At 39.2% G+C, this 72,089-nt stretch overlaps 1 protein-coding gene across 1 annotated transcript; it reads right to left on the bottom strand.

Annotated features, from left to right (window-relative positions):
• Positions 1-27,604: 27,604 nt before the first annotated feature.
• On the bottom strand, positions 27,605-69,872 carry HECTD2 (HECT domain E3 ubiquitin protein ligase 2). Its single transcript, XM_060768742.2, has 21 exons — positions 67,241-69,872; positions 52,652-52,781; positions 50,822-50,960; positions 49,403-49,505; positions 48,609-48,698; positions 45,896-45,960; positions 45,453-45,498; positions 44,317-44,426; positions 43,104-43,252; positions 40,869-40,992; positions 39,627-39,723; positions 38,409-38,516; positions 37,822-37,954; positions 37,199-37,287; positions 36,214-36,372; positions 33,856-33,930; positions 33,248-33,335; positions 32,945-33,051; positions 29,834-29,949; positions 29,593-29,736; positions 27,605-28,795 (listed from the first exon to the last, which is right to left on the bottom strand). The coding sequence occupies exons 1-21, from the start codon at positions 67,532-67,534 to the stop codon at positions 28,675-28,677; spliced, it is 2,487 nt and encodes an 828-aa protein (XP_060624725.2). The 5' UTR covers positions 67,535-69,872; the 3' UTR covers positions 27,605-28,674.
• Between the last annotated feature and the right edge of the window lie 2,217 nt (positions 69,873-72,089).

The following is a 72,089-nucleotide window of genomic DNA, read 5'->3' as shown; positions in this document are numbered from 1 at the left end:
ATGCTGTCTTACAATGCTGCCCCTCACATACATGAAACAGCCAGCTTTTTAAAAAAGGGAAGAATGGAGCCAAAAAAAAAGTGGTGGGGGTGGGTGGGGGAAAGCAAATATTCCAGAGCTCATTAAACAACTCCTATCAGGTTGATGTCATTTTAAAGATGTTCACCCTGTTTGAAGACTCACAGAGGGAATTCAGATGATCCCAAGTAAAGGCAAAACCAACTTTGAGTGGGGTTCATTTAACAGTGCAAAATCTTGATGCTAGTAATGACTACTCATGGGAAATTATCGCTTCTAACTAATGCTACTCTGTGTGTGAGTATGGATTATTTAGGTTCATATATATCTATGCCAACACAAAAGAAATGAAGCACGAAAGCAATGCCTTCTTCTGTACTGTATACATCCATAGAATATTTATTTAATATAGCATTATTTTAACCAGCCAACCAACCAAGCTGGCAGTTGCTATTGCAGACAGTGGCAGTTTCAGGAGTGGAGCAAATGGGGTGGGAAGGTAGGGTATGCTAGATGTAATTTCAGCTTAGAGAAGACAATGATGATGCGGAAAATGGAAGGAAAAAGGAAGAGGGGCCGACCAAGGGCAAGATGAATGGATGGCCTCCTTGAAGTGACTGGCTTGACTCTGAAGGAGCTGGGGGAGGTGATGGCTGAGCGGGAGCTCTGGCATGGGCTGGTCCATGAGGTCACGAAGAGTCGGAAATGACTGAACAAATGAGCAACAACAGGACATTGCCTTGAAGAAATTACTTGTGCTCTCTCCTGTCTGAAATACTGAAACCAGGTTTCTCTCTGGGGCTCCTTCCACACTGCCCTATATCCCAGGATCTGATACCAATTATCTTCTTATCCCAGATTATCCGGCAGTGGATACTCATATAATCCAGTTTAAAACAGATAATCTGGGATCAGATCCTGGAATATAGGGCAGCGTAGAAGGGACCTGCCTATTCTACAAGAAGAATTGGAGTTACTGCATGCAAACTGCTGGATTCCTAGCAGTACAGTTTGGAATGGCCATTTTTGTTCATTTTTTTAATGGATAAACAGCATTATTGCCAAACCATTGCTGTACATTGATTTAAGACCTTAGGCCCTTCTACACTGCCATATAAAATCCAGATTATCTGCTTTGAAGTTGATTATATGGCAGTGTAGACTCATATAATTCTATTCAAAGCATATAATGTGGATTATCTGATTTGATCATCTAGATCAGGGGTCCTCAGACTTTTTAAACAGAGGGCCAGGTCACAGTCCCTCAAACTGTTGGAGGGCTGAATTATAATTTGAAAAACATGAATAAATTGCTATGTACACTGCACATATCTTATTTGTAGTGCAAAAAAAAATCCACTTAAAAACAATACAATAATTAAAATGAAGAACAATTTTAACAAATATAAAATTAGTATTTCAATGGGAAGTGTGGGGCTGCTTTTGGATGATGAGATTGGATTGTTGTTGTTGCTGTATGCTTTTAAGTAGTTTCAGACTTAGGTTGACCCTGAGCGAGGGCCGGGTAAATGACCTTGGAGGGCCGTATCCGACCCCCGGGCCATAGTTTGAGGACCCCTGATCTAGATAATATGACAGTGTAGACAGGGCCTTAGTAACATATTTAAAGCACAAATACCAGCATGCTCTGTGTAGACTATAGGAAACTATCCAAAACATTTCAGGGTTTCTGCCTCTTAAATTAAAAGATCCTTGCTTGTCTCTTCTGTCATTTATTTGTTTCCTTTCAGATGTAATGCCGGGTCAAATGTAATCAATCTTTAAATGCAAATTTGAGTTGGCATGATAAACTATATCCAAAATATTTCAGGTCTTTTGTTCCTTAAGTTAAAAGATCCTTGCTTGTCTCTTCTGTCATTTATTTGCTTCCTTTCAGACGTAATGCCAGGTTAATTGTAAACAATCTCTAAATGTAAATTTGAGTTGGCATGGTAAACCATATCCAAAACATTTCAGGGCTTCTATCCCTTAAGTTAAAAGATCCTTGCTTGTCTCATCTGTCCTTTATTTGTTTCATTTCAGACGTAATGCCAGGTCAATTGTAAACAATCTCTAAATGTACATTTGAGTTGGCGTGGGAAGAGCCAGCCCTCTAATTGTCTCTATTATTTTTCTTTTCATGTGTTATTATGTGTCTTGGGTGGGGTTGGGGTGTGGGAGAAGCAAACTATAAACAATAACTGAAATTAAGGAGTAATTATCATAAATTTTCAAATGGAACTCAAAAATTAATCATCAGTAATATCTGCGCCCCCGGTGGCGCAGTGGGTTAAACTGCTGAGCTGTTGAGCTTGTTGACCGAGAGGTCGGCAGTTCGAATCCAGGGAGCGGCATGAGCTTCTGCTGTTAGCCCTAGCTTCTGCCAACCTAGCAGTTCGAAAACATGCAAATGTGAGTAGATCAATAGGTACCGCTCCGGCGGGAAGGTAACAGCGCTCCATGCAGTCATGCTGGCCACATGACCTTGGAGGTGTCCACAGACAACGCCGGCTCTTCGGCTTCGAAATGGAGATGAGCACCAACCCCCAGAGTTGGACAAGATTGAACTTAATGCCAGGGGAAAACCTTTACCTTTACCTTAATATCTGTGGCATTATAAAAAAAAAATGAAACAATGAAATGGGCAGAAACTGAAGGAAGGTTTCAATCAGTGTTAAAGGAGAAGTTTGCTAAATAGAAGTGGACATTCTGTGAAAACATCAAAAAAAATGATATTTTGCCCATAGGGATGGACAGTGCTGGATAACACACTCCTATATTTTAAGTGCATTTTGGCTATGTTTTAGGCTTCTTGCAGAAAAGAAGCAAGTCTTCCACTCAAGGGTGTTCAAAAGGCCTCAGTACGGAAGCAACCATTCTGTTAATAGTATAGTCAACACTCTTATGAACACTATGGTTCCACTGTAGATTAGAAGTCTTTAAGCATAACCCACCTTTTCTTTTTAATGTAGTTTTTATCAACAGGAAAGAATGCTTAAGACAAGACCTCGAGTTTCATAGGCAAAAGCCAAAGTAAATACATTTGAATCTTTTAAAGCATCTATAAAACTGAGTTGCCTGGGGAAGGGGGAGGAAGAGAGAGAAAATCTTGAAAATGAGCCAGAAATGAGCTGGCACCCATACAAGCTACTCGCTTTCCAAAGGAAGGAAGGAAGCAGAGCAGTAGTTTATTTTTGCTTGAAGCAAGTTGTGTTAAAGGCCAGTGCATAGCTGTTTAATCCCCAACCCACAAGCTCAGAATTATCTTAATGAGCTGTTGCTTATTATTTTGTTACATCTACGCACATTAAAAACCACTCGCTTTTCCCAGCAAAGTTTAATATTACTCAAAATGGGAGCTCCTACGCTCCCAATGTTTTCACAAGAGTTGTATAGAAGATGCAGAGCGTCTGTCTTTTTTTTTCTGACTGCAGATCTCACTAACTCTTTCACATAGTCAGAGCTCAGAAAAATGTGGTTTTTGTTGTTGTTTTTTTGGATGACAGCTCACACCAGAAACCCTTAGTCACCATGACATGGGAGGAATTTTTCCAACTGTGCTCAAAACCAATAGGCAAAGATTTGTTTTTTTTATACAGATGGAAAGCACTATTCCAAATGGCTCAAACTTAGGACTTCATCACATGGGATAAGTAAAGTTTTGAGATTGCTGTTTTTCCTTTAAGCTTCGCAAAGCCCCATTTTGAAATTAAATGGATAATTTTCCTGCCACCATCACAAGGTTTCCTTTTTTCTGCTTTCTTTTCTAATTATCCATTTGCCTTCTTATCACACAGGAGACATATTTCTCCTCCCACTGTCTCCTTCCTCCTTTTCTTTGGGTATTACAATTTCTCTTTATAAGTCTGGATACCTCTCAGTTCAAAAGGCAAGTCTATTTATTTTACATTTTTAAAAAGATACAAATTACCATAAGAAGCTAATCTGGAATCTGATCCTAGGTATAGGGACAGTGCGGAAGGAGCCATGAATTCAAAAACTGGATTATATAGCAGTGTAGATGGAGCCGAAGCCCCATCATAGAGTCTCCATCAATTCCACATAGTTTGTGACAGCCACAAAAAATTTCAAAAGCTCCTTCTGCACAGCTGAATAAAACCCCACATTATCTGCTTTGAACTGGAATATATGGCACGTGGACTCTGATAACCCAGGACACATCCTTACATCACCTATTGTGTGCACCCTCTTGTGTTTTCCCCTGAGGCATCCAGACAATGCTTCAGAGAAAAATGAATGCTTTTGACACAAATCAGAAAAACTTCCGGGGTGGGGGGTTGGGGACTTGAACCCGGGAACAATCACATTTTGCTTCTGGGTTAAAGGGTTGTATGGAAGTTCCCCCAGTTCAAAGCAGATATTGAGGGATTTTCTGCCTTGATATTCTGGGTTATATGGCTGTGTGGAAGGGCCCAAAGTAAGTGCTGCGCAATTAAACAGGAAATCACACTTTCAAACCAGGAACTGACCCCCCCCCCCCAGATTTTGTTACATAGTGTTATCATAGAAAAATAAAAACCTGAGAGGACAAATTAGAGAGTGATAACATACCTGAATACTACCAACTGTATGAGCTCTTAACTCAGGTATCACTGTACAAATTAAAGCAGGGGTCCTCAAACTGTGCGGCCCTCCAGGGTCATTTACCTGGCCCTTGCGCGGGGTCAACATAAGTCTGAAACTACTTGAAAGCACACAACAACAACAACAATCCTATCTCATCAGCCAAAAGCAGGCCCACACATCCCACTGAAATACTAATAAGTTTATATTTGTTAAAATTGTTCTTCATTTTAATTAGTGTATTGTTTTTAAGTGTTTTTTGCACTACAAATAAGATGTATGCAGTGTGCATAGGAATTCATTCATTTTTTTTCAAATTATAATCCAGCCCTCCAACAATTTTGGGGACTATGACCTGGCCCTCTGTTTAAAAAGTTTGAGGACCCCTGAATTAAAGGATCAACTATATAGCCTTGTTTTACTCCATTGCACGTTTGAATTTGTTCTGCTCAGTGTCTCTGATCTGGAGTCATGTATTTTCATATAGCTTGTGGATGAGAATCAAAAAATGTTTATCCATTTTCATGCCACTTAATTTTCCACATAAGCTATGGGATGTGACTGAAAGCAGATTTGAAATTATGAAAGCAGAATAGAGGGATCGTCCTTTAATCAAAGCATATTTTTCCACGAGATGTTGGAGCAGTTACCTTTGATCAAGGGTTGACTGCTTGGTTCTAAATCGTGCTTGTTCTTCTGCTAGAATGTACTTGATTTAGCCAATCCATCAATTTATCGAAAAGGTGGATATTACCAAGCAATTTGTTAGTAATACTTAACAGACTGATAGGTCTATAATTTGCCGTAACCTATTTTCTCTCTTTCTTGTATAGTGGACAGATAATTGCTAAACTCCAAATCAGGAATAATTGTGGAACAATCAATGCTAGTGAACAAAGCTGCCAGCACTGGGGCTCATCAATCAGTGTTGACCTTAAGTCACTCTGGTGGGTTGTTATCTGAACCTGATGCTTTGCCCTGTTTAAGATTTAAAATAACACCTTATACTCTAACAACCAGTTCAAGAGATTTTAAGATACTGTAAGATAATCGTTGGTCATCCTAAGCTTGATATAAAAGCACATTTCCCAAGCTTATTTCCCATCAGCGCGCCCATTCAGGGCCCTTCCACATAGCCGTATAACCCAGAATATCAAGACAAAAAATCCCACAGTATTGGCTTTGAACTGGGATATCTGAGTCCATACTGCCATATATTCCAGTTCAAAGCAGATAATGTGGGATTTTATTCAGCTGTGTGGAAGGGGCCCACTGCTCATTGGAGGGAAGAATAGTAGAGGCAAAGATGAAGTACTTTGGCCACATCATGAGAAGAAAGGAAAGCTAAGAGAAGACAATTATGCTGGGGAAAATGGAAGGAAAAAGGAAGAGGGGCTGACCAAGGGCAAGATGGATGGATGGTATCCTTGAAGTGACTGGATTGACCTTGAAGGAGCTGGGGGTGGTGACGACCGACAGGGAGCTCTGGCGTGGGCTGGTCCATGAAGTCACGAAGAATCGGAAATGACTGAACGAATGAACAACAACATTAAAGAGAACATTCTTCAGAAAAGAAAGGGCTGAAGATCTTGTGGAGCTGAAGACAGTTTTGTGGCATTGGGTTACACATACTCTGGAGATCATCTGTACGCGGATGATGTCCAACTCTGTCACTCCTTTCCACCTGCTACTAAGGAAGCTGTTCAGGTCCTGAACCGGTGCTTGGCCGCTGTAATGGTTTGGATGAGGGCGAACAAATTGAAATTGAATCCAGACAAGACAGAGGTACTCCTGGTCAGTTGCAAGGCTGAACAGGGCATAGGGTTACAGCCTGTGTTGGATGGGGTTACACTGTCCCTGAAGACGCAGGTTTGCAGCTTGGGTGTGATCTTGGACTCATTGCTGAGCCTAGAACCTCAGGTTTCAGCAGTGATCAGGGGAGCGTTTGCACAGTTAAAACTTGTGTGCCAGCTGTGCCCATACCTTGGGAAATCTGACTTGGCCACGGTAGTCCACGCTCTGGTTACATCCCGTATAGACTACTGCAATGCTCTCTACGTGGGGTTGCCTTTGATGACTGCTCGGAAGCTTCAAATGGTCCAACATTCGGCAGCCAGGTTGCTAACAGGAGCGGCACTCAGGGAGCATACAACTCCTCCATTGCACCAGCTCCACTGGCTGCCAGTCTGCTACCGGGCACAATTCAAAGTGCTGCCGTTAGCCTATAAAGCCCTAAATGGTTCTGGCCATACTTACCTCTCCGAATGCATCTCCTCCTATGAACCAACTAGGACATTAAGATCATCTGGGGAGGCCCTGCTCTCGGTCCTGCCTGCATCACAGGTGCACCTGGTGGGGACGAGAGACAGGGCCTTCTCAGTGGTGGCCGCATGGCTGTGGAACGCCCTTCCTACAGATATCAGATCAGCTCCCTCTCTGTTGGCATTTTGGAGGAAAGTGAAGACCTGTCTGTTCGAACAAGCATTCGATTAAGCAGTGTAATTGAATATAGGAATACGGAATAATGGATGATGAGATTGGATTCTGATTTTACAGATGAGATGCTAATGATTGTTATATTGATGTTTAATCGTTGATGATGCTATTGTTTTTAACTGTCCCACATTCGTTTTGTGATATTTTTGCATTGAATTTTGCTGTTGTTAACCGCTTTGAGTCGCCTGAGGGCTGAGAAAAGCGGTATATAAATGAAGTAAATAAATAAATAAATAAATAAATAAATAAATAAATAAATACTGAAGTGGCACAAACAAGTCTCTCATACAAATCCTCCCCCCCCCCCCCCATATATAAAGAAACAAAGCCTCAGCAACATGCACCATCACTACCTTGGGATCCTCATTGTTTACATAATTGATGGTAGCGCTACGTATTAAGAGGAGTGTGTGCTTTACATAATAATTGGTGGCAGCGGTGGGATAGGAAAATAAAGGTCCCTCCTGCCACGTAAATATTGGCCATGGCCACTTCATTTGTTAGTGAGCTTTTCAGCATATATCTGCATAATTGCATTTGGAAGCCTATAAAATATAGGATGAGCATCCTCTCATTCAGGGGGAAAATTATGTAGTAAGTATAGAAGTATGTTTTGTTCAATTAGAGGATTTAAACCTCCCACCATTGCTCTGGCTTTCCATTAGGGACTTAACATTTCTAGAGTTCTTACCACTTTGCTATTAGACAGAATAATATATAGCTAAAGCTATTATGACTGAGTCTCACTGTAACCATACAGTGTACTGGGCAAACTCTCACCTTAATCATGCATGAACTTCTAATCTAGATGGAGTTATCTGAAACTGGGCACGGAGCCTAGTGGCTGACCAAATTGCTACCTGGGGAATTTTCTGTCTTGTGAGGATGCTTGTTTGCCTTCATGTGCTGTGCTTCTATATTTGTAAATGAATCACACATTGAAAGATGTTGCATCATGTGATCTCTAACCAAGATGATGCTAAATTTATTTGAACTTCCCTGGGGAACCCCTCACTCCTTGAGGAGGCAGGGAGTGAACAACAATATTTACTCCACTCAAGCACTTTATATCATTATCATAGGGATGGGAAGAGATTTCTGTGCCATCATATATACTGATTGCATGTTCTTCTTTCAGTGTGAGTCCTTATGTAGCCAAAGATGGCACCATGTATACATGAGGAGACATCTCCAGTCTTAGATTAATCCTATAGTTTATAGAAGTACAATTCATCTTTGGGGACAGGGGTGTAAGGGGGGAGCCCAGAAATAGGTCAATAAGTACTCATAATACTGGAATGCCACCTAGCAGGTGAAGGGCAAGAGATCAGACCAAAGTACCATGGAAAAGGACATGGCTGAGTATTTATTTATTTACAGTATTTATATTCTGCCCTTCTCACCCTGCAGGGGACTCAGGGCAGATTACAATGCGCATATACATGGCAAACATTCAATGCCATTTAGACATATAACATATATAGACAGCACCAAGGCAATTTAACATTCCAGGCTTTCCAGCTTCATGAGGGTATGCTCGATTCCAGCCACAGGGGGAGCTGCTGCTTCACCATCCACTTGTGACATTGAGTCCTTGATGGAGCACTTCCTCATTCTTACGCACATTGCTGGAAGGTTTTATGGTGTCGTAAATTATTAAATTAGCCTCTCCGCATAAAGCGTTTCGTATTCATTGGTGGTCTTCCATCCAAATACTAATAGGGCTGATCCTGCATAGCTTCCAAGTTCAAACAGGATCTGGAGCCTTTAGGGTATTTAAGAGAGGGAAAAGTGGTATCATTCCCTCTCCTGCCATACTCTTCCAATAATTTTTTGGACTCACATGATCTTTCATGCCCTGTTTACTATAATGTCACAGTGTTTGGGGGAATATCTTCTGATTCGGTCCAAATGCATCTCCCCCTATGAACCATTGCCGAGATTAAGATCCTCCGAGGAGGCCCTGCTCTCCACCCCGCCATTGCCACAGGTGTGATTGGTGGGGGTGAGAGAGAGGGCCTTCTCAGTGATTGCTCTCCCCCCCCCCCAGCTATGGAACTCCCTTCCTGGTGAGATCAGATCGACCCCCTCCCTCCTGTCCTTCAGAAAGATGATAAATCTTGGCTGTAGGACAGTGCAATAAAGCAGCAATACCTTACCAGGCCAATTCGATTAGATGCAGATGATCAAGATGATTTTAAACAGTTTATTTTAATATTGAGACAAATGTATTTTAATTTTTATGCATTCATATAATGAATTCTGATCCTAGCATTGAATGTTTGCCGTATATATGCTGCGCTCTGCTCTGAGTTCCCTTTGGGGTGAGAAGGGTGGAATATAAATGTTTTAAATAAAATAAATAAATAAATAATGAAATAACTAGACATGAAAATAATCCTAGGGATGTCAAACACATATTTATGATAGAAATGAAGCTCAAAAACGACACTGTGATTTCCATTCCCGCATAGATTTTGATAGATTTTGTGGAAGAGCCTGTGTCTTTTGGTAATGAGGTAGATTAATTCCACAAGATTTGTTTTTTGAAAGTTTCTACTAAGTGCCTGTACGTGATGTATCGATATTTTTAGAAAAAGATCTTTATTGAGATTTTCAGTGCTGGCATTGTAATGGCATCAGGGGGCTGATTTTAGAGACATAAACACATTTCTCATGGGAGAGTCTGATAATAATTCTAAAACCTTTCTATTACATTGATTACATCGCATAATTTTGTGTCAGGAGGAAATCAATTTGTGCTAATATGGAAGTTGTGTTAATGTTCAACTCTGTAGTTTCCTTTCAAAGGCTGCTCAAAGCTATCTGTTCATACTGGTTGTACCGTGTAACGTGCAATAATTTTACTACATCTAGCTGTTAGGGTTGTAGCTGAGAGATAGTGTATGCCTTTGAAAGCTGTGATTCCTTACAGGAGGTGAAAATTCAGTTCCTTCGTTATGACATAATTTGTTTTGATATAATTTGTTATGATCTAAATATTTGATAATCATGGGATCTTAACAGGACTAGCCCTACCATTAGACAAGGAGGGGAGAGCATGCAATCTTCTAGGAATTGTTCTTTAAGTACCATCTGCTCCAGCAATTTATATGAAACTAGCCGTCCCCTGGCATGCATTGCTGTGGCCCAGTCTGTGTATATGTTGCACTCCAGGACAGGAAAAGCCCTCTGACTTTAAACACCACACCACTGGATGGAAAACAATCATTTTATTGAAGATAATTAAAAAGCACTAAGATAAAAAAACACTTTAAAGAAATAGGTAAATCCAATTAGGTAGGAAGATAAGCAGGAACAAAGTAGTCCAGAGTAACAGTCCAGCAAAGTCCATAAAAACAAAGGCAAAACTTCCCAAATAAAATGCAAGGAATCAGGAGACATGAACTCAAGGCATGAATATAAAGCATAAAATCCAAGGATCAAAACCATGAAACAAAGGCACTTAAAACATGAATTTCCAGGCAAAAATTCCATGAACAAGAATGAGATCTTGACCTGATTCCAAATGATGCTTCATCTCACTACATATCCTGTACTTGGGACTTTTATCTCTTCATTAGATAAGTCTCTAGCATTCAGAAGTTGGTTTCGTTTTAACTGAGAACTTCTTATCTTTTTTTCTCAAAGCCTGGCAGACCGCCGAAGCCACTGTTCAGCTCTCCTGTTTTGACTAAAATCCTTGCATCTATCTATTTGCTCATTATTCATTTGCTCATTAATTTCTGCAGCTGGGCTAGATGCTGAGCTGTTTTCATGTTCCCTATCATGGGAACTCTCTGGTAACAATTCAGAAAGCACACCATCATCCCCACACCCATCAGGGACATTCTCATGGGAAACTATACTTTGAACAGGGATCTCCTAGTCATTCTCTGCATCCAGATCACTGACCAAACCAATGCCATCTTGAAACTCATCTTGAAATTCATTGACATCACTCTCCACATCCAAAACACCCTGATCCTGAAACACAATCACAGGCTGAGCTCCAACAGTATATGTGTTTTGTGTATGTATATATTTGTGTATATATGTGTGTTTGTGTGTATATGTGGTTTTGCTCATGCGTTGTAATGCATTTTTGGTTTTTTGGCTTTTTAAGTCTCTTTTACTGTGCTTTTATGAGTGGTGGTCACTCGTTGGCCTGATAGGTGTATTGTGTCCAAATTTGGTGTCAATTCATCCTGTGGTTTTTGGGTTATGTTAATCCCACAAACAAACATTACATTTTTATTTATATAGATGATTGTAGTTGTAGTTCACCACTTATAGAAGGCCTCGCAATACGTAAGAGTCAGGTAGTTGCTGCCAGCAACAAATATGTATGGTAATTAAAAAAGCAGCGAATGCTTAGACATTTTGTGATATTGAGGTTTTAGTGTCAGGAAAATGTTTTTTTCAACTAGTTTCCAAACTCTCCCAACTGGCAGCCCCAGCCAGAGATGCTGGAAGTTACAGTTCATTATTAGGCAAGGGCAATCCATGGTTCTAAATTGTTCTAAAGTACTTACAAAACTAGGGGGCGCTGTTGCTTTGACAGTGTTACTAAAGTTCTGGTGGTGAAAATTTCAGAACTCTAACAAAATTTTCAAAACTTCATTATAAATGGCAGTTCTTAATTGGTTCTGTCATAAAAATTGCCAAGAATGAAATAATAATGAAATTTTGAAAGTTTTGTTAGAGTTCTGAAATTTTCACCACCAGAACTTTAGTAACACTGTAGAAGCAAAGCACCAGTGCCCCCTAGTTTTGTAAGTGCTTTAGAACCATTTAGAACCATGGATTACCCATGCCTATTAATTATATTAATTTACAGTTCCGATGCCTGGAACATGGAGAGATTCAGAAAATTGTATTAGATAGACCATATTCGCTCTAGTTTCGGATACAGAACATATGCCATCTGGTAGTCGCCATCTGCTCACCCAGAACACCAAATTCAATAATCTAGAGCTGATGTGGTAGTGGTAATCTTTCGTGGGTAGTCAGCCTCTCCCTTCCCGACATCCCCGTTTCCTCGGCACTATAAGAGAGTTTCGCAAGACCAGTCACTCTTGCCATGTGGTTTTGAGGCAATGGTGAGGCCGCGGACCATATATTTATTTTTGCGAACCACTGGTGGTCCACAAACCACAAATTGGGAACCACTGCCATAAAGAAAAGAGAAATGCCACTTGGTTGGGATTGTGGCATCATTTTCTGCTCAGCAGTTTTATGGAGAAACATGGCACAAGAACATAAAAAAACTCTGTCAGATGTATGATGGAGGCTGTAATCCATGACAGATGTAATAATAATAATAATAATAATAATTAATAACAATACACTTTATTTGTATTCTGCCCTTCTCCCCTAAAGGACTCAGCGGATTACAGCATTTACAAAGATAGGCAAACATTCAATGCCCTTACAATCATGTACAATGAGACACACAAACAAAAACAAAGGCAGAAGCTTCTTTCAGTTCCAGCTTCTGGAATCAGTTTGTTTGTCTGTAAGGTGCTTAAAAACTCTGTTGCTTTTTGTTGTTGTGACAACAGACCAGACACCCTCCCCCATAGTACACAATTATAGCACTATGATTACACCTTACCTTCTGTGGGAACATAGTATGCAATTCTAGATTTGCTGGCGTAAGTAAATCTATTTTGAATTCTTAGTCTTGTGTCTCAATGAACTACAAAGCTCCAAATCCCATGGCCTGCAGCAGGAGAGTTGTGCATTCAGCCCCATTGTATTGTTGTTGTTTTTGTTGTTATTATTTGAAACACCACAAGATGAGTCCACAGCAGACACTCTGCTGGCTGTTGTATTAGACCACACGTTGGACACTTCCCAAGTGTCTAGGACTGTGTGATGCACCAACGAATAATGCATGCAGATCCCAGTAAGGGGGCCTTCTGCAGCTGGCAGATGGTAATTTTGTCAGCGTCGATTGTGTTTAAGTGCAGGCCAAGGTCTTTAAGCACTGTACCCAGTGTGCCGATCACCGCAGGGACCACCTTTTCTGGCTTGTGCCAGAGTTGTTGTTATTATTGTTTTTTAAAATTGTTATATCTATTTATATCCTGCTATATCTTGCCAAAGTGGACTCCAAATGGCTTGACATAAAAGCATTTATATACAATTTAAAATATACAAATATGCAAACACTAAAACAGGATTAAACCCAAACAGCACTAAAAAAAATCAGTTAAAATTGTATGGGAAGATGCATATTCTTGACAAAAAATGATTGAAATGTGTGTCTCCACATCATGCATTTGGTTGCACAATGTTGCCATTCAGCATAACTTGCTGGATACACATAACTCAAACAACAAGGAATTCTGTGTATTTGTATAATATGCATATATCTGTATCTATATAAATGCTTCTTAAACTATCTATACCAGGAATGTGTACCATGTTTGTGTCCATTGACCACAACTGTTTTCTTTCCTGAGAACTCACCATAGGGAGGAAACCTATAGCTTGTGCCCCAGCATGGATCCACAAGCACCACTTTGAATAGTACTGTGCTGTATTGTGCCCTAATATAAGATCTTGATCTCTATGCTACCCCTCTGGAAACCAATAATAATGGGGTAATGGCTGGGGATGTGCTTTTTCTGGAACATATGATGATCTGAAAGTAATTTATGGCATACATTTCATGCCATTATATTCCTTTTTCCTCATACCAGGATGAAAGGGCATCATCAGAGAACTGAAAATTCCTTCAAGCAGTAGTATCCCACAGATCTGAAACCATGAAGCTTTTAGTGGTAGAGAAACTTACCTAAAATATCATTTCTTTTCATGCTCTGCATGCTGGCAGAGGAACAAAGGCTCTTTGTGCTAGTAACAGTGCTGTTTGACAGCTAGCAAATGAAGTGAAGACTGGGATATTGTTGCAACAGTTACTTTACATTCTTCTGTATTAGCTTAGAAATCTATACTTACTAATTTGATTTCTATGCCACTCGTCAGAACGAGAGAGTGTAGTTTGCAAGAACAACAACACATACACCATAAAATGACATCTCCAGCTTCCTGATCTAACTATGGAGTCAAAGATCCAGGATTTTTGAAAGTTATCTTCCCTTGGACTTTTCAAGGGAAAATGTTGTTTCATTTCTTTGAAACTTAGTATAAAAATCTAGTCCTGGGACAGGAAAAGTGCTGCAAGTGAAAGCCCACGTTGAATTACTAGATGGATTGTGGTTTTTTTTGTAGCAAAATGAGAAACAATGCATAAATTCTGCTTTGAATGGCTCTCCCTATCCCTCATACCTGAAAAGGGCAATTATTAATAGAATTGAGTTGCTGTGAATTTTCCAGGCTGTAGGGTCATGTTCCAGAAACATTCTCTTCTGACGTTTTGCCTGCATCTATGGCAGGCATCCTCAGAGGTCGTGAGGTCTGTTGGAAACTAGGCAAGTGAGGTTTATATAACTGTGAAATGTCCAGGGTGGAAGAAAGAACTCTTGCCTGTTTGAGGCAAGTGTAAATGTTGCAATTGGCCACCTTGATTAACATTGAATGGCTTTGCAGCTTCAAAGACTGGCTGCTTCCTGCCTGGGGAATCCTTTATTGGGAAGTGTTAGCTGGTCCTGATTGTTTCATGTCAGAAATCCCCATTTGAATCCTCCTCTTTATTTACTGTACTGATGTGAGTTTTTTTTAATACTGGTAGCCAGATTTTGTTTATTTTCATGGTTTCCTCCTTTCTGTTGAAATTGTCCACATTCTTATAGATTTCAATGGCTTTTCTGTGTAGTCTGACATGGTAGTTATTAGAATGGTCCAGCATTTCTCTGTTCTCAAATAAAATGCTGTGTCCAAGTTGGTTCATCAGGTGCTCTGCTATGGCTGACTGCTCAGGTTGAATTAGTCTGTTGTGCCTTTCATGTTCGTTGATTCGTGTTTGGGCAATGCTGCGTTTGGTGGTTCCTATGTAGACTTGTCCACAGCTGCATGGTGTACAGTGTACTCCTGCAGAGGAAAAGTGTTCTTACAATACATCAAGGGAAGCACTGACCGCATAGGGAAGCTGATGAGAAAACACAACCTACAAACTATCTACAGACCCACCAGGAAAATCCAGCAAATGCTACGTTCAGCAAAGACAAGAGGGATCCTCTCACTTCCGCAGAAGTCTACCGTATACCATGCAGCTGTGGACAAGTCTACATAGAGACCACCAAACACAGCATTGCCCAAACATGAATCAAGGAACATGAAAGGCACAGAGGACTAATTCAACCAGAGAAGTCAGCCATAGCAGAGCACCTGATGAATGAATCTGGACATAGCATATTATATGAGAACAAAGAAATGATGGAGCTCTCTAACAACCACCAGGCCAGACTACACAGAGAAGCCACTGAAATCCACAAGCATGTGGACAATTTTAACAGAAAGGAGGAAACCATGAAAATGAACAAAATCTGGCTACCGGTATTAAAACACTCTAAAATCAACACTCAAAAACAGGAGAACCCCAGACAAGAATCAATCAGGGCCAGCTAACACCTCCCAGCAAAGGATTCCCCCAGGCAGGTTTCAGCCATTGTTTGTAGCTGCAAGGCCATTCAATGCTAATCAATGTGGCCAATTACAACATTCACACTTACCACAAACACACAAGAGTTCTTTCTCCCACCCTGGACATTCCACAGAAACAAACCTCACTTGCCTAGTTTCCAATAGACCCCACAACCTCTGAGGATGCTTGCCACAGATGTGGGCAAAACGTTAGAAGAAAATGCTTCTGGAACATGGTCATACAGCCTGGAAAACTCACAGTAACTCAGTGATTCCGGCCATTAAAGCCTTTAACAACACATTAATACAGGGTGAGACAGCATAACTTCCTTTTTTTAAATGCGTGTCATTCAGTCGGTTGAAGATGTAGCAGAGCGCTAGTGGTCTCGTTCGAGAGGCGGGAGTATAAAGTTTTGTCCTGACACAGTTCAGTCGCCATCATGCATTGGAACAGTGAGGAGCGTGCTTTTGCCGTTGAGGCCTACTTTTTGAGCGGATTTGGAGTGGCCGGCCCGGGCCCGCTCTCCAGATTTGCCCCCTTGTGTTTTTTTTCTATGGGGTTTTTTGAAATCCCGTGTCTATGTGAACCGTCCAAGGACCCTACAAGATTTGAAGACCAACATCGAGGAAGAAATTGCCAACATAACACCTCCTATGCTGGCAAGAGTCATGACAAACGCCAGAAATCGGTTCACTCAGTGTATGGAGAATGGGGGATGCCACCTACCTAATTTGATCTTCAAAACTATGTAAAACAAAACTTTAGGTATGCGCCTACATTATAAAAAAAATAAAAAAATCTGATTCAAACAATGGGTTTTATTAAGTTTTGAAAAAAGGAAGTTATGCTGCCTCACCCTGTAGAAATGTTTATTCAAAGCAAGCCAGTATAGCTAAACACATCCTTTGTTTACAGTCAGGGCAGGATAATTCAGTGTTTCTCAACCTGGGGGTCGGGACGCCTGGGAGGTTGCGAGGGAGTGTGATAGGGGTCACCAAAGACTATAAAAATACAGTGTTTTTGTTTGTCATGGGGGTTCTGTGTGCCAAGTTTGGTTCAATTCCATCGTTGGTGGAGTTAAGAATGCTCTTTGATTGTAGGTGATCTATAAATCCCAGCAACTACAATTCCCAAATGAAAAAATCAACCCCCCCAACCCCACCAGTATTCAAATTTGGGCATATCAGGTATTTGTGCCAAATTTGGTCCAGTGAATGAAAATACATCCTGCATATCAGATATTTACATTACAATTTATAAAAGTAGCAAAATTACCATTATGAAGTAGCAATGAAAATAACGTTACGGTTGGGGGTCACCACAACATGAGGAACTGTTTTAAGGGGTCGCGGCATTAGGAAGGTTGAGAACCACTGGGATAATTCATCAGCACAGAAAAAAAGGATTCAATGGAAAACAATGCTCATGAACAATTGACTATTTGAAGTATTGTTTTTGAAAATAACAGAAATAAAGCATTTATATAATTTTTGTAAAAATCTGGGTAGGATGATAGGGATAAGATTTTCTCCCCCTTCATTTTTAAAATTCGATATATATCTGCTAGCCATCCCCTGCTAGTCTGTGTATATGTGTTTTGTGTGTGTGTATATATTTGTGTATATGTGTATATATGTGGTTTTGTGCATGCGCTGTAATGTAATTTTTTTTGGCTTTTTAAGTGTCTTCTGTTGTGTTTTTCAGTGTTTATATGAGTGATGGCCACTTGTTGGTCTGATAGGTGTATTGTGTCCAAATTTGGTGTCAATTCATCCAGTGATTTTTGAGTTATCACAATCCCACAAATGAACGTTACATTTTTATTTATATAGATCCTCTAATTATATCTACATCTAAAATACCAACATGTATACACAAATTAGCTTTAATAGAGGGTGTTCTGCTTCCCTTTTGTTCATTTTCTTCCACCTTATACCCAGCAAATTATTTACTTCTGCTTGTTTTTTCATTAACAAATGAATATCACAATGACTTATATCTCCAAACCCATAAAGTATTTTTTTAATCTCCCTTTATACTGATAGAAAGTTTTCCATTCTTGTAAAAATGTGTCCAGTGATTTATCCATCAACAAAGTTGTTAACTTGTCCATTTTTATTAGGTCCCACGTCTTCACTGTCCAATTGGGAAGATAAGACTTTTGCTGAATGCAGGGCACCTTGGAGTCATGCGGAGAATCATTGACAGCTGGGAACAATGTCAAGTCCTGAGTGCTGGGTACTTTCACAAACAATTAGGGAAACTTCAGTCTGCTTGGGTCAAACTGACCCAGGTCGCAGCCTGACGCGGCTGATACTGAAAAGAATGACATTTCATTAGCTGGAAAATCGGAACTGCAATGCAAAGAGAATGACACGGAAAGATGAAATAATTGGTGTTCCCGGAAAGGAAGCCACGGCCCTGTCACTTAATTCTTCGTGGGTGGGAGGCAACCAATGTATCAATTGTCTGATTTGTATTCCACATTTGGAGATGTTGTTGTTCATTCGTTCAGTCGTCTCCGACTCTTCGTGACCTCATGGACCAGCCCACGCCAGAGCTCCCTGTCGGCCGTTACCACCCCCAGCTCCCTCAAGGTCAGTCCGGTCACTTCAAGGATGCCATCCATCCATCTTGCCCTTGGTCGGCCCCTCTTCCTTTTACATTTGGAGATAAGTCTTTGTAATTTTTGCATTTTAAAAAACCATGTCAGACTTAACAGCAGTGATAACTTTTTCCAGGGCTTCATAAAATAGTCAAGCTCAGACTTAAACAAGTTTGCAGGCAACAACAAATTGGGAGAGATAGCTAATACTACAGAGACAGGAGCAGAATTCAAAACTATCTTAACAGATTAGAGAGATGGGCCAAAAACTAACAAAATGAAGTTCAATGGGGACAAACGCAAGATACTCCACTTAGGCAGAAAAAATGAAACGCAAAGATACAGAATGGGGGGCAATGCCTGGCTCGAGAGCAGTACTTATGGAAAAGATCTTGGAGTCCGCATGGACAACAAGTTAAACATGAGTCAACAATGTGATGCGGCGACAAAAAAAAGCCAATGGGATTTTGGCCTGCATCAATAGGAGTGTAGTGTCTAGATCCAGGGATGTCATGCTACCCCTCTATTCTGCCTTGGTCAAACCACACCTGGAATCATATTGTGTCCAGTTCTGGGCACTGAAATTGAAGAGAGATATCAACAAGCTGGAATGTGTCCAGAGGAGGGTGAGTAAAAAGATCAAAGGTCTGGAGAACAAGCTCTATGAGGAATGGCTTAAAGAGCCATGTATAAATATGTGAGGTGAAGTCATAGGGAGGAGGGAGCAAGCTTGTTTTCTGCTGCCCTGGAGACTAGGACGCAGAACAATGGCTTCAAACTACAGGAAAGGAGATTTCAACTGAACATTAGGAAGAACTTCCTGACTGTGAGAGCTGTTCAAGCAGTAAAACTCTCTGCCCTGGAGTGTGGTGGAGGCTTCTTCTATGGAGTCTTTTAAACAGAGGCTGGATGGCCATCTGTTGGGGTGCTTTGAATGCAATTGTCCTGCAGAAGCAGCGGCTTGGACTGGATGACTCACAAGGTCTCTTCCAACTCTGATTCCATGATTCTATCCATTTATGGGAAGTGGAAACAGTAAGCAACAGAACCAAACTGTCACCTGAAATTGGCTGTCAAAGTAAATGGTGCACTTTCCAAGTCTTAATTTTTGGGCTCGCTATAAGTGTATTTGTCATAAGAATTTATTTTTCTCTTGTTAAGATTAAAGACGCACATCTAAGGAGGATGAATCTCACCACTCCACCTGGTTGTTCTTTATACAGATTGCTTCCCCGCATCTTATACGTATTTCCTCAAAATAACCTCCATCCTAAAGCTGTGCCCAAGCATCAGTTAAAGAAAAATGACGAGACAAATCTTGTGGATTAGTCACCCCTCATTTTTGTTTTTTTACTGTAGCTCATGCTCACACATCTGTTGCATTAACTTCAGCAAACATTGTGTGTGTGTATAGGCCTTCAAGTTGCCTGTTGATTTACGGTGACCCATGAATTTCATAGACTGGTTTTGGCAAACCCTTCCTCTGAAAAAGACCCCGACACTGATGTTCATTGATGGTTTTCTCAAGGATCCAGGGATGACTCTGCTTAGCTTCCAAGATCAGCCAGGATTTGGTGCTTCAAGGGCAGTGGTTCCCAACTTGTGCGTCTCCAGATGTTTTGACCTTCAACACCCAAAAATCCTAACAGCTAGTAAACTGGCTGGGATTTCTGGGAGTTGTAGGCCAAAACACCTGGGGACCCACAAGTTGAGAATCACTGTTCTAGGGCAATTAGGTCCTGCCAATGTTAGGAAGCAATAATCTTCTTCCTAACACAAGAAGAGATGGGATTCTTAAAATTTGGAATTAAATTAAAACTAGGAGTGTTGCTTTTCTGTACATCTCCCACACCTTCCAAAAGCAATGGGAGACAATTTTGCCAGCCCCCTGCCCAATTCCAATTTTTCCTCTCCAAAATAGAAAGGTATTTATTTACCGTATCAGAAGCAAACCGAGGACATGGAACAATAGTTTCAAACTACAAGAAAGGAGATGCCATCTGAACATTAGGAAGAACTTCCTGACGGTGAGAGCCATTCAGTAGTGGAACTCTCTGCCTCGGCATGTGGTAGAGGCTCCTTCTTTGGAAGCTTTTAAACAGAGGCTGGATGGCCATCTGTTGGGTGTGCTTTGAATGCAATTTTCCTGCTTCTTGGCAGTGGGTTGGACTGGATGGCCCATGAGGTCTCTTCCAGCTGTATGATTCTATGATTCTATACCCCTGCCCCCAAATTCTGGCAAAGGTGTCTTCCACAGCATCCATGGGGTGAGAAGCATCTTCTTCCTTTGATATTAAAAATGAGTGATATGAATTCTTTACTGGGGCCCTTAGGGTCAGGTGGTTCCCATTCAAATGGCCTTACGATATGAGCCGCCGAAATTGCCATGCATTGTGGCAAATCCGGCAGGGGTTATGGGAAACCTGTCACCTCATGCCCCGCATCGCCCACCAAGGGAAGCATCCACCACCTGTCCCCCCCGTCCCCTGTTGACCTCAATGCTACACAGGAAGCCTCCATGTTGCTGTGGTGGTGGCATGTGCCAGTTCCCCTCCACCAGAAGTAGCTGTACACCATAGGTCGGGGGTCAGCAGGCTCTGTGGCGCAAATAGAGAGGAACTAGCATATGCTGCCAAAATTACCCCGTATGATGAGGTTGTTAGTCTCATATTATGTCGTTGCTGGAGAAGGAGCTATACTTTCTTTAGTACACTCAATGGGTTTTCTACTCTCCAGAGAACTTTCACATGCCATGAGTGGGATATATTCTTGGCCTAGGGAGGAATTTCTACTAGACACCAGTTGATTTCCATTTTGCAAAAAACCTCAGCACTGGAATCTTTCGATGTGTCCAAAGGGATCAGTGTCTCTCCAGTGTGTTATGTTTAGTAATGTAAGGAGAGAACCAATTTGAACAGTAGCATGACACCCCCTTTTATAATGAAAAATGGCATCCAGCTGTAATTTGCATTCCATACCAAGCATAACAGCCACCTTTAAAAAAAGAAAACGGAGACAGTTGTTCCTTTTAAAATGCATGCCTATACTTTGAACACAGAGGCCCTAGATCAGTGTTTCTCAACCTTCCTAATGCCGTGACCCCTTATTGCAGCTCCTCATGTTGTGGTGACCCCCAACCATAAAATTATTTTTGTTGCTACTTCATAGTTGTCATTTTGCTACTGTTATGAATTGCCACGTAAATATCTGATATGCAGGATGTATTTTCATTCACAGGACCACATTTGGCACAAATACCTGATACGCCCAAATTTGAATACTGGTTTTGGGGGGGGGGGGCGACAACGAATTGACACCAAATTTGGACACAAGACACCTAACAACCCAATGTATGTCCTTCACTCAAAAAAATTGATTTTGTCATTTGGGAGTTCTAGTTGCTGGGATTTATAGTTAACCTACAATCAAAGAGCTTTCTGAACTTCACAAACAATTGAATTGAACCAAACGTGGCATACAGAACTCCCATGACCAACAGAAAATACTGGAAGGGTTTGGTGGGCATTGACTTTTGGAGTTGTAGTGCACCTACATCTAGAGAGCACTGTGGACTCAAACAATGATGAATCTGAACCAAACTTGGCATGAATATTCAATATACCCAAATGTGAACACTAGCAAAGTTTGGGGAAAATAGACCTTGACATTTGGGAGTTGTAGTTGCTGGGATTTATAGTTCACCTACAGTCAAAGAGTATTCTGAACCCCACCAATGATAGAATTGGGCCAAACTTCCCACACAGAATTCCCATGGCCAACAGAAAATACTGTGTTTTCTGATGGACTTTGGCAACCCCTCTGACACCCCCTCGTGATGCCTCCAGGAGTCCCGACCTCTAGGTTGAAAAACGCTGCATTAGATAGTTTATCTGTTGTATTCTGTATCAAAAGGCAAGCAAGTTTCTCCCAAATCATCCACGAATATATCACGTTGACAAATAAGCTTTAGAAATAGTAATATTCTATATAGGGGCATTATTAATATGGTGAGCCACAATCTGCTCAGTTTGACATTATCTTACAGGTTGAAATATCATTTTTGGTTAAAATAAACATTAATTTATTATGGATTGCAATCCAGCAGGGTTATTATAATGACAGTTGCAGTTAAATTAAATTTGGTTGTGGGGAGGTTTTGTGAGCCACAGAAGTTGATTCAGGGATAGAGTAACTTATATACAGTAACTCAGCTTGGAGTATCTCAACACAGGGTCACTACTGTGTTCTTCATACATGTACTTATCAAAGCATTCACCTTGGCCATGTCTTCAAGTGATTGCCACCTTTTCAGGGGCCGTGGATCAAGGAAAACTCAGCAAAGGCAGCAAACATCAAATGTTTTGGGAAGAAGGGTATCTTGAAGATAGAGCCTCAACTGTCCCTTTAAACTGCTGCAAAAGGGATGTTACTATTTTGGAAGCCTGAATCCCTCTCAAGTTTTAAAAAGGTACAATGCATGTCAGTCAGATGAAGTGATGCTGAGAGCTCACACAATAAAAGTGGCAGAATTACTCCTATGTAAGTGAAGTCTGTCGCTTGACTCAGTCATTACCTGTTTCCAATTCTGATTAGCAATGCAATGCATCAGCCTATTCTGCTGATGTAAATGCTGACTTCACTTTAAAAATTAGCTCACGTTGCTGTAGTAATATGTAAGTCTTGAAGATGATTCAGATGTCAACTCCATTTTACATTCTGCATGTTTTTCAGTTTCATTTTTTCCTATCTTAATGACCATGCCCAAAGTCCAGTAACTTATCACATTGAGCCCTTCCACACAGCCCTATATCCCAGAATATCAAGGCAGAAAATGTGCATTTATATATGTGAATGTGTATTTATATATTATTTGTTACTAGCCATCCCCTGCCACGCGTTGCTGTGGCCCAGTCTGGCGATCTAGAAAATAAAGTAATGAGAAAGCGTTGGTTTCTAATATATGTAATTTCTTTATGCTTCTGGATAAACAGTATTTCTTGTTGTTTCTTTGTCAGTGTTGATGTGGAGATTGTCTGGTTTGACTACTCTGGAACGTGTGACATATTGTCCTTCTTTAGGGGTTCCTTTCAAATCTATGATACTATATCTCTCTCTGTGTGAATCGTATCTATCTATATTTATGGCTGGATGGCTCTTTGTCAGGAGGGCTTTGATTATGTTTTCTTGCCTTGATGAAAGGAGTTGGACTGCATGGCCTTGAGTATTTTCTGTTGGTCATGGGGGTTCTGTGTGGGAAGTTTGCCCCAATTCTGTCGCTGATGGGGTTCAGAACGTTCTTTGATTGTAGGTGAACTATAAATCCCAGTAACTACAACTCCCAAATGTCAAGGTCTATTTCCCCCAAACTCCGTCTGTTTTCATATTTGGGCATATGGAATATTCGTACCAAGTCTGGTCCAGATCCATCATTGTTTAAGTCCATGGTGCTCTCTGGATGTGGGTGATCTACAACTCCCAAACTCAAGGTCAATGCTCACCAAACCCTTCTGGTGTTTTCTGTTGGTCATGGGAGTCCTGTATGGCCCGTTTGGTTCAATTCTATCATGCTATTTGATTGTAGGTGAACTATAAATCCCAGCAACTACAACTCCCAAATGTCAAGGTCTATTTCCCCCAAACTCCGTCTGTGTTCATATTTGGGCATATGGAATATTCGTACCAAGTCTGGTCCAGATCCATCATTGTTTAAGTCCATGGTGCTCTCTGGATGTGGGTGATCTACAACTCCCAAACTCAAGGTCAATGCTCACCAAACCCTTCTGGTGTTTTCTGTTGGTCATGGGAGTCCTGTATGGCCCGTTTGGTTCAATTCTATCATGCTATTTGATTGTAGGTGAACTATAAATCCCAGCAACTACAACTCCCAAAAGACAAAATCCAATTTTTTTGAGTGAAGGACATACATTGGGTTGTTAGGTGTATGCTGTCCAAATTTGGTGTCAATTCGTCCAGTGGTTTTTGAGTTATGTTATTACTACAAACGAACATTACATTTTTATTTATATAGATATATAAAGTATAAAGATATTTAAAACATGTAACAAAATTGGGGGGGGGGGGGGGAGGTAAGCTGGGAGCCAGAATGGATTAATAGCATTTCAATGGGAAATTTGCTTTAAGATAAGAGTGATTTGAGATAAGAGCTCAGTCACAGAACAAATTAAACTCTAAACTTAAGGTATTACTGTACATTCTTAATCTATTTATCCGATTCATTGCTCCACAGCTTCTGAAGTAAGACTCTCCAGAGAGCTCTGAATTGTAGAGAATCACATTGCATACCATGCAAATCAATAGTTGTTCTTTCAGTAAGTTCTTCTTTTTAGTTACTGAATTTATTCTGTAACACTTTTTCCAGAAAGAAGCTTTACCTTCTTCCCAGACTGTCTGCATTTCTGAAATTCACAGTCCCCTGCGCTTCTTAGCCTGTTGCCTTTGCCAAAAGGCTAAATGACCAAGACTAAAATCAACATATGTTGGTTTTTAATTAGATACTGGAAGTCAGCCAGAAGCCTCAAAGAGAAGCTGTAGGTGAAAGCAGTCCCAAAGATTGTGACTTTATTGGGCTACTAAGCTGCACAGAAGTTAATAAGTCTGCTTACTCATTGGAAAAAAAAATCTAATTTGTGGTTTGCTAGCTGAAACGTTTCAAATAATTTCCCCCTGTATGTCAAACTGTAGTCCTAGTAAAGTTGCTGATAAACACAGAATACTGGTAACTCTGTCGATTAGATGATTGATCCCCCCCCCCTTTGGCATATATGGAGCCGTTGAGTCAGTTTTCCATGAATCACTCTCTAAAGAGCACTGTAATGGAAGAACTCCCTTCCCACCACTGAGTGACTGAGGCATCCTAAATGTGCAGAAACGTCATATGCTCACTGGTCTAAAGACTTTAACAGAGGTCATGGTCGTTGTCTTTTCAAGAATTATCATTCAGATATTTTCGAGAAATGTATAACAGAAAACAACTGCATAGCTTAATGGCATTGTTTGCCTCCAGCAGCTGGAAATCAGAGGAGTGCTGTCTGGGAAACAGAACTTTCCAAATCTTCAATTTTTCTATTCTCCAGCTTCTCCTTGGCGTTATAGTATTTGTCTTTGTATATGGGTAATGTATTATACAATGACACACCTTTTCTCACCTTAAATTATGGTGAAATACAGCAAACTTCGTAGAAATCAAAATATTGTCAGTCAAAATTTGAAATAAGTTCTTGTGGGTTTTTTCGGGCTATATGGCCATGTTCTAGAGGCATTTCTCCTCACGTTTCGCCTGCATCTATGGCAAGCATCCTCACCTCTGAGGCCATACAGCCCGAAAAAACCTATAAGAACTTAGTGATTCCAGCCATGAAAGCCTTCGACAATACAAAATTTGAAATATTTTTTGTTGAAAAAATTATAAAGTATAAATTTACCTTTTTATTTTGAAGCTGGAGTTGGTACACTCAGATGGGATGTGAATGGATCAGATGTGTAGAGAGGGTATTTATTGGGCACTGAGTCTCACAAGGGAGGATGGGGTGTAAATGGTAGAAGGGGAATTGTGATTTCTTTCAAATTAAAGAAAAAAAATGAGTTATAGATAGCAGCATATTGTTAGCTCTGAGTAGAATATTATGTGTAGATCAAAATTACCAAAATCACTTTAATACAGAACTTGGAAAATTGCATTTTATTGCAAATGAATGAATATCCTTAGCATGTTTTTTTATTCCTGTAAAATTTGTTTTACTTATACTCACAAGGTAAAAGGAAAGAATTCGAAGTGTTGGCATTGTAATAAAGGAAAAGGTACTTATTCACATATGTGGTGGGAGTGTTCTGAAATTAAAGAAATTCTGGCAAATGATACAAGGAAAAATTCAGAAGATATTCCAGATAAAAATTCAAATTAATAATGATTTGCTACTATGGGGAGTATAGTATCTGAGTATAAAAACTAATTGCCAGGAGTTATATAAGGTAACAATAAGAGCATCCCATGCAGTGATTGCTAGAGGATGGAAAGACAAATTGAAATGGTCGTTAAGTAATTGAAATGATTATATGTATGATCAAGTGCTGTTAGATATTACGGGAATTATGACTAAGCAAGCACCAAGAATGGACAAAGAAAAAGTCATTACAAATAGATGGAAGATCTACTTCAACTGGGTGAAAAATGGAGGAGCCAACGATCACATCAAAGAAAAAATACAAAGATTCTACCAGTGGCTGGTAGAAATATACTGTGGTTGAGGAGGAGGGAGGGTGTGGAAAATGTAATCTACAACAGTGTAAATTAGCATAATGTCTTTAATATTTGTTGAATTACTCAGGATTTATACGTGTAACACTTGGAATTTGGCTTATTGATTTGTGTTTATAACATAATAAAATATGTTTTTTAAAAAAACATACTCACAAGGGGAGAGTGGGCGGGGCTACCATCAAAAATGTTTAATAAAATGTCTAGAAGGTTCTGGAGCTGTTCTGCGCAGGCACAGGAATTACCATATGTGCGATTCACAGTGACCACAAGGGGGAATTGGTATTTTTTGTACACAGGTACCATAATTGGGCAGTAAGCCTCACTGGGACACTGAGTCTCATTGTAGTGGATCATATTGATAGAATGAGGATCAGGTAATAGGTCTCACTGAATAGAAAGTGTGGATCAGACAAGTAGAGGGAAGACTGGGACTGAGTTTTGCTAGGGTGAATGGGACATAAGTGGATCAGCTATGATAAAGCAGATTTCTAGGCTGTGCTGGAGGAGGAAATAGGATGAAAGCAACCCATTGCTTCTAATAATAAAATACAAGCCCCACTAGCAGCTGGAGAGAAAGACAAAGAGTGGAAGAAGGAGAGGAAGAAAAAGATAACCAGTCAGTTTAGGCAACAACATTTAAAACAACAGTGCTCATTCATTCACTGCAGAGAGGGGATTTGAGTCATCCAATGAGAGTGAAAGGTGGATAGTAAGATTGGTAAGAAGCTAAGAAAGGTCATTGGTAGGTTTATGCAAGCTTGGGGGAGGGGGGAAATCAAGGCTCTGTGATCATGTGACTTACAACTGTTTGAAATTGTGAACACATTGACATGCCAGAGATTTCCTTTTTTGATTCAACTGAATTTAGGGAGGACGAGGCTATGTGGCTTTCCAGACCAATTTGCATTCCGATTGAAATATGTGAGTGGAGTCCAAGTGGAGTCCAACTGGGACAGTTGGGTGATATCTTTCGTATGGATTCAGCCAATCACGATCAATTGGCCTATGAACCATCTACACACATCATGTGGCAGCGAGTTAAAAAAAGGTTCAGTTTTAATAAACTCACTTTTGTATAAAAACTTGCTCAATTTATTTTGTGCAAAAGACCATAGTACGAAGTTCCTAATTAAAGGATGCATAATTTAAAAATATCAAAATTACATCTCGTTGTGCTGAGAGGTGGTTTGTTTTCCACCAAATAAACAAATCCCAATGCATTATTAAACATTACATCTTCTTCTTTAAATTACAATTACAAAAGTACAATAACAACAGCCAAGTGGTTTAAGTTACTGCTAATTCAATATCATTACCATGCAAACAATTAAATACTTAAAAGTTGGTCCTTAAATCTAGATAAATTTAAAATAGCAGCTTTTATGTTTCTGTACAATCAACTTTGTGCAGCAGTAAAAGCTAAATATACAACATTTGAAACCATACACTTTGTAAAAATAAATCTTTAGCTGTACATGGCACTATCAAAATCATATTGTTTCACAGGCAATTATTTACAGGCTTTTAAATCAACAATTGTTTTTTGAAAATGAAAACTTGAAAGAATATTCAGTATACAGTACTTCAAAACTGCTGTTTGTGTTAGCTTGAAAACACAGGCATATGCCTCAGGTTAATGACAGCTAGAGGTTTTGCTATAGTGTGTACTGACTGAAGTTAATATTATACTGGGCTTAACTAATTAACAAATATATTATCTATACTTTTCAGGAGAATAAATATGTGCAAAACCAATTATGATCAATTGTAAAATACTCCAAATCTTTTGTCTGGAGCTTGGATGACCTAAGGCAACACAGGGCAGTATCTAAGTAAACCCCCTTTGCCAGGAGATCAAGGCAATTTTCTTTAGCTATTCTTGCCAAATATACAAACTCAAATCTGATAGCCTTGGCCATTCTCCGCCATTAAATATAATGAATATTATACAAAAATTCTTTAAGAAATAGCAAATATATTTTTACACAGAAAATGAGTGCATTTTTATTTTTAAAAACAACATTTCCACATGGTTCTAGGTAATAATTGTCTTTATATTAAGAGATAGAAACATGAAAAGCTTTAAAGGCACAATCAGAAGAAAGCGATTGCTACATCCATTATGCTTTTCTGGTCTTCTTATTCCAAACCAAAACCTTCTGCATTCGAAATTCCAATAGTCAACTTTTGCTTTAGCTCCTTTTTGGTCTTGTAAGGAGGTAGGCAGAGTTGATTGAAGCAAGTGTGGGCAACAGGTAACCTGGATTATTTTAAAGAACAAACTCATTTTAAGTGGGGGAAAATGCAGTTGACTAAATTGTACCATCATTGAAATGCAATGCTCAGTGTGTGCAAAGAAGTATTTTGTGTTGTGAGCAAGGCGGCTCCAGGCCTTAGAGATGTTTTCTTTCTAGACCACCGTTTAGATGAGTTTATGCTGCCATATAATCCAGTTTAATGCAGTTAATCTGCATTCTGAAACTGGATTATATGGCAGTGTAGACACAGCCTAAGAAAACGTCTCTCTAGGAATCTTGAGGTCCTTTGGATAGAAGCTGACCACAGAATCGCACTGGAGGACCTAGAGGTCTGAGAAAGAAGGCTGTCAAATCGTAAATAATTGAATATTCAAAAATCAAACCCGCAAATCTCAATTGTCTTGGGCAAAACTACTCCAAATTTCAAGTATAATGTGTTTCTGTTGTGCTGAACAATTTCTAGAGGTAGTATTTATGTGATCCGTTTGGTTCCTGGTACAGAAATTCTATTTTCTGGTGCATGGTATTTCTTCTCCCTGAAACGGCACTTTCTATTTTTTCCCCTACAATACAAAGACCCACTGTTCTTTATAAAATATGGTCTATTGTTCTTAGAAGTTTGATAAGCCTCATTTCAAGAAGGATTTTGCCTCTCCTTTTATAGCTCTGAAGAGCAGATTCCAGGTGAATCCAGTTAAAAATTAATGATAAAAATCAATTTAAAAATATTTTTTTTACAAAGCACATTAATAATATTTTAAAAGTAAGAATAACAAGCATAGAAATAATATTGATTTACCAATTTGTAGATGCTTCACTCTTTGAAATCTTGAAACTCAAGTCAGTCATTCCCCCAACAGGTACTCTATCACTCCCCGTAGTAAAATGTAGCAGCTTTTTTTGAAGCTCAAGAGGAAATTCAAGTACTACTTCCCAAAAATATCTATAGCAAGCATAAATCAAATGTTAGTTCCCATTCACTATTAGTTTTTACATTTCAATATAGATTAGTATTGCAAATTGAGGGAAAATATGTTTACCGGATAGTGAGATCCGTTTTTTGATATCCATCATACTGCGTGTGCTTTTGGAGAGCATGCATATCCAGTTCAGGACTTCCACAAACTAGAATTTCAACTTCTTCAGGACGAAGCAGCTACCAAATAAGTTATTTGAAAACAAGATCATATAAACTCTTCAATCAGAAATCACCATATTTATGTACATTCATTTAGGGGTACTTTCATTGTGGACTTAGATACTAATTCAGATTGATTGTATGGTGGATCCACATTTGAGTGTTTATGTATGGTACTGCTAAGATGTTATGAAAGGAAACCATGATGTTATTACTGTTCAGCACTTTGTACACTTAACCGTCTTTCTCAGTAGGTAAGGTCAGAAATTTAGCCAGGATTCCTTATGTAAGAGTAGAAAATGTCCACTATTGTATTATGCTGACTTCATCAGAGTTCATCTTTTTTTTTTTTCAAAAAAAAAAAAAACAACAAAAAAAACCCAAAAACCCTCTATTTGCAGCCTTGCAATGAATCCCTCAATTACTTCTTGCATTTGCCGGTTGCACCACTATCTCATAATTCTTCTTATTTCACCATAACTTGCACTTTTGTAATGTGTTCCGCCCATTTTTTTCCCCTCACAACGCACTCCTCCCTTGTTTACTGCAAGGTACACACACTTCTTGCTCTCCAATCTCTTGTAATCTCTCTCTCTCCTCAAGCTTCACCCTGCAATGCACCCTTCCCTTCTTGTTCTCCAGTATCCTTCCCTTCTTGTTCTCCCATTACATTCTATGTCTTCTCTCTCTCTCTCCATTCTATTCTATTCTATTCTATTCTATTCTATTCTATTCTATTCTATTCTATTCTATTCTATTCTATAATGCATTCCTGCTTTACCCTCTCCCTTACTTCTTGCACTCTGACTCTTAGACTGCTCACTCTAGCATCACTCTTATTGCCTTCTGCACCCTTAATTCTCTTGGTTTCTATGTCTCATCACTCACAACACCCACTTGGACCACTTGCTCTCCCTCATGTCTTCCATCCCTTCTCTAGTCTTGCCTCACATCCTAATTTTGTAGTCTTCTGATAATCTTTGCATTCTATCACTTTCTCCTCTTGTGCAGTTCTTTTCTACAATTGTGCTGCTCCTTGCAATGCATTTCTCCCTTGTGTTTATCTCATCTCTTGCATTCCAGCAGTAACACTGCTTGTTTCCCCTTGTGTCCTATATCCTCCCTTCCTTCACACTGCATCCTCACAGTTTCTATTAGGCTTGGGTAACCATGGAAAAATTTGGTTCTAAACTCGTTTCGTTTTTAGGGGGGCCCTTGCGTTTCGTTTTTTTAAAAGAATTCCGAAATTTTCCTTTAAAAAAGTTCGAAATATACGAAATTTCATAAAATTACGAATCAATTCGTTAATGGCGGATGCGATTGCGCAATATGCTAAAAAACCCTCCAAATGGGACAGGGGGAACTTCTAAAGCTTCCCTCTCCCTCTGTTGTTGACTGTTGATGTGATAATTTATTTTTTATCACGGATAAAACAAACAACAACTATAAAACTTGCACCAGACATACGGAAATAATTACGAAACAATTACGAAGCAATTTCGAAACAATTTTGAACCAATTACGAAACAATTACGAAACAATACGAAATAAATTGGAAAAATTGTTTTGATTTTTAATTACTCCTCACAGTAGTCCTGCATGGCTCAATATTGGGTCGTAAGCTAATTTAAATACGAATTAATAACGAATTACGAAATTAACGAATGAAACCGCCCAAGCCTAGTTTCTATGGTACTTGCTTCTTGCACCCTGTCACTCAATCTATCTTGCAACGCCTCTTTCCTTGCCTCTCTGTTGCTCCTTTGCTTACCCCATTTGTGCTGTTGTCTTTCCTGCCACCTCACTCCCTTCTTCACAATGCTTCCCTACTATCTCCCCTTTAACAATAACAACAACAACAACTACTACTACTACTCCTACCACTTAATTTTTATACCCAGCCTCCATCTCCCCAAAGGGACTCAGGGCAGCTTACATAGGGTCAAGGCCAACAAAACAGTTAAAACATAACACATTAAAATGAAAAACAACAATAAAAACAAAGCAAAATAAGAACAATATTAAAACAAAATATAAAACAATGATCAAACCAGCAACCTGTAGAAAAGTTGAATGTCTTGTCACGGCAGGGCAGACTCTAGCTCACAGGCCATTATCCTAGGAGCATCAATGTTTTAAAAATATGGATGTTCCTGGGGACCTATCTACACACACCCCAGAAAGCACACAATGTTCTTCTGGGAATTCCTGAGAGAACACTGGGACACTGAAACCCCCTCCTATGAAGCCCCCCAAAACAGAGTAAAAAAACCAGAAGAAGTCACCCGGGCTTCATGAGGCAGTTGCCAGAGTTCTCCTGGCACGTACAAAATGATGCAGCAGGAGAAAGTGGGAGGGGGAGGAGAGATTTTCCTCCTTCCCCCCTTCTCCTGGCGTGTCATTTGTATGCGCTAGGAGAACTCTGGCAGCTGCCTCATGGACGCCAGATGAGTTCTTCTGTTTTTTTTTACTCTGTTTTGTGAGGCTTCTGGGGAGTGGGTTGGTATTCCCAGTTTTCCGGGCTAATTTAGCCTGGAAAACCATGGGAATACTGTCTGGACTACAGTATTCTGCAGTCCAGACACCGGAAATAGTGGGTTTCTCCAAGAAGGCATGGAATAAACCCACTATCAAATTAATTTGCCACAAACCAGGTTTTCCTGGTTTGTGGTGAATTAATTCAGGTTTGTCCAGGACGTTTCCGCATTAAAGGGGCTGTCTAGATCTGCCCTAGACTTTCCTGTTTCTTCTCCTCACCTGTCTCTTCTCATGCCCTCACTATGGATCCCCCTCACTTGTTTCTTGCATCCCACCACCTGCACTACGTTTGCTAATGTCTTAATTGTCTGCATAATTGGTTCACCATGTCTCTTACACCTTTTCTCATGTTGCGGCATTGCAGTTCCCTTGCTCCTTGCTCTCCTGTACCTCCACTTCCTGCCTTCTCCTTCTTACACTCTACCGTTCACACTGCTCGCCATGTTAAGTAAACATTTTCAATTTTTATTCTTACCATTAATGCATATGAAGCACAGACACTGTGAAATCCATAATAAAATGCTGCAAACTGTTTGTAGATTGATTTGTTGAGAAGAAAGTCTACATAAAGCTGCACGTATTCTGCAAATAAAATAGTTGTGATTTTCTTTTTGCATATATTAGCCATGTATACTGTATCTTATCCTAAATATTGCTATGATATTATTATGATATTGCCAAGCGTCATTTTACAAGCTAGTTCAAAAACGGGACATTTCTATAATAAAATAAAGATCTACATTTGCACACTGAATATGTTAAATATCTCATACAATACCTTTTCTATTCTGATTGGTAACTGGAATTTTATCACCACTGGGCTTTAGGTTGTAACATTTTATGACTCCAAATTCTTCTTGAAACACCTGGTAAGAAAAGGCAAAATTACTGTGATATACAGATTAGTGAGTCACATTAGGATGTGAAAGATCCAGATTCAAATTCCACTAGCAATGAGGCTCACTGGGCATCTCACTGCCTTACAAACCTCCCAGGATGTGATAAAGTGAGGAAGGGGATATTCTTCATTAATCCATCTAATATTACTCTGTTTTATTTAAACTACCTGACGTTACCTTACCTGATGTGAGTTCTTATATTTGGCCCTTATTGTCAAAAATACCTTTATGCTACCTGTACATACCATATTGATTAATCTTTCCTCCTGCTTGCAACCATATCCTTTCCAGTTATGATCTGATACAATTTGCCCTTGAACATCAATTCCGTCAGCTGAGCAGTAAAGTCTAATTTCTAATTTTTTAGAATTATTATTTTTAGAAGTAAAGCTAATTTCTTTTTAATGTTGTTAGAATTGGGACATAGGACTATCTACAATAATAGTTTTGTGTGCTCTATTTTTCAATGATTGTATACCTATTATACCTGGAAAGTTGAATAAAAGTCTTCTTCAACATTCCCTTCATATGACAGAAGTTCATTTAGTCCATGAGCCAGCTCCTGTAAGAATAATTTATAATATAATATAAGAATATACAAGGTATTTCTCCTATCATCTAAATCAGTATATGGTACAGGGGTTCAGTTGGGTAAGAAGGAATGTCTATAGCAGTGGCCTTCGACTCCCAGAAATCCTAACAGCTGGTAAACTGGCTGGGATTTCTGGGAGTTGTAGGCCAAAAACATCTGGGGACCCCAGGTTGAGAACCACTGGTCTATAGTAATACTAAAGTATTTGTCCTAAAGGATTTTATTTTTCAGCTTTTCATCCAAATGCAAAAAGTAAATGTATGTGTGTTCAAAAATGAAATCCTCTGTTGACAAGCTGAACCTAAAAATAAACTTCTTTATTCCAGCTTAGTTTAGATAAAAACCACTGATATCTTCATTTTAATATACCTGAGGTTCTCGTTCAAATGTTTGTTTATCAGGTGTAGCTCACTTTTAGATTCTGGTAATTTCTTTACTAGATAATAGCCCAGATCCTAACAGCCCATTAGCTCATATTGTTAATTCTGAAATCTTAGTTTTTATTCTGATGTCTGCAATGGTAAAAGAGCTTTCTGGAAAATGCAAGAACAAGAGTGAAATTTGTAATAGCCATACTACTCGTCCAAGCCTATAAGCAGAAAAAAATAATTTGCATGATAATTTTGTTAATTTGTCAGGTAGTTTGAAAGATTGGCTGAGCATGATTTGGAAAGGCATCATAATATATATCAGGGGTCCTCAAACTAAGGTCCGGGGGCCGGATGCGACCCTCCAAGATCATTTACCTGGCCCTCGCTCAGGGTCAACCTAAGTCCGAAACTACTTGAAAGCTCATAACAACAACAACAACAATCCTATATCATCAGCCAAAAGTAGGCCCACATTTCCATTGAAATACTAATAAATGTATATTTGTTAACATTGTTCCTCATTTTAATTATTGTATTGTTTTTAAGTGTTTTTTACACTACAAATAAGATATGTGCAGCGTGCATAGGAATTCATTCATGTTGTTTTTTTAAAAAATTATAATCCGGCCCTCCAACAGTTTGAGGGACTGTGACCTGGCTCTCTGTTTAAAAGTTTGTGGACCCCTTATATATATATTGTAAATCTTAATAAAAAGATGGTATTGGAAGCTATGAAGATCTTCTACTGGTTCAGGATTAGGACACCATACCACAACCAACAAATGAGATCAAGACATTGTAATAGGTTGCAGCACATACAAAGATTCTCACTTCAGACACTACACTGCAAGTACAATTCATCTTTCTTAGTGCTTTACTGTAACATTCTAAGCAGCTTTACAGGTGGTATACTATAAAATTATGGCATACATAAATGAATCAGCCTTCATAGTTCAAACAGCACAGTCAGTACTAAGTATTGTTTGACATCTCAAAAGAAGCAGTTCACCTTTAAGCTGCCGACTGTTAAGAATTTATCCGTTCAAATATATATATGTGTGTGTGTGTGTGTGTGTGTGTGTAAATGAAACCCGTATGGCAATAGTTGTTAAAGATAGTCAAACTACAGTAACTGCTGACAGTATCCTGTACCAACTTTCAAAAGCCATAAACCCATTTCAGTTGTAGATTTAGAAGACTTGGGTAAAATGCAATTTATTAATTCTTAGCACCACAGTGTGTTATTTTTGGTGGAATATAGGAACTTCGCTTTGTTTGAATAATACATGCTGTATTTAATTCTATACAGTCCCCGAGTTACAAACATCCAACTTACCAACAATTCATAGTTACAAATGGGGATGAAACAACAGGAAGTGAGAGAAATCTATCTCTAGGAAGGGAAATTCACTCCTGGAATTGTTATCATGGGGAAAATGTGTCTCAACTGAAGCTTTATTACCAACTCTTGTTTCCACAACAAGCTCAATTTTTCAAAACCCAATTATCACAAGGATAGAAAATGAGGTGAAATCTTCTGAACAGGGGAACAGACAGCAAAACAAACATCACGGGGGTGTTAGCCCCTTTCCCTTTGCTTTCCAAAGCCTGTATCTATATCTATATCTATATCTGTATCTGTATTTGTATCTGTATCTCTCTCTGGCATGACTCTTAAATTGGAAAATTCAACCTGTTCCAACATACAAATAAATTCAACTTGAGAACAAACCTACAGACCCTATCTTGTCTGTAACTTAGGGACTGCCTGTATATGAAAACGCTTGGTCAAAACCAACTGCTGAAGAATGTAAAAATATGGTTAATGAAATCCTATAAAATGTCAAGAAAATAAGTACTTTTAAAAGTTCTTGGTACCTACCGGCATAACCTGACATAGGTCATCAATAGTGACGCTACTAATTCCTACCGGTGTACTCTGATCACTTGGCACGATGGGAGGACTAAGCAGTTTTTTATAGCAACATGGCGGAAATCGAATATCCAGTGTAATACTGTTATAGACAGCCAATCCCATAAGCTACATGCTGTAGGTTAAGTTTAAATCATAGTTGTGTTATGCATTATCATACTACTGCTTTAGTAACCCTTGAACAAAAAAGCTTAATGTTAGCCTGTAAATAATTTTAAGTAAAACACAAAAGTATTAAACTTATATTTTAAATATTGATACTTCCATAGAAATCAGTCCAATGTTCTGCACAACAACATTAACAGAAAATCATATTAAAAATCAAGAATTCCTTTGCAATGTTGGTGTTAATACAAAATCATACAAAAAATGAATCCTTTAATACGTATCAACAAGAAGCCAGAATCAGTTGAGGACTACAGCTTAAAACATTAATTTCTTTTGGACTACAACTGGCAGTGGCCATCCTGGCTGGAGGTAAAATATGAAAAAATAACTTTTCCAACCTCTGTTCAGGATTACCAGATAAGTACTCAGGTGTTAATATTCTCTGTCATACTTTACTTTCAACATTTATCAAAGTATTTACTATTATTATGAAGGATCAGACCACAGTTGTGTTGAATCCACAAGTCATTTGCAGCACATTATAATTTCTGCAATTAAAAACTACTTGGGAATGGAAAAATAATAATTCTAATAATGGGAGTGCAGTAAAAACTATTTTCTGCTGAGTTACTTGCTTTCAGTTCGCTTGCTTGAACTGAGCATTCAGTGACACATATAATTATTTCAATTACATATATGTCTACACTGATCCTAACTGTAATGAGAGGAAAAATAATTAAAATTAAGAATACACAAGGATTCAGTTATACGTGACATGGCATATCTACTGGGCATACAGCACCTTCTAGTGGGCAGAAAAGGATACAGCTCCAACCAATCGGAATTCAGAGTAATTGTCGCAGTTCAAGCTGCTGAACCAATGGCAATGAGAATCCTTATGATATGCAAACATGCCTGTAGAATAAAATAAAATGTTTTACTATGAATTTCTAGCACATATCCCAAATTATGTTATCCAGACATTATAAGGAATTTCGAAAGAGCACACACTCTTTTTAAAAATTTCTTTGTGTGATAGTTACATCAATTATATATCTGTATAGTTGGTATATTGAATATATTTATTACGGTCAATGACCAGCTCCAAAAATGTACAAATGTCAGAATAGGAATATATACATTTAGATATTAAGAAACAATGTCAAAAGCAAAGTTATGCATTTGTTCAGTGTTCATGTTTACAATCATGGCACTAATACTATGATCACAAGTGCCACCCCCCATTCTACCTTAATGCTAGCTGCCCCATTGAACAACTGAAAAACAGGTGCACCTGAACTGTCAGCACTGAATTGCTCTCTCCAACGTGTGTGTGTGTGTTTAAAAACAACAACACAAAAATCAATCAGCAAAGCATTTATTTATTCTCATACAGTGGGTAGTCCAGTATATTTAGTTGTCTCAAAGAGCTTGAATTTAAATATTCACCATAGTCTGGATGAAAAATCTGTCGAATCAGAAGAAGAAACCATTCTTTTGTTAAGCCACCCATATCAAGACCTGCTTCTCCAACAAATGTGACTTTTAATTTCTTTTTCAAATCTGCTCTCTTCCGTGTCAACTGTTTAAAAGATCATGGTGGGAAAAAGAACTGCAATTAGGAACAAGAAATAGAAATACCGGCTACAATCCTATATTGTGTGGCAGATGCACTTAGTTATGAATGCTTTCCCCTGCCTTTAGCTGAGATGTACGTGTATTAATGTAGCAAAAACACTCACTAAGCCAGATGAAGTCTATCTAACAGAGCATTCATTATTAGATCAAGTGTTGGGTCCAGCACTATTTCCTTGTTCAAGCCCTGGAGCTGAAGACTTCTGCAGTCTGTTAAACCAGCTTTCTATTTTAACTGAACTGGGAAATATACTATAAACCAGATTTTAAAAAATAGGTAATTACACTTTAGATAAAGTAAATTAATATGTAAGACATATTCACTATGGTAACTGTATATATTAGCAGTTCAAAGGATTACATATACTTTTTAATCATCTTAATAGGAATATTTTGTGTACCTCATCCAATGAATCACTAACTAGGTGCATTCTTCTCACTTTGACATTTAGGAACAACATATTCATATCAGGTCTTTGCCTCCGAGACACTTTGTCCACAAGGCTTTGCTGCACAGCAACAAGGAAATAAAACAAAAACAGTAAGGGATTAACAAGTGTATCTTGTTATCTTTTGTGTTTTATGTAAGATTATGAATTAATGAACTAATTATTTTAACAAACCTTTACATTACTTACATTGTTTTTTAAATTAGTAATACTGAGAAACAATGCTTTAAGATCCAAGAAATAAATTGTCCATCTCTGTGTGGCACAAACATCACACTTCACTCACAGAACACCTGAACTGGCCAAATTGCAATACAACTACTGGGCAATAGGTAAATAAACAAATGCTATGGAAGATCTTTTAGCCAATATTTAATTTGAGGTAAAATAAAGAGAGTTTCAGACTATCATTTGTCTGAAACAACTATCTTTTAGTCAAGCAAGTAAGAAAATGTGCTCCCTAAAGAATGTAATTATTAAAGATTGTGCTATTAGTCCAATCCAAGGCTGTCATTTGATTTCATAAGTGCATGTTAGTGGAAGCAGTGCTCTAGTTGCAGCACTGCCTCCAACCCTAAAAAACATGCATTGGAGAGTTGGGAAATTCTCCAAACCAGGTTCTTTGGAAATAGAGAAAACTGCAGGGACAAAGTGCAGAAAATCCTAATGTCTACATTGGCTTCAAATTGGATTTAAGATTTATAGAATTATTTGCTTGAGAGACAACTTGTTGTAGCAATGAAGGACCATAAATTACACACTAACATGACACTAGTTGATGTATGTGCCAGATTTTACAAGGAAATGTATGAGAACTGGAAATAAACAGTATAGAATACTTGTTTTCCACAATATTTGATCTTTTATTATTATGCTGAATGTAGCTGTCTATTGGTTTCAGGAATAACTTCTGACTATTTAGGTTTACTTTCCTTTGTTTCAATTTTTGTGAAACACTAATTATTGCTATGTTATATTGGCTTCATCGAAACGTAATTATATAAACAATATAACTGAAGGGATCTGGATACTAAAATTAAAAGGGCAATGTAAAAGTGCTGTTTGGAAATTAGGCAAAACTTTTTCTTGTAATCTTTCTCAATAGCCGCACAGAATAGTCATTAGAGTAGTTTCAATGGATTACACATTTTTAGAAAGAAGAATACTAACCCGTGCAATATTTATCATTTGTTGTTCTGAATCCCTTTGAATAATGACCTTTTTAGCTGCTATAGAAATAATGAAAGGGTACTGGCAAAAGGAAAACCTGAATGATAAAACAGAGTAAAAGATAGTTACTTTGAAAGTAATATATTAACAACCTCATTTGAATCAGAAACCAAAAGAAATTACTGTACAATAATGTTTTCTAGATAGCTTTTTGATTTCATCAGTGAACCCAAGATTTAATCCTATGCATGTTGAGTAACATGTAGGAAATTATGTGCGTATTTTTGAGAGAAGAAAACTCAGGTGGGTATTTAACTTGTCCGTTATCTGTTGCTCTCCCTCTGCAACCTCTTGCCCTGGCTGTCGTGCCTCTAATCGTTTACCTTCTGCTGATCTGGAAAACCAGAAATAAGGACAGTTGGGGATGGAATGCTCTGTGGTAAAAGCAATAAATAGGGGGAAAGTTAAGAATATTAATCTCCTCATCACCGAACATGTGGTTACTTTGAATACTTGGGAAATAATTTCTCCTTTTGTGTTGACAGAGGGCACCGTTCTCAAGAGGAAACACAGATGATTATGTTTCTCACAAATGGCACAAAGGCAGATATTAATGGAAAAGGCTGTGGTACAAGTATGTTCACATCAATAACAGTGTGGCAACTGCAATGGCCACAGCTATAATCTACCTAGTAGACAATATTCTAGTTCGAAGTAGATATTGTGGATTATTCTGGGTTATATATATGGCTATGTGGAAGTGCCCTGGGTTATCTGAGTCCACACTGCCATATATTCCAGTTCAGAGCAGATACTATGGGATTTTATTCAGCTGTGTGGAAGGGGGCTGAGATTTCAAAAAACATGATATGTCTGGTAGCTGGTGCTTGTTAACAGCTCTGCTACTGCCCTGTGCTATTCTAAAAAGGGACTTGAGTATGAGCACATTCTTGTATTCACGGTGGATTCTGCACCAAACTGATATTCTATTGCAAGTGTCCTGTTACAAACAAGTTATTTTTCAAAATACTTATAATTTAAAATTATTATTTATTATTATGTTTATTCCTAACCCTGTTTTTTTCTCTCCACAAGGAGAATCAAAGCAGCTGTAATCGCAAGGACACAACTATAGCTTTTGGACAATTATATGTAGAAGCAAATCATGAAAATACGGATAATCTACCCCATTACATTTAGTAAACCCTCCATAATAGCAATAAATTCTCACATTTTTCTTACCTATTAGAATTTCCATAGCATTGCCAGTTATGATACTCTTCCATAAGATCAATATGATCTAGTGTGGAATTATAGAAATCCGTATATGGAACAACAGAAGGATTAACTAGATTATTTGAAGCATCTGCAAGACATATTCAAATAATGAGTTTCCAGAAATGGTTCCTGACAATCATCTTTTTTTAGACATGTGAAATTAAGACTGTCAAAAAAGAAATTAATTGTCTATGATACACAATACCACATTACTAAAAAAGATACAATTTTATTTGCATTATATCCAAGCTTTCTGTGTTTTAAGACCAATGCACCGGGACTGTGGCACAGCTGGCTGGGAATCAGCTGCATTAAGATCACTACTGACCGAAAGGTCATGAGTTCAAAGCCAGCCTGGGTTGGAGTGAGCTTCCGACCAATTTTGTGTAGCTTGTTGTTGACCTTTGCAACCCGAAAGACAGTTGCATCTGTCAAGTAGGAAATTTAGGTACCACCTATGTGTGGGGAGGCTAATTTAACAAATTTACAAGGCCATAAAAAATCTCCAGCAAAGCATGTGGGGAATGCAGAAAGTACTTCATCAGTTTCGCAGATGGACGGTGAAGCGATAGCTCCCCTGGTGGCCAGGAAAGTTGGAATGTTAAATAGCCTCTGACTCTCTGTCTATACATGTTGTGTGTCTATGGCATTGAATGTTTGCCATGTATGTGTACATTGTAATCCACCCTGAGTCCCCTCCGGGGTGAGAAGGGCGGAATATATATACTGTAATTAAAAAATTAAATAATAATGCAAGTAGACAATTTGTAGTGTGACATTTACTGCTGTTGATGAATTTCTGCATACAGCATTTACTCTATTATTGGTCTACACAGGTAAACGGGAGTAAAAGAATGCATTTCTTCAAGCAAGGCAAGTTTCATAAATATGCTGTCAAGATATGTGTCAGCAATAGAATATGTACAAAAAGTGAAGATTTTAGAAATGCAAAAGAAGGAGTTTTTCATCCAACTTTACATGGACATCTGGTAAAAATATTTTACACTGGACTCAGGAATGGCAGAACTGTCATAGATAACACAGAAGAATTCTTCTGAAATTATTTTTTCATTTTATATTATATGTATGAAATTGGTTTTATGTTGTGTTTCCCTGAGATCTCATGATACATATGCTTGAGATACATACCAAGCCTTTATATATAACAAGATAGCATAAAATACAGTATAAATTATAGAATAGGGAACTTCACATTTGTTACATATTCAATTTACAGACTCCATTCAGGAACCTTGCCATTGAGGGGCAACAGTTAAAAGCTTTGTCTGGATTTGTATGGTTTTTCATAGAATCTATAACTTGTAGTAGCAAGCTAGATCTTAGTTCCTGCAAGAGTGGGCAGTGCAGAAGAATATGCAGGATGGAATCCAGTGGGAATCCTACAGGGACAAAGCCTATTGTTGCTCGGTAGACCGTTGAGTCTTCTTCTATAGAGCGGAGATGGCATAATGTTAAATCTAGCCAGCATATAGACTCTCTTGTATGTGGGGTTAGTGAGCGCTGCAATATGAAGGGCTGGGTTTCCCTGTATGAATGGAATTGCTATGTTCATAAGCGAACAGGATTTATTGGCCAAGCTCAGCAGTTGTTTACAGTCGAATTCTAGCAATCTTCTCTTCATGAGGGTAAAGATCTCAGTGAAAGCATATTCAAGAAGTCACTATCATAGCTCATTGAGACACATACTTTAAGTAACAAAAAATAAATGCTTCTTAATAAATAGATGGAGCCTTCCAGTATTGAGTCTTGCAAAGGAGCCCAAAAAGTGAGAAATATCTGAGCTTGGAAAAGCTAAAAATGTAACTTTTCCAAATTCTGAGAAACACGGAGTTGACCTAGTAGCTGTGTCATTGGCTGCAGATATCCAGATATAGAATCATAGAGTTGGAAGAGACCTCATGGGCCATCCAGTCCAACCCCCTGCCAAGAATCAGAAAAACTGCATTCAAAGCACCCCCAACAGATGGCCATCCAGCCTCTGTTTCAAAGCCTCCAAAGAAGGAGCCTCCGGAGCAGAGAGTTCCACTGCTGAACAGCTCTCACACTTAGGAAGTTCTTCCTAATGTTCAAGTACTATCTCTTTTCCCGAATATATTCTGTAATAAGAAATAACTCCAGTGGAAAAAAAGCATCATAAAAGAAGAAGGAACAAAAACTAATTGCACCTGGAAAACCTACTAAGTAAAGACAAGACTTTAGTTGCTGAGGGAATCCACCAGCTACACTTCTCCATAGGAGGCAATTCTTCAGGTTTTGCAGGAAACAGGCGTAACGAAATAAATTGGAGCATCCTGTCTATCACCAGTTTGAATCTCTTCTGTGATATCCTAGATGAAATAATCTGATGTTATTTTGTTTATTGACCATCATTCAAAGAACATCATTGAAGTTTATGATTCTTTCTGAAATTATTTAAGAGTTCCGAATACAGCATAAAAAAAGCATCACAGCCTTCATGATGAATTAATATATCTCAGAGGGAATACTGTTGAATTGGTTAGCAGTACTGCCGAACATTCCTATGGACTAGTTCTGCATAGCTGCTATCAGCATAGCGTCAACAATATTGTTACAGAATAAGCAGGCACAGATGAATTCACATCATTAAACCAGTGTTGTGCGACAGAAGATCAGTCTTGGCCAAGGAAAACATTGTTAGACACTCCAATTTAGCTACAAATTGCCTTTGTTGTCCTGTTAAACTCAGAATCATTTCAGGCCATAAGACAACCGTAGGAAAGAGAAAATAAACCATGTGAGGAATACGCAGATATATATATATATATATATATATATATATATATTTGTGTATGTGTGTGTGTGTGAAACTGGTCACATGACAAACACTGCCATTCTTAATACCTCTTTTTTTTGCTGTATAAGGAAATACAAATATATTTCTGAAGACTGGAAATGAAAGAAACAGGAAATTTGGAACTCATATTTTTTAAACTAAATATTCAAACAACTTAAGGCTGGATTAATACTATTTTAATTCAATATTCAATAAGCATGAATGTGAAATGGGAAGAACGGATCTGGGGAGAGTTTTGTTACATTATCCCCACAGCTTCTCCATATTTCTTTCCTAAAGGTGAATATGAACCTTGCACAAGGCAATTTTGAGCTAAAAATACAAAAGAGAAATACAAATGAATTATTCTCAGTCCAGCCCTTTTCCTTCTCAAACACTGCTTTGCCAATTTTAGTTAAAAACACAGATATAAGATTTATAGAACTGTGCCTAAAGTAGAATCTGAATTCAATTGTGTTGGCTTTAAAATTCTATTCTTCATTGTTACTTCTTCCTCAATTAATAGTTAATTTCTCTTCCCTCCCCTCAGTCCATGATCACTTAATATGTCACCCAAGACAACAAAAAATACTTTACTTTTTAAGCCAGTGAATTAGAAAGTGATGATCGCTTTCAGTTAAGGCAGCAATCTGTCTTAGCAAGTGAGCATAAATGACATACGTCGATGTGTTACTAAACAGAGGGTTCTGAAAAAGATTAAAAACACATTGTCAATACAAAATAAACTAAGCCTTTCTAATGAAAATATTACAGGTTGAGTATCCCTTATCCAAAATTCTTGGGACCAGAGATATTTTGGATTTCGGATTCTTTTGACTTTGGAAATATTTATATTTGCATATATGTACATAATGGGATATCTTGGAGATGGAACTCAAGGCTAAACAAAACATTCATCTGTCTTTCATATACATCTTATACACAGTCTGAAGGTAATTTTATACCCAATAATTTTGTGCATAAAACAAAATATGTGTACCCTGAATCATCAGAAAAAAAAGTGTCAATATCTCACCCACCCATGTGCACAGTTTTGAAACTCTGGAGGTGAGATGCTCAACAGTATTACATTTTCATAGCAAGCTTTTGAGATTTAAGGCTCCTTCCTAGTGTAACAAAGTTTGCTATACAATATTCTTGCCTCATTGATTGAAGCTGGCCCCTTCCCTTGCAATGAAGACATTCAGAATTTTGATGGATATTCACTGGAATTGAATAGCCATTGAGTAGGGGACAAAACTCAACTACAAAATTATTATTGCACTGCACCGAGCTGCAACAGAGGTTCAGTCAAAAATACCTCTAGTATATACCAGAATGTACCTTTTCAGCGAAAATTTGCTCAAACCTACCTACCTGAAGGGAATCTATTCAATCCTCCTTTAGGTAGGCAGGTTTGAGCCACAATTATATAAGTTGATTCTGTCCTATTTCCTTCACCAAGGTGTAAAGCTATAAATTGCCTAACCCACAAACGAATATACATTTGAGCCTATACATCAACATGACTCAGAAAAGGAAAGCTGCTCTAGCTTTTCTGTTTTGGATCTCATGTTCTTCAGAGCTGCTGTGCTGTTCTTTATATGAAATACAATGAATATGTAAAGACCGGCTTAGCAATAATAAAGAACCAAATGAATTCCTGCATAAAGGCTCCAAATAATAAATATGTTCCTTTATAATAAATCAGTGAGGGCATACATTTTGCCTACCTGTAGAAGTATAAAATATGCTCTGAGATCATCTTTTGTTCTTGGCCTGGAAGCAAATTAATGGATAAAAAAATGAAAGGTACAATTTAAGAAAGCCTACGTACACCATCCATACATTTTATATGTAATCCGAACTCCCCTTTCACCAGTCAGAATGAGTGTGTACCCTTCGCAACAACTATATAGTCTTTCATTTACTTTCAGACTATATTTTTAAACTGTTTTTATCATGTTTAAATATTGTATTTGCTTTGTTAAACGCTCTGAGTCGCCCTGAGGGCTGAGAAAAGCGGTATACAAATATAGTAAATAAATAAATTAAAAATAAATATACAAGGGCTTCTGAGAGAGGATTGCTTAGAGAGGGTGCTTTGATTCTATGTCCTAACCATTCCTTCCAGAACTTTAAATCATTGGCATAGGAAACATGTAAAACTATTTACCCTTTCCATTCCTGTAATAAACCATTAATTACTCCTTTTAGGACACACTTCTGGATGTCTTGAGGCTAGAATAAACGAGAAAGAAAATTTTGCAGTAAACACTTAATGAACAATTCAATATTTATCATTATCACCATGTGGCTGAATCATGACTCACAACAGTGTTCTTACCAACATTACTGGAAGCAGTTTATATTTTTCAAATTGTAAAAAAGTCAGATTTTATATGCAGTATATGCCAAGATAGAAAGAACTAGAGGAAATCTTTAATATTTTCAAACCATTCATCATGTTTTCCTTAAATCTCTTATTGATAGTCTCAGTTCTAAAAATGTTCTTTCATTTCCCTCTTCACCACAAGAAAATTGCTTCCCTATTATATTGCCCAACCTTTATATCCTGTTCTAGCTTTAGTGGACTAATCAGCAGTATACATTTGATGTGTGTTCTCCTCCAAGTGTACAGCCACGTAATGGAAATCTTGGTTACCCATTCTTCTGCTATAATAGAAGCAACAGCAACACACAATTTTCCCCCTCCCATTATTGTGATTTTTCCCCTCTCCTGATTGTGTATATATTGTGAAGTTTGGGACTAATCATCAGCAAAAGGCTGCTTCTAAAACAAAATTGCTATATTTCCAAATTCATACTATGGTTATCATTATGTTTCCACCTTGACAGCTTGTAAAGAGCTAAGCAAATGCGTTCTGGCATTAGTATTTTTTTTAAAAAAAACAGCTGATTGGAATTAATTGGCAGGAAGTTACTCAGTTAATGCCAGACATACTAATAGTACAAAATAACTTATTATTTAATACTAATGAAGTACAACCACTTAGTGAAACAGAGGAACTTTTGTATTCATGCCAAGAAAATGAACAAAATTCAAATATGGCTTGCTGTTAGCCTCAGGTTACTGAGTTCATGTGAAACTCTACAAACAAGGTAATTTTGTTTTGGAAAGAATGGAAAAAATAAATTATATGTTACTCTAACTGAAACTGATACTTTTAAGTCCTTGTGCACGGGGTTACCTTTCACTTGTTTCTCTACTGCAGGGGTCCTCAAACTAAGGCCCGGGGGCTGGATACGGCCCTCCAAGGTCATTTATCCGACCCTCGCTCAGGGTCAACCTAAGTCTGAAACTACTTGAAAGCACACAACAATAACAACAACAATCCTATCTCATCAGCCAAAAGCAGGCCCACACTTCCAATTGAAATACTATTAAGTTTATATTTGTTAAAATTGTCCTTCGTTTTAATTATTGTATTGTTTTTAAGTGTGTTTTGCACGACAAATAAAGTATGTGCAGTGTGCATAGGAATTCATTCATTTTTTTTTCCAAATTATAATCCGGCCCTCCAACAGTTTGCGAGACTGTGACCTGGCCCTCTGTTTAAAAAGTTTGAGGACCCCTGCTCTACTGGAGCTCTCAAATATATGAACATTTCAGCTTTCAAACAATTGCCATTTCATTTTATGAATGTTGGGAATAAAATGCTTGCGGTAGATAAAGTAAATGGTTTTAATTACACAAAAGTATAAAAGAGTAATTAGATAATGTAATATATGCAAACAATACTAATCTTAAAAAAAAACAAGCCTGTTGGAATCATGAAAAGAACTGGGCTACAATTCAAAGAAAAAAACGTGAACATCTGTGAAATGTTTTAAAAATTGCTTTCTCAACATGTATATATATATATATATATATTATTTTGTTCTCTAAGCATGCTGTCATTCTTCTTGACCCATCTTTTCCAGACTACAATACACATTCCTCCTGAACATCTATTATCAAGGTTAGAGACAAACAAACATACTTGTAGTGCCTGAAGGAGATATGACTTTCTTTGTTGTTGTGGCAACCTTGGTGGGACTGGGATTAATAGGAAATTTCAAGAGTTGTGAGCAGGTCTCACTGTGAATAATTAAATCCACCAAAGTTTAACCCACAAATGTGGGAGGGACAATGGTATATAGGAGTAGGATCTGTATTAACACAGACCCAGAGCAAGCTAATTGTGCTTCGCATTTGATGGGGCTAAAGCATATTATGGATTCTGGATTTGAAATGCTGGTCTCAGTCCAACACCTCCTCAGTATAGCTCAAGTATGTGCAGGTGGAGGTATGTTATACTGGGACATATATCCTCCTCCGCCTTATTGTAACATCCCACATCATGTACCTTCATAACAAGAAGACCAGAACAGAGAAATGCTTGACTACCCCCTAACAGCCAAATCCACAAAGTATATGGTAGAACTCAGACCACACTCTCTAGATCTCAGCACTGATACCATCAATTTATGTGAGGCTATGGGGGAGATAGCCAGATGCTTCTCTGATCCTGCTTGCTTGTCATGAAGAACAGAATGGCTGTGCAAGGCAGCTTTGGGGCTTTATGGTAAGTCAGGGTCTGGGGGGAAGGTACCTTTGGGCATCGCAGACAACAGAAGTGAATACCAACCTCTGTAATGCTCCAAAAAGCACATCCAAACACATAGGGACATTAATGCATGTGTATTCCCCCACCTGAATCCCACCCCTATTTTCTAATGCATGAATGGTTGAACTGAAGATATTTAAGCTATAAATTTATATTATGACATTGTTGTAGCTGAATGAGAAGAAATGTAATTTTAAATGAATGCAGTGACTGGTGTATACACAAGATGGAAAGAAGGCACACTGTAATTCTACTTACTGCACTAAGTAAGGTGTCATAAACATCATTCACAAATTTAGCATCCACTCCACAATCTTCAACGGAATTGAAAGGGCCATCCATGTATTTCTGCAGAATTGAGATAACACATTAAAGAACAATCTTGCTTCAGATCAGCTAAGGCCAATGCATTTTAACTTGCTTTTTAAAATCTTTTTAGCAATATAGGGTGCCAGCAGCAGTTCCCTTGTATATGCTAAGAAACAGACCATACTAACAGAATAAGATGCGAAAATATAGATTGACTGGTTACTCATAAGTGTACTTCATTTTTAAAGGCAACTTGACAATATTACTACATATAACAATAAACATGTAGACAAGAGGGTGATTTTAATCAATCCTGTCAGCTCCGAGAATGCTACTTTTCAATGTAGTGGTGTGGTTGCAGAACCAGTGCAATTTCCTCTTACTTTGTATTCAGAATGTATGTTGTTGTTTTTTTTGTTGAGATACACTCATTAGCACTGTAGTATTTCAAGGTTTTCATGTATTCATTGATAGAACTAATGCAAAATTATGTAAGAAGCGTTTGAGATACATATCCAATACATAAAAGTAGTACAAACAAAATCAGTTTTTTCTTATATAGAACCAGGTGTTTCAAAATATGCTTTTCTTAAAATATAGTTTTTTTTATTTAAACTAGCTTCTGTTTCTCTTGGTTTGAATTTAATGAATGTATATACTATATAAAATACATATTTGCATTCTTACTACTTACTGTTTAACCCATGAATGAAAGACAACAGAGAAAGTGAATTAGGTTTTACCTTAAACGTTGTATTGATTTCCAGAAAAGAATCAAATGTTGTTGAATAAAAATCATATACTGTTTTCCATTCTCCTGTTAATTTAGCTTTTTCTATGTCTTTCCTAAACAGAAAATATAAAACAGACACCATTATATAGTACTGAAACATTTGACATAAAAGGAGCTCAAAAATTCAGACGTGTAGAATACTAATTAGTATCTCTAACTGATACTGTTGAATTGCTTTTGCTAATGTTTTAACATGATAAATTATATTCGGATATGCCTAATTATAATTTAAATAATAAATCTAAACAAAGCAATTTCAATTCAGATATTTTTTTATACTTATGGATAAGCATTACTCATGAAATAATGGGGGAAACTGAGAGTAGGATCCAAAGAACCTACCAATCTGTGAGAAATTTTGTATTTCTAGAATCAACATTTTCCATGACATGAAGCAAAATACTTTTGTTAAGTGTGGAAATTACTTTTGTAAGTGTGATTTGACAGAAGCCTTCTTGCAAGGCTATGGACTTACAGCAATATATTACAGTGGAGGATCTTAACACTACTCAGGAGCTACTGTACCTGAAGAGAGCTTTCTCACACCTTTCAAAGTTAAGTGGGTGGCTGCAGACAACATGCATTATCCTAGTTTGTTACACACTAGTACCTCTCAGACTATCTTATGCAAGACATTTGGTTTTTTTAATGTGCCAATAACTGATATCATATTTATACCCACTGGATGAAAATGTTTCTTGCTTTTCTGGAAAGCTGCCATTGACTGACACCGGATGGCTCACAGACAAATCCTTGTGCCTGAACCATCACTTTGAGCAGCTAATGCTGTAAGTATATGAATCTGGCAATGGATACCAAGTCTGAAATCCAATTCTTTGTTAGTTGTTAGACCAGCTGAAACAACAGAGTTTATATTACTGTTAGCTACCCATCCGGAAACTGAGTAAGTGGGAGTACTCTAGATAGGAATAGCAATTGGATTACAGATTTGAACAGTTTTTTATAGTTGGAAGATGACAGCGATATTCAGTCACCTTCTAAGTATATTCAACAGCTTCATACAGTCTTTTTTTAAAAAGTGGAACTACAGCTGGCCACCACATCCACAGATTTAACCATCTATAGAATAATAATAATTAAAAAACAGCAACTCAAAAGCAAATCATGATTTTTTTTTTCATTTTATAAAAGGGTCAACCTTTTACTACATCATTGTATATAATGGGACTTGACTATTTACATATTTTAGCATCCATGAGGGGTTCTGGAACTAAGCCCTAATGGATACTCTGTATAGCAACTTCTGCAATAAACTATTATTAATTCCAAGACCCAGTCCAGTGGCAATTACAGTAATCCGTTACAAGAAAAAGAACACATATTGTTAAGTTTCAGCACTGCTACTTACTGGAAGTCTTTAAGAGTTTTTGTTTGGATTGGAAGAGGAGGTTGTGGAGGGACCGAAACTTTCACTTCAGCTGGAAGAATATCCACAGAGGCGCGCTTCTTTTGTCTAACATCGTGGCCAAGAGAGGGAAGTTCTTTCGCTGATTCAAATTTAAAAAATAGTTGTAAACAGTGACTATAAAAATAATTAATCCTAATCTCCTACATTAAACACATTTCCAGTTAAACATAGTTATTATTTGGCTGCAACAAGAATTTCTTATCATGCCACTACCTTTCTGTGTCAGAGGGAATGCATGAAGCAAAAGACTATGTTAATTGCAACAGTGCTGCTAGTAGGGTCTTCTGTGTCAGAGGAGGTTTTGCTGTGGAGTTAGACTAGACATGCCAAACGGCTACTGAGCAGCAGGAGGAGTGTAGGGTGACAGGCAAAATTCATTCAAATCTTGCTATAAATCCATTCTGTGGATAACTGGACCTTCATGAGCTCCACTGTTAAGTAGTTCTGTTTTTAGTGCTGGTAACTGTGTTTAGATTGTTGCTTGGTTACATTATGTAAATATAACTTGAAAAGCAAGGGTGTAAATGAAAATTCTGATGAACAAAAACATTTCTGGTAATAGACGGGATTGTAATTATGATGAAATTAAAAATAAATGGGTGTAAAGCAGTAGCTTTTCATCAATGATTGATACAATCATTCAAAAGATGGAACTCTCCAAATTGTCACATGAGAATTATTTCTACACCAAGAACAATAATCCCCTGCAGGTGATGGGAGCAGCGTGGTGAAATTACAGGGCATAAATTACCCTATATACCTATGAATAAGTCTAGAAATTGTGGTCTAAAAAGCAACCCAAAAAAACTGGGTTGACTTACTCAGGGTCAATGTGAGTACTGTACCTTAACTCTAAATAAGAAAAAAGGAACCACCCCCTTCTCTGAGTAAAGTAACAAAAGGCAAGAGTTTATTCTTTTGTGGTAAGACATAAAACAAGCACCAACCCCCTCTATTGTTTCCACAACGGGAGTTCAACCCTAAACACCCACCTTGAGCCACAACAGACAGGTAAGAAATTATTATTATTATTATTATTATTATTATTAAACACAGCTGTTAACTGACTTCTATCTCAGAGTTACAGCTCCTCTTATGTAGAACAACCCCTAATTGCATAAGCCCTTTTTGTGAAGAAAACTGAGAGGGAAAGAGATGCAAGCACTTTTTATAATGAAAATGATATAGAAATATTAATAAAATATATTTATCATACAACTTTGAAAGTTTTATTTTCTTATTGTAAATTTACAGATTATATTAAATTGAATAGTAATCAATTGCCTATAATGGCATATTGCTCTCAAACTCTTAAAGCAGAAAATCTTTAAGCCATGTAAATTCCTTCTTGAAATACCCACCGGGTGGAAATCTACCAAATAAGAACATTGTTAAGTAATTCTACTTATTTTATAATACCTACAACAACAACAACAAAATCTGCCATTTGAGAAAACTGCTATATTTTTTCCCACTAACTAACTTACTGCATGCACAAATTCAACAAAGCCTATGCCAAACCTCATTAGAGATCCTTTATTCAGTAGCTCCCCATAGATTTGGCTGCTATAACTTGCATTTGTTAAAATTTTAGTTCCTACTGTGCAGTGTCATGTATTATGACTATACAGTATTTTAAAGAAAGACAGTTCTACTAGTAAGCACCCAAAGCATGTCACAACACAAATAAAAAAGAAAAACAGCAAGAAGTATACCAAGTACCTCCTGCAGCTAGAAGTGACTAAATAATAGAGCCTTTTGTTCTCTTACCATTTTTTATATCTGAAATAACAAACTGTGTAGGTGGACTTTCACTTCCAGTGTCGTCTTTCTTTTGGCTGATAGTTGAAATGAAACTGCTGAAGGGAGAAATATCATTTTTGGGGCCCATCTCCAATCCCTGCAATTAGAAAAAAAATACAGATGCCATATCTCAATATTACAAAACTTCTGCTTCAAAGAACATATATTTTGCTGTAGAATAGAACACTGGTTATTACCCATAACTTTCTTGGGCATATGCAAGCATGCATATTGGCATAAGAATTCAGTCTCTACAGATATACATGGGAATTTCCACAATGTTCTCAAACAGACTCACTGAGGATTAATTGTAGCCTGGATTTACATGAAAAATCTGTGTGGCCATTCGTGGAAACAGTCTGGGATCTGATAAACTCTCCATGTCAAAGGAATACAAACTAAAGGTTTATACCAATGATTCTCAACCGGTGGGTCCCCAGGTGTTTTGGCCTACAACTCCCAGAAATCCCAGCCATTTTGCCAGCTGTTAGGATTTCTGGGAGTTGAAGGCCAAAACATCTGGGGACCCACAGGTTGAGAACCACTGGTTTATACTGTCAAAATTAAGCTGGTCCTTATCAATGATATCAGTAAAAGAAGACGTGAGTACTGTACTGAAGAACTATTTAATTTTGAACACTTTGCTCACCAACATTTTCCCATTTGTTTGTATTCCCTCCAGAAGAGACATACATACTCTATATTTGAAAATATAGCCATCCTTCCAGAGTGATTGATTTGATTATTTGCGGATTGCAGTATCATTTGCTGCCTCCATTGCTGCCCCTCACATGAACAAAAAAAGATGTTTTCCCTAGGAGAAAAGATATGTCCTCCATCTTGATTCTTTTTGCAAGAGTGGTGCAATAAAAGTAGCAAAAAGAGCATTTTATACCATTCTATTGCTGCAGCGTGAAACTGACCAGCAGAGCTGTTTCGGGTGTTTAAGAGTCTAATATAACCTGGCCCAAAAGAGAATGCCGTCCATGCAACAATGTGCTATGAAGAACTTGCCCACCAATTTGCAGATAAGACCACTGATTTGCTCTGACTTAGACAGCACAGTTTATCTAGCTCCAGTAGATGTAACCTTAGCTCCTGCTTGTCCAGTCTTGTTGGATAATTTTTAATTTGTGCAGCCTGAGGATGTGGAAAGGATATTTGGGGTACACGGCCATAGCCGGGGGGGGGGGGGGGGGTTAAAATTTCAACCCTGCCCTGAAATGTGTCAGGTTAAAAAAGAAACCTGGTTTACTCATAGCTTGGTTAGCCAGTTAAAATTCTTGAGTGAACCAGGTTTGGGGAGGGGGGGTAGAACCCTTAACCCCCTCCCCTCAGGTTACGGCTCTGCTTGGGGAGGTGACAGCCACCATATGTGATTTAGATCCCTGCCCTTCCTAACTCATAAAATAAGTCAGAGAGGGACTGGTGGAGTGGATCAGGGAAGTAATTAATTCCTCCTTGCATCAGGGTAGGATCCTCTGGATCCCACTGTCCTTGACAACTACTGGCCAGTTTCCAGTCTCGCATTTCTGGACAAGGTGGTGGAGTGTGTGCTGGCTTCTCAACTCTAAGTGTTCTTGGATAAAATTGATTATCTAGATCCATTTCTGTCTGGTTTCAGGCCTGGTTATGGGACCGAAACATCTTTGGCTGCTTTGGTGGATGATCTACACAAAGAACTAGACAGGAGGAGTGTGTCCCTGTTGGTTCTTCTGGACCTTTCAGTGGCATCCATACCATCAACCATGGTATCCTTCTGAGGGCCCATCCACACAGTACCTTTATCTCAGCTGCTCCCAGTTCAAAATGGTGGGTGGCCCTGAAAACACGGGAGGAATTGCTACAAAAGAGAAAAGCCTCAGAATAAAAAAATCCCCCTTTATCCCGTTTCTTGCCAAAAGAACAACATCTTCGTGTGTGTGTGTGTGAACCTGCACTGCAAAAAACACGTGTTTTCCTTCCTTCTCCCCTGTCTGGACTCCATCCCTGGCTACTATTTCCCTCAACTTACCATAGCCTTCATCAGAAGTAGGCCTGAAGCTTTTGCATCTCTTCCTCCTCCCTGGAAAATCCATCAGAAGACCGTGGAGCAGAAATCCCCCCTACCCTACCCAAAGCCCTCTTTCCGCTCTTCCAAGAGAGATTTGGGGGGGGGGGGGGAGGGGAGGAGAGAGAAAGGGTTCAGACTTTGTCAGAGTCTTCTCCCAGTAAGTGTAGAGGGAAATGGGGGGAAGGGAGAGGGAGGCTGGCAGTGCCAATGCCCACCCTGCTGATCTCTGATCACCCTGGGGTTTAGGCTAGCTGTGTGACCTCCATTCCAAGAGGAACTGGGATTCTGTACAAACCATAACACCACAATTTGCTATAAGCAAGTAGCACTTATGAATGAAGATTGATGATTAATGCAGTGATGATTAATGATGGAACAGGGATCAAATGCACCCCAGGTAGCTTTTCTAAGACATAATAAAATGTTTCATAAAAAACTTTTATGAGTATACTGCAATGTCATACACCATTAAAATAGCTAAGGAAATAAAACGGATCTACTTCCCTTCTTAAAATTACAGTATAACACCCACTAATTTGATTTTATTTAAAAAATTAAGTGCCATTAAGACCTTAGTAGGCTGAATTCTCATAAATAAAGGCTGCTATAGTACCAAGATAGATTCTTGTATGGGTAATACAAATCTATTTCTTTAGATGAGTTAGGGAACTCCCAAATAACAGGTTTCTGCATTCTGAATTCACTGCCTCTGAAGTAAACAAAACAATGTAGGAAAATGAAATGCAGGTGGGTACAATACAGGAGTCAGTGCCAAAGAACTAATGGCACAACATTCCCATACATCTTCCTTCCAAACTTAGGATGGCTTTGAAATACTTAAAAGTACCAGCTCACCTTTTGACCAGCCGTGGGACACTAGGAGAGTGTTAAATGGCATGAACACATTAACAGGGTCCAATCCATGAATCTATCATGAAATCGGTACCCGCTCCTCCTGGAGCAATGCAAATTAAGTTTTTGGGGATAGACAGTTGAAAAAAAAAGTCTCTTTGTTTCTTCAGAGTTGTCCCAGGACACTTCTTTCTTTGCTGCAAAGAACCATCTGGCTCAAGAGGCACATGTGAAATCACAGGACAACTAATTCATCTACACCAGTGGTTCTCAACCTTTGTTTTGGACTTCAACTCCTAGAAATCCCAGCCAGCTTACAAGCTGTTTGGAATTGTGGAAGCTAAAGTCCAAAATACCTGGAGGACCAAACATTGGGAATTGCTAATCTACACCAGCTTCAGAGCTGGAAACAATTTGGGAGTACATTTAGGGGACCAGAAAGTAGACTCCTTCATCCCCTACTCCTGGAATATTGAAGTTGAAGGCAAAACCTGTTATGTTTTCCATAGTAACTGAGGTGGAAGTAGAGTTCCTGATATTGCAATCCCCATCCCTAGGTTGACCTAGCATAGGTGCTATGCAAGGGATTAGATGAGACAGCAGCCTATTCCAAAATCTACCTGTGTAATAATTCTACTACTTTCCATGTTTTAACATGTTTGAGCAGCACTGACATTTGTTACCAAAATATCTGTTCCTCCATCTGTTCCTCCTTCCAGATGCAATGAAGCACTTCTTTTATGTGTACTTTTAACACATTTCCTGATTTCCTTTTTTTGCCAAAACCCCTTAAGTCATTCAGATAGACAAATATATTATAGATGAACATCTTGTTAAGCTTCTTTTAAAATAAACTGACTTTCACATATTTCAAATATTTTTCTCATTATTTATAGTTACCAACGTCAATTCTAAATACATTAAATTCTTAAATAAAATTACCTCCTCTTTAAAATGTATTCACATCTGCCTAATATTCAATACCACTTTTTTCCTATAGCAATTACAATAAATCTTAAATGAAAGACCTGTAATTAGATTTCTAGCATTTTTTTTATAAAAGACTATGAACACAATTACAGCTACCAGCTCGTTATGTTATCTGACACTGTTGTAGTAGAGCCTGTAAGTTACGTTGCAAGCAGTAGTATGGGTGCCAGAAGGAGAAAAAGGGTTACTCATGAGCACGAGTCTGATGAGGAACAACAGAGAAAAAGGATCCGGGATATACTTATGGCACCTACAGATGAGGATTCATTTGAGGGGTTCTCTGGGGATGAAGGACAATGAGTGAAGGAGAGGAGGGAGATACAATGGATGAGAATAGGGGAACAAAGAGGGTTCCTTGGGAGCAGGAATCGGATGAGGAGCAACAAAGGAAGAGGATCTGGGATATACTTACAGCACGTACAGAAGAGGAATCATTTAAGGGTTTCTCTGGGATGACGGGTCACAGAGTGGGGAAAATGGGGATGACACTGTGGATTGGACTACGGTAAAGGAAGTGCTAGCTGTTTGTGCAGAGCCAACATCTAGTGATACATTTATGGGTTTCTCTGAAAGTGAAGACTGGCAATCGGGGGATCCAACTGAGTCTTGGGGGGATCTAAGTCTTGACAGGAGATGGAGAAGATGGAGGGATGGGTGTGGGAGTACACGTGAAGAGTTGGGAGCAGCTGCAAGGGGTGATCATGGGGCAGTGGTCATCTTCTGATGAGGATAAAAGTGGGCTCTGAAATGGGGAATCTTTGCCGAAGGCAAGGTGTTGGTATACGTTTGTGCATTGGGCACTGTCTGGACTTGTTGCTGCCTGTTCCGCATTGGGTTTGGGATCTGCAGGTTGCTGCTCCTGTTTGTGTGTGCTTTTGACTCAGCTTGGATTCTCATGAGTGTGGATTTCCCCCTTCCTTGACCTTGGACCGGTTTGACTACTACGCTGCTTCTGTGGACTTTGGAGCTTTGTTACTTCGGATTCTGCTTGCTATGACCCTGGACTTTGCTTGACTATGCTTTCTTCCCTGTGGCTTCTCTGTTTTGTTAACCATTTGCATGCTGTGCCGTTTTGTGTGACTTTTGGAGTACTTTGTTTAATCCAATTCTTTTCTCTGGATAATCCAAATTATTACTTTGGTTATCCTTTTTGAAACCAGGACTGGTTCTACCTTTGAGTTTTGACTCACTAAGTGTCTCTGAGTTTTTTTCCTTTGTTTAATAAACTTTGTTTTGGAACTAACTTTGAGTCTGGCTCTTTAAGGCGTCTGTGTTCTGACAGACACTCAATATCGTATATACTGATCACATTTTAAAAAATCCTATTTCTCATGTAATTTTTTTGAAGCTTCAGCATACAACTTGACCTGTACACAGATGCAAGATATTTGGCTTTGATATTTCTTTGAAGGACACAGTTGTATCATTTTGAAAGTTTATGGCCAGTGTCACAATTTTGCTTTCAGTATTCCATTTAATCCTGACCCACCCCCACAATTGTATAACTGTGCTTAAATACCTGCAGCGTGACTTACTGTGCTATATCAATGGAAAGGGTGACTGAAAACTACCAAAAAAAAAAAACCCTTCATGCTAAAATAAATCATGGGCAGCATGACTTCCTCTTTCTTTTTAAGCTTTTTTTCATGTCAGGAGTGACTTGAGAAACTGCAAGTCACTTCTGGTGTGAGAGAATTGGCTGTCTGCAAGGACATTGCCCAGGGAACGTCAGGATTTTTTTTGGGATGTTTTACCATCCTTGTGGGAGGCTTCTCTCATGTTCCCGAATGGGGAGCTGAAGCTGACAGAGGGAGCTTAGTTGCACTCTCCTCAGATTTGAACCTGCGACCTGTCGGTCTTCAGTCCTGCTGCCACAAGGGTTTAACCCACTGCACCACCGGGAGCTCCTCTTTTTATGCTGATTTTAGAACATGTTTCACACCTTACTCAATACAAATGAACAAATTATCTTCACTAAATTATAAAGAATGGTTTCTTACAAATAGAAGTCATTATCATTTTCTCTACTTGTCTACATTTGTAAATTTTGGAAGCTAAAGATTTCAAAAGGAAAAACTATTTGCCTGGAAATGAAAAGAGGCTCAAAATTAGCTGAAAGACGGATTAATGATTCTCACCACCCCCTGCTGCTATTTTTCCCTCCAGATGGCAAATTGAACTTTCACTAGCAGGAAAAAACAACAAATGATAGGAAGTAAAATGGAACTCAGTACTGTCACTCAATCAACTATCAAAATCATAGCAACCACTAATAAATCAAAGATTTCAAATTTCTTTCTCATCTGTCCTTATGGTTCATTAAGATCTTAGGCAATAATTCTTCTTCCATGCCATCACTAGGTTCACTGAGATTTGGCAAATCTAGTTGAATTGTTACAGAGATCTAAATGCTCTTTCCTCTGACAGGGCATCTGATAGGGCATTTTGTGACAATAAATGCTATATAGAACGAGGTTGTCTGAATGTCATTTCCCAAAACACAGCTAATGAATGCCTTTGCTTCATGACCTTTTCTAATGTAAAGAATCTTGTTCTAGTCATTTAGAAAGTGTTTTTCCATGCTGAGCACTCCTCCCACTGCTCTATTCAAAGGTGGGGACCAGACTCATGTGGCCTTTTAAACAAAAACAAGTGATGCACAACAGCATGTCTTTTCTTCCACAATAATGTTCCTAGCATTTCATTGTTATTTTTCTTTTTATGTATCACTTAAGCTTTCAAGGGACATACATTCTGTACTCCACATGTGTTTTACTTGATTCTCTAGCAGAAGGAACCTCATTCAATCTTCCAGTATGTGATACAGTATAATTAGGTTAATGTACATTAAAATTGGACATGGAAAGCATTTCATTGATCTGAGATCTTGGCTTAGAGCAGTGTTTCTCAACCTTCTGAATGCTGCGACCCCTTAATACAGTTCCTCATGTTGTGGTGACCTCCAACCATAAAATTATTTTCATTGGTACTTCATAACTGTCATTTTGTTACTGTTATGGATCATAATGTAAATATCTGATATACATGATGTATTTTCATTCTCTGGATGAAATTTGGCACAAATACCCAGTATTTTGTCATTTGGGAGTTGTAGTTGTTGAGATTTATAGTTAACCTACAATCAAAGAACATTCTGAACTCCACCAACTATGGAATTGAACCAAACTTGGCACACAGAACTCCCATGACCAACAGAAAATACTGGAAGGGTTTGGTAGGCATAGACCTAAAGTTTTGGAGTTGTAGTTCACCTATATCCAGAGAGCACTGTGGACTCAAACAATGATGGATTTGGACCAAACTTGGCACGAATATTCAATATACACAAATGTGAACACTGGTGGTTTTGGGGGGAAATGGACCTTGACATTTGGGAGTTTTAGTTGCTGGGATTTATATTTCACCTACAATTAAAGAGCATTCTGAACGCCACCAATGAAAGAATTGGGCCAAATTTCCCACACAGAACTCCCATGACCAACAAAAAAATACTGTGTTTTCTGATGGTCTTTGGCGACCCCTCTGACACCCCCTGGTGACCCCCCAGGGGTCCTGACTCCCAGGTTGAGAAACACTGGCTTAGAGCAATATATTAGACTAGAATGTGCTGAGAAATATTCCATATCAATTCATCTTTCTTTTTAAGTCATGAATACAAGTAATGTGATCCGCCAGAAGTTGCTGAGTTGAAACTCCCAGGATCCCTTAGTGTTGGCTATGCTGCCAGGGCTGTGGGACTTGCTGTCCAACAATATTTGGAAGATTATAATGATCAGCCCTGATTTACCTGGGTATCTTTCTATTTAACTGAGCATGTTGGTTACTGTACAGCATTATACATTATATTAGCTTGTAGTAGACAGTTGTAATATCTCACCCCTTATTTTCTCCTTGACTTTGAAAATTATCATTCTATGAAACTGACATGTCATTTGAGCTATTAAACTAGGGGAAAAACTATGGCTAGAAAATTCATGGGAAATGACGGGGAATGTTATAAACAGTGGGTTAATGCTTTCCAACTGCAAATATAAATGCAATAAAGTGTAAATATGTTCTAATGAAATGTAAAACAAATCAAAATATAACAATTGCCCCAAGGGATCTTAGTTGGTGATCCATCAAAATACCCCTTGCAGTCTTACTTTGAACTACAGTATAATTGTTAGGGCTGGGCGGTTTCGTTTCGTTAATTCGTAATTCGTTAATAATTCGTTAATTTTTTCAATTACAAAACGATAACGAACCATTCTGGAGCAATTATTAAAAAAAACGAATTTTCAAAAACGTTTTGTAAATGCTTCGCATTTTGATATTGTATTCGTTTCGTTATTGTTTTGAGGTCGTTTCGTTATTATTTCCGCATGTCTGGGCCAGTTTTATGGTTTAATTAGTGAAAAAAATTATAATATCACACCAACAGTCAACAACAGAGGGAGAGGGAAGCTTCAGAAGTTTTTGGAGGTTTTTTAGCGTCTTTCGCAGTCGCGTCCGCCATTAACGAATCGATTCGTTATTGTTTCGGAAATTGATTCGTTAATTTTTTACCATTTACGAAATTTCGTAAATATCGAACTTTTTAAAAGGAAAATTTTGTAATTATTTTAAATATCGAAACAAAAAAACCCCCCAAATACAAATCGATTTTAGAAACAAATTTTTCCGTTGTTACCCAGGCCTAATAATTGTACTGAGTGTAATGCAGTGAAATCCTTGTTTCTTTATTTTGCTACTTTTCCTTCTACCAAGCTAACAGATGGCCTTGTGAGAGAAATCCTTGTGAGCAAGACTGGCTTCCCAAGAAGTTGCCTTGGATTTTCATTTCCTCTCCAACTGAACTGGCATAGCCCAGCTTGCTGCTCTTTCAGCAAACCATAATTTTGAATCATAGCACAGAGAAGTTTAAAATGCATTTGAAAATCCAGGCCTCACTTCCAAGTTGTGGCCATGCTGAGAGATCTCTGGGTAAGCTGACTGGCTGGTTGTTGTTTTGAAAACAAAGCTGTTTGAAAACAGAGCAGTTCTCTTCCTACTTTCTCTAAGAATGAATCAGATAAGAAAGGAAATAGACAGGACCCAACAATGCTCATTCCCCCTCCCAGCATGTTTTTACTTTATTTAATCAGGTATTTAGACCAGGCTGTGGCGCAGCTAGTTAGTAGCCAGCTGCATTAAATCACTACTGACCGAGAGGTCATGAGTTCAAAGCCAGCCCGGGTCAGAGTAAGCTTCCAACCTTAATAGTCTGGCTTGATGTCGACCTATGTAGCTTGAAAGACAGTTGCATTTGTCAAGTTGGTAATGTAAGTACCACTTTATGCGGGGAGGCTAATTTAACTAATTTACGATGCCATAAAACCTTCCAGCAGCGTGCAAAAGAATGAGGAAATACTCCATCAAAGGACCCAGTGTCACAAGTAGACGGGGAAGCAGCAGCTCCTCCTGTAGCCGAAACCAAGCATACCCTCATGAAGCCAGAAGAGCTGTAATGTTAAATTGCCTCTATGTCTGTCTGTATATGTTGTATGTCTAAATGGAATTGAATGTTTGCCATGTACATGTGCATTGTAATCTGCCCTGAGTCCCCTGTGGGGTGAGAAGGGCAGAATATAAATACTGTAAATAAATAAGTAAATAAATAAATAAATTTATGCTCATATTCTCAGAAGTCACATATACTAAAACTGCTTTCAGCTTATGGAAATGAGATCTGTTGTTCTCCTGATCTTCATCTATAGCTAGCAAAAATCTGTGTATTGATCATTTCTCTTAGGCAGAACTTAGATCAATGTTTCAATATGCTTATTTGGCTTTCAAAAAGCATCACAGGAAACTATGGCAGATTTGGCTACAAAACATTTTCACAAGGTTCTGATTGACCCAAGCTTATCATGTGATATCTGTAACAACATTTATGAGTGATTTGGGACAGCTGGAGGATAACAAAATAACTTTTTCACAATCATTTCAGGGAAAGATAGGTCTTTTAACATTTGATACAGGAGATATTGTTAAACATGTAAGAACAGGTTATATGAATCTACAGATTTTATGTGTCATATAAATATAGCAAATACAAGGATTTTTTAAGAAGTTGGCAATTGGTAATCTAACCACTGTGAATTTCCAGAACAACAATGCTGTTTATATAGATCATAATTACTCCCACGATTCAGCACCCTGGACATTAATTTATATGTTACGCTGAATTAAGTGGTAATGTTTTTCTGAGGTGCACTTATCATACATGTCTGATGGGAAAAACAGCAGTAAAATCTACTAATTGCATTGGGATGTATTCTGAATAGATATGTAAATGAGCTAGTTACACTACATGCCACATACGGTATATATTTATCTGTAGCGATGGCTGGAATCACTGAACAGATTGGATTTCAAGTAAAGAGGGTCCACATAAAACCATTAGAATCACTTAGAAATACAATAACCCACAAAACTTCCTTGGTGTGTGTGTGTGTGTGTATAGTATATATATATATATATATATATATATATATATATACTATATATATATGGATTTAAAACAGACAACGTTGTAAATTACATACATATTTTATTGCTAGTGCTTTGTTATAAAATATCAGTTTAATTTTCATTTGCAGCAGTGGAAGTTGTTTTTAATTTATTGATATCTTAGAATTCAACTGTAAAAAAAATAAAGCAATTCTGGCATTCAGACATGAGCAATCTGTCTTAGTTTAGTTCTTTTGGGAGTACAGCCAAAAACCTGGTCTACTGATGGTTGATATCAATAAATACATATGTTATGTCAAATCAATAAATCAATGGGTCACAGTACTTCGCTGACACGTACATGCCATCTGAAGGAGTACGAAAACGGATATGAATGCCACCGTAAGGCAGAAATAATGCTGGGTACATCCATCTGCCAGTGAAGAGCACTGCAGGGAGCTTGTTTTCTTGTTCCCTGGCAGAGAGACTATTAATCTCCAGCTGATGGTTACCTTGGGACAGTAGAGCTCAAGAGCAACACATTAACCTCCTGCATCTATCAGCCATGAGATTTAGGTGCTCAAGACATCATGGCATGGGGAAGAACAACTTGACTCCATCTAGTGGACAAAAGAAGGACTTGCTGCTCCTATACTTATCTTCTTTCCTGAATTCTTTTTCCTTTCATATTGGGGATACTGGATTACAGGTTGAGCATCTCTAATCCATAATTAGAAATCTGAAAATCATGGGTGGCTGACATAGTGACATCTTTGCTTTCTGCTGGTTTAATGCATACAAACTTTGTTTCATAAACAAAATTATTAAAAATACTTGAGTGCAAAATTGCCTTCGTGTTTTAACCCTGAATGTAATTTCAATTATGTTATTGTGTTAGTAATTTTAATCTAAACCATTTAAAGTGTATTTCGTATGTTTTGAGGCACTGTGTAGGTGTCATTTGAAAGGTGCTTTGAGTCTCTCAGAATAGAGAAAAGGTGGGATATAAATAAGGTAAATAATACATAAATAAATATGTATAAGATATATATGAAACATAAAATGAATTCTGCATTTAGAATTGGGTCCTATCTCCATTATGTATATGTGAGTATTCTATTTTTTTAAATAGAAAAATCCTAAACACTTCTGGTCCCAAGCATTTCACTTGATAGATACTCCACCTACAGGCAAAGCTGGTTATCTTTCAAAGGTGTGATGGGTGTAAGTACTTCTCATGATTATGATTTTTTTTTTTCATGTCAAGAGCGACTTGAGAAACTCCAAGTCGCTTCTGGTGTGTGAATGACTATTTTCAAGGACGTTGCCCAGGGGACATCTGGACAATTGTTGTTTTTATCATCCTTGTGGGAGACTTCTTTCATGTCCCCGCATGGGGAGGTGGAGCTGACAGAGGGAGCTCAGCCTGCTCTCCCCAGATTCAAACCACTGACCTCTCAGTCAGCAGCCCTGCCAGAACAAGAGTTTAACCCATTGTGCTACCAGGGGCTCCTTATGATGAAGATGTTTACTGTAAGGTGATCACAATGATTATAATGAAGATGTTTTATATAGGGTGGGCCAAAAGTGACAAAGTAGTCCTATATATGAACTACATATGATCTTGTGGTATTGGACGTTATTTACGAGATTTAATTTTATCACACTTAATGTAAATGTATTTCCTATATATCCTGTATATGTTGTTAGTAAAGGTAAAGGTAGTCCCCTGACATTAAGTCCAGTCATGTCTGACTCTGGGGTGTGGTACTCATCTCCATTGCTAAGCCGAAGAGCCAGCGTTTTCCATAGACACCTCCAAGGTCATGTGGCCGGCATGACTGCAAGGAGCGCCGTTACCTTCCCGCCGGAGCGGTACCTATTGATCTACTCACATTTGCATGTTTTCGAACTGCTAGGTTGGCAGAAGCTAGAGCTGACAGCGGAAGCTCACGCCGCTCCCCGGAATCGAACCTGCGACCTTTCGATCAACAAGCTCAGCAGCTCAGTGCTTTAACCCACTGCGCCACCGGGGGCTCGTATATGTTGTTATGGTATTGTAAATTGAAAACAAAAAAGAATTATAAAATAATGTAACCCATTCAGCTTTAAGCTGTGAATTTTAGATATTTGCTTTTGCATTGAGTTTTGATCCTTGAACCATACAATGTATGGTTGTAATATATGTATTTTGTGGTGATGTGTTTTAATATACACATTTTATTGTGTTGTGTTTCAATGGTGTTGTACCCCACCTCAAGTTGTGAGAAGGGGCAGGAACAAATAAATAAATATTATTATTATTATTATCACTATGACATTTAGCTTTCTTGTTCCGTGGTAGGCAATGCACAACAGGGCTTCTTTCGCTGCCCAGAAATGTTTTAAAAACAATAGACTTGTGAATGTAATAAGGTGTGTATGCATGAATGAATGAACTAGGCGCTGGTACACAGCCCAGATTTAAAGTGTCTAAACATGAAAGCTAGTGCTGGTACAGACTTCAAGATTTAAATAGAGAAGCCATTATATAAAGAGGTGTCTTGAGCTGGATCTACATTGTCCTATTTCCCAGAGTCTGATCCCAGATTATCTGCTTTTAATTGGATTATATAAGTCTACACTGCCATATAATCTGAGATAAGATAATCTGGGATCAGATGCTGGGATATAGGGCAGGGTAGGAGATGCCTAAGGGTCCTTCCATAAAGGCCCTATATTCCAGGATCTGATCCCAGGTTTTCTGCTTTAAACTGGATTTTATGAGTCCACACTGCCATATAATCTGAGATAAAATAATCTGGGATCACATCCTGGAATATAGGGCAGTGTAGAAGACTTCTAAGTATGAAGTAAAGAAGCTGGTTTGAACAGACAAGCAAATGTATGAAGGTGTCTAGGGTTTCTTCTACACAGCTGTATAAAATCCAAATTATCTGCTTTGAACTGGATTATCTGGCAGTGTAGACTCAGATAATCCACTCCAAAGACGATAATGTAGATTATCTGCCGATATTTTGGATTATATAGCAGTATAGAAGGGCCCTAAGTAAGAATGAAAAAAGCAGGTGTTGATACATGCCCCAAATTTAAATAAGACGAGGAAATGTGTCTAAGGCATGAAAGTCAGTGCTGACGCTTACTCCAGATTTGAAAATAGACAAGCCAATGTGTGAAGGTGTTTTATGTAGGAAGTAAAGAAGCTGGTGCTGGTACATACCCCAGATTTAACTAGACGGGGAAATGTATCCAAAGCATGAAGGCTGGTGCATATACAGATTTAAATATACAAGCCAATGTGTGAAGGTGTCTTGGGCTGGACCTACACTGCTTATTTCACAGGATCTGATCCCAGATTATCTACTTTGAATTGGATTATATGAGTTTACACTGGCATATAATCTAGGATAAGAAGATATCCTGGGGGCCCTTCCAGACAGGCCCTATATGTCTTAAGAGCTGATCCCAGATTATCTACTTTGAATTGGATTATATGAGTCTACACTGGCATATAATCTAGGATGGGAAGATATCCTGGGGGCCCTTCCAGACAGGCCCTATGTCCCAGGATCTGATCCCAGATTACCTACTTTGAATTGGATTATATGAATCTACACTGGCATATAATCTAGGATAGGAAGATATCCTGGTAGCCCTTCCAGACAGGCCCTATGTCCCAAGATCTGATCCCAGATTATCTACTTTGAATTGGATTATATGAGTCTACACTAGCATATAATCTAGGATAAGAAGATAGCCTGGGGACCCTTCCAAACAGGCCCTATGTCCCAGGATCAGATCCCAGGTTTTCTGCTTCAAACTGGATTATATGAGTCCACACTGCCATATAAACAGAAAACCTGGGATCAGATCCTGGAATATAGGGCAGTGTAGGGTAAAGAAGTTGGTGTTGGTAACAAACCCTAGATTTAAATAGTCAAGTAAATGTAGGAAGGTGTCTAAGCAAGAATGAAAGAAGCAGGTGCTGATACACAGCCCAAATTTAAATAAGACGAGAAATGTGTCTAAAGCATGCAAGCCAGTGCTGGTGCATACTCCAGATTTAAATAGACAAGCAGATGTATGAAGGTGTCTGGTCTAAGCATGAATTAAAGAAGCAAGTGTTTTAAATAGATAAATCAGGGATCCGGACGCTTGGTACCTACCCCAGATGCGGTCCTAGGCTCAGAGGGCTGTGGGGGCGACGTCTCTCCTCCTCCTCCTCCTCCTCCCTTTCCTCCCTTCTCCTTGCCCTCCTCCTCCTGCCCCTCCTCCGCAGCCACCACCTCCTCCTCCTCCGCAGCCACCACCTCCTCTCCGCCTTGCCCCAGCCCAGCCGCCTCCGAGGAATCCGGAGCCTCCTCATTCATTTCGCTGCAATCCAGGAGGAATCCCCCTTTGTCGAGGAGGTCCGAAGGAGGAAGAGGAGGAGGAGGCTCTGGCTGCGGCGGCAGAGACATGGCTCCTCTACCTCTCCCTCCCTCCCTCTCCCTCTCTCTCTCTTCCTGGGCTCCTCCCTCGTCAACCAGATCCCGGGGCTGCCATCCCCTGCCCTTTTCCCAACCTCCTCCCCTCCCTCCCTTCTCCCTCCTTCTTTGCCTCCTTCCCCAGCGATTACCTCAGGCAACCTCGTTACCTCAGAGGCACCCGGCCTCCCTCCCTCCTTCCCTCTCAGCCAGAACCCCCTTTCTTTTCCCTTTCAGGCTTGGCTCCCCATTTGTCTGGAAATTTCCATCATTTACCCCAGGAAACCGCCTTCTCTTGACTTCTCCTCAGTTCCTCTGTCCTCAGCCTGCTTCTTTATGCCCCAGTCCCTCAAATTTTCACTGTTTCCCTCAGAAATGCCCCTCTCTTCACTTCTTATATCTCTCTCTGCCTAGAAGATGCTGCCAGCTTCCTTCCTTGTGCCTCAATCCCTCAAATGTCCACTATTTCCTTCAGAAATGCCCCTCTCTTGACTTCTATGCCAGTCTTCTCAGAAGATGCTGCCAGGCTCCTTTGTCTCTCAGTCCTTGAGATTTCCACTATTTCCCTCAGAAATGCCCCTCTTCACTTCTTCTACCTCTCTCTGTCCAGAAGATGCTGTCAATTTCCTTCCTTGTGCCTCAATCCCTCAAATGTCCACTATTTCCTTCAGAAATGCCACTGTCTTGACTTCTGCTATGTCCCTCAGCTCAGAAGATGCTGCCAGGCTCCTTCTTTGTGGCTCAGTTCCTCAAATTTCCACAATTTCCCTCATAAATGCCCCTTTTGGCTCCTTCTATGTCCGTCTTCTCAAAAGATGCTGCCAGGCTCCTTCCTTGTGCCTCAATCCCTCAAATTTACACAATTTTCCTCAGAAAACTGCCTTCTCCTCAGTCTCCCTGCTTCCTTCCTTGTGCCTCAATCCTTCAAATTTCCACTATTTCTCTCAGAAATGCCCCCTTTCTTGACTTCTTCTATGTCTCCCTGCTCAGAAGATGCTGCCAGGCTCCTTCTTTGTGCCTCAGTTCCTCAAAGTTCCACGATTTTCACCATAAATGCCCCTCTTTTGGCTCCTTCTACGCCTGTCTTCTCAGAAGATGCTGCCAGGCTCCTTCTTTTGTCCCTCAGTCCTTCAGATTTCCACAGTTTCCCTCAGAAATGCCCTCTCTTGACTTCTTCTATGTCTCTTTACCCAGAAGATGCTGCCAGTCTCCTTCCTTATGCCTCAATTCCTCAATTTTCCACAATTTCCCCCAGAAAACTGCCTTCTTCCTTGTGCCTCAGTCCTTCAGATTTCCACAACTTGCCTCAGAAACGCCCCTCTCTTGACTCCTATGTCTCCCTGCCCAGAAGATGCTGCCAGGTTTCTTCCTTTGTGCCTCAGTTCCTCAAATCAAATCAATTTGCCTCAGAAATACCACTCTCTTGACTCCTTCTATGTCCCTCAGTCCAGAAGATGCTGCCAGGCTCCTTCCTTATGCCTCAGCACCTCGAATTTTCACAACTTCCCTCAGAAATGTCCCTCTTTTGACCTTCTCAGCCCAGAAGATGCTCTCAACTCCTTCCTTGTGCCTTAATCCCTCAGATCTCCACAATTTCCCCTCAGAAATGCCCTGTTTTGACTCCTTCTATGTCCCCCAGTCCAGAAGCTGCTGCCAGGCTCCTTCCTTATGCCTCAGCACCTCAAATTTCCACAATTTCCCTCAGAAATGTCTCTCTTTTGACTCCTATCACTCTCAGCCCAGAAGATGCTGCTAGGCTCCTTCCTTGTGCCTCAATCCCTCAAATCTCCACAATTTCTCTCAGAAAACTGCCTTCTCTTGATTTTTCCTATACTCCTTTGATGCCAGGCTCCTTCTTTGTGCCCCAATCCCTCAGATTTGCCTCTCTCTTGACTCCTTCTGTGTCTCTCTGCCCAGAAGATGCTCCCAGGCTTCTTCTTTCCATTAATTTTCCACAATTTCCCTCAGAAAACTGCCTTCTCTTGACTTCTGCTCTGCCCCTCAGCTGCCAGGCTCCTTCTTGGTGCCTCAAATTTCCACCATTTCCCTCAGAAATGTTCTTCTCCTACGTCTGTATGGCCAGGAGATGCTGCCAGGCTCCTCCTTGCTTGCGCCTCAGTCCCTGAGAACAAGGACCTCTTCCCTCCTCTCCTCCTCTGTCCCTCAGCCTTGAGAAGATGATGCCACGCTCCTTCCTTCCTTCCTTGTGCCTCAGAAGAAGCCAAGGCGGAGGCGGCCTGACGATCTATATTATCCGCTTTCTTTCCTTCCTTCCTTCCGTCGTCGTCCACACACACCCCCGCGCGGGAAAGGGGGAAAAAATGAAAGGAGACGAGACGTGGCGCTTCTTTCGCCGCCCCCACTCATTTATTTCCCCGCCAACTGTCATCAAGGGAGAAGGGAAAGAGAAGCGACAACCACCAGGCTCAAACGTCTCCTTTGGGTTTATTTATTGATTGATTTCAGTCTATTCTTTTCCTCTCAGTAAGAGTCACAAGGCCGGGGCCTGAGGCCAAGCCCACGCCGTGGGTTGGGATGGGTGGCGGGGGAAAGGCCAACGCGGCTACGGAAATTCCGCAGCGGAGGCGGCGGCCTCAATGAAAAGGGCGGTGGGCGAGGAGTCCCGCCTCCGCTCGCTCGCTCTCTGCGGCGATTCACAGAAGCTCTTTAAGGAGCCCGCCGGCTAAGCAAGCGGCCCGCGTGACGTCACGGGCGGAGTGGTTCAGGGCTTGGCGCTTTGGAGGCGGCTGCAGTGGGAGAAGGGCCTTGCCTTGTTGGTGCCCGCCTTCTTTTCCTGCCACTTGTATGCTGCCCTTCCATCCTCGACTCTCAGCTCCCTCAGCTCCAGCTCCTCATGCGGGGACATGAGAGAAGCCTCCCACAAGGATGAAAACATCAAATCATCCAGGCGTTCCCTGGGCAATGTCCTTGCAGACGGCCATTTCTCTCACACCAGAAGTCACTCCTGACACGACAAAAAAAAACAAAAAACCCGAAGGGGACTCAGGGCGGAGCACAGCATATATACGGCAAATATTCAATGCCCGAATTCATATACGCATACATTTATTTATTTATTTATTTACTTTACTTGTATACCTCCGTTTCTCAGCCTAACTGGCGACTCAACGCGGTTTACAACAAGATAATCAAACAACAATATACAATTTAAAACCGTAAAAGCACAATACAAAATTAACACAACAATAACAACACAATGCATCTCATCACTGGAGTCGTAATCCAAATTCGTCGTCCATTTTCCATTCCTATAACGTCACATTCATTGCACTGATTAACCAAATGCTTGTTCAAACATCCAGGTTTTTAATCTTTTCCGGAACACCATTAGCGAGGGGGCTGATCTTACCTCCATGGGAAGGGCGTTCCATAGCCGAGGGGCCACCACAGAAAAGGCCCTGTCTCTCGTCCCCGCCAGCCACACCTGTGAAGCAGGCGAGATAGAGAGCAGGGCCTCCCCAGAGGATCTTAGGGACCTGGCGGGCTGATAGGCAGAGATACGTTCGGATAGATAGCTTGGGCAACATTAACATTTATCTCATAAATTATTAACATAATTATCATAAATTATTTAACATAAACATTAACATTTATCTCAGTATTAAAATACACAATTTAAAACAATCCTAGTAATCAGCATCAAATCTAATTGGCCCGGTAAGCTTTCCTATTGCTGCTTTATTGTCCTTTCCTGAAAGCTTGGTCCCATAGCCAAGTTTTTACCGTCTTAAAGGATAGGAGGGAGGGAGCCGATCTGATCTCACCAGGAAGGGAGTTCGATAGCCAGGGGGCAATCACCGAGAAGGCCCTGTCTCTCGTCTCTATCAATCACGCCTGTGACAATGGCGGGAGGGAAAGCAGGGCCTCCCCGGAGGATCTTAATCTCCGCAATGGTTCATAGGGGGAGAAGCATTCGGACAGGTAAGTTGAGCCGGGGCGGTTTAGGGCTTTATAGGCCAAAGCCAGCACTTTGAATTGTGCCCGGTAGCAAACAGGCAGCCAGTGGAGCTGGCATAACATGGGAGTTGTATGCTCCCTGTATGCCGCCCCAGTTATTAACCTGGTAAAGGTAAAGGTTTTCCCCTGACAGTAGGTCCAGTTGTGTCCCACTGTGGGGGGTGGTGCTCGTCTCCATTTCTAAGCCGAAGAGCCGGCGTTGTCTATAGACACCTCCAAGTTCATGTGCCTGGCATGACTGCCTGGAGCACCGTTACCTTCCCGCCGAAGTGGTACCGGCAATAGTATGAAAGCTGGGTCCGGAAGCTCTGAGCATTACGCTTTTTCCACTTCGCTCCTTCAGGAGCGCTGTTTGCGCAACGCAGAACAGAGCACAGATATTATAGATGGAATGTAAGAGTTGTTTTAATGGTAAAACCCTTACCCTAAACTTTACTCTAACCCTAACTTTTAACCCTAACCCAAACCCTATACCTTACCCTAACCCTAATCCTAACCCTTATTTTACCCCAAGCCTTAACCCTTACCCTTGTTGTACTGCTTTTGTTATTGTTTTTGCTTAACTGTTTAT

This window comes from Anolis sagrei, chromosome 3 (genome assembly GCF_037176765.1).
Source record: "Anolis sagrei isolate rAnoSag1 chromosome 3, rAnoSag1.mat, whole genome shotgun sequence".
Classification (NCBI taxonomy): Eukaryota; Metazoa; Chordata; class Lepidosauria; order Squamata; family Dactyloidae; genus Anolis; species Anolis sagrei.
Note: the sequence above shows the minus strand (reverse complement) of the source record. Positions and strands in the feature narration are given on the sequence as shown.

Coding starts and splice junctions, on each gene's coding strand:
- HECTD2 (XM_060768742.2), bottom strand. CDS start 67,534: ATGTCTCTGCCGCCGCAGCCAGAGCCTCCTCCTCCTCTTCCTCCTTCG. Junction 45,499..45,895: donor TTATTACAGGAATGGAAAGG/GTAAATAGTTTT, acceptor ATTTGCTTCCAG/GCCAAGAACAAAAGATGATC. Junction 28,796..29,592: donor AGTGAAGCATCTACAAATTG/GTAAATCAATAT, acceptor AAAATAATCCAG/GTTACCTGTTGCCCACACTT.